Source organism: Macrobrachium rosenbergii, chromosome 24, assembly GCF_040412425.1.
Source record: "Macrobrachium rosenbergii isolate ZJJX-2024 chromosome 24, ASM4041242v1, whole genome shotgun sequence".
Lineage (NCBI taxonomy): Eukaryota > Metazoa > Arthropoda > Malacostraca > Decapoda > Palaemonidae > Macrobrachium > Macrobrachium rosenbergii.
Genome location: NC_089764.1, coordinates 32,316,615 through 32,379,114, shown reverse-complemented (window position 1 = coordinate 32,379,114; position 62,500 = coordinate 32,316,615). Strand labels below are relative to the sequence as shown.

At 33.5% G+C, this 62,500-nt stretch overlaps 4 long non-coding RNA genes across 7 annotated transcripts in view; all 4 read right to left on the bottom strand.

Annotated features, from left to right (window-relative positions):
- LOC136851993 (uncharacterized) overlaps window positions 1–2,451 on the bottom strand; it is a 31,108-nt gene extending 28,657 nt beyond the window's left edge. Inside the window, exon 1 of the long non-coding RNA XR_010857038.1 lies at window positions 2,284–2,451. This is a non-coding gene — a long non-coding RNA (uncharacterized lncRNA). The remainder of the gene's footprint in view (window positions 1–2,283) is intronic.
- Window positions 2,452–8,144: 5,693 nt separating this feature from the next.
- Window positions 8,145–13,487, bottom strand: LOC136851988 (uncharacterized). Of its 3 annotated transcripts, XR_010857031.1 has the most exons (4): window positions 13,233–13,487; window positions 12,752–13,126; window positions 11,486–11,783; window positions 8,145–10,123 (listed from the first exon to the last, which is right to left on the bottom strand). It is a non-coding gene; the product is annotated as an uncharacterized lncRNA (long non-coding RNA). The 3 variants fall into 3 exon arrangements; XR_010857030.1 differs by having other exon boundaries at window positions 12,752–13,479; XR_010857032.1 differs by having other exon boundaries at window positions 11,544–11,783; window positions 12,752–13,476.
- Window positions 13,488–22,656: 9,169 nt separating this feature from the next.
- On the bottom strand, window positions 22,657–24,107 carry LOC136851989 (uncharacterized). Its single transcript, XR_010857033.1, has 3 exons — window positions 23,547–24,107; window positions 23,196–23,279; window positions 22,657–22,811 (listed from the first exon to the last, which is right to left on the bottom strand). It is a non-coding gene; the product is annotated as an uncharacterized lncRNA (long non-coding RNA).
- A 7,022-nt stretch (window positions 24,108–31,129) lies between these two features.
- On the bottom strand, window positions 31,130–47,571 carry LOC136851987 (uncharacterized). Of its 2 annotated transcripts, XR_010857029.1 has the most exons (7): window positions 47,174–47,571; window positions 46,810–46,893; window positions 46,230–46,425; window positions 45,876–45,959; window positions 35,760–35,875; window positions 34,480–34,776; window positions 31,130–33,127 (listed from the first exon to the last, which is right to left on the bottom strand). It is a non-coding gene; the product is annotated as an uncharacterized lncRNA (long non-coding RNA). The 2 variants fall into 2 exon arrangements; XR_010857028.1 differs by lacking the exons at window positions 45,876–45,959; window positions 46,230–46,425; window positions 46,810–46,893; window positions 47,174–47,571 and having other exon boundaries at window positions 35,760–37,237.
- Between the last annotated feature and the right edge of the window lie 14,929 nt (window positions 47,572–62,500).

Below are 62,500 nucleotides of genomic sequence, written 5' to 3'. Positions count from 1 at the left end.
GACGATGTTTGCAGTATATCCATACAGTAAGAAAAGCTATCCAAAATACTTTTATTTTTGTCTCACCCTTTAAATAATTCTGATGGGTAATATTTTAAAATATATATTTAAGGAATAATTAAAACTAATTTAAATAATACAAAAAGCTATTTTGAAGTCTATCAAGTACAACATATGTAAGGTGATTTGCAATACAGTTTTGGTTATAGTTTTAAGCGTTTGTGAGAAATTTATGAATGGGGCGAATGGAAAAGTTGCCTTTTGTTACTTTTAAAATTCGTTTTTTATAGATTGGATATGTATCAAAACACAATTTCCTCATCTTTCCATATTTATTTGTATATTAATTAATATTCATGCAAAAAAACTGTCACGTAAATCGTTGAAATTACTTATTTATCGAAGGTAAATGACGATAAATTTGAGTGAAAAATGCCAGTTTCTGCCTTCTTTTTGAATTGAAGCAGACAACAATTGAGCAGTATAACCATACGGCGTGAGTAGCGATCTCAAAACTTTATATTTTTATTGATAAATCAGGCAGTTTAAGAGTAATATAACAATAAAAATAAAAAATTAAATGTACTTCAAGATGGTCCATATGAATATTAATTTTTTATTTCTATATTTTATTGCAAAAACAGATCAATTTTGTTTTGAAATTTAGGTACAAACCTCGGTTTCCATGGAAACCAATACGTAATCGTCCAGGCCAGTGACGTCATCTTTCATTCATACATTCGATTCTCGGTGAAATAAAAAAAAGTTACGTAGCTTTTTTTTTATTCGTTAATAATATTAAAGGCTGCTGTTATTGTAGGTTTTAACCCTTACGTAATAAGACGAAATCAAGCGTAAATAAGGTAAATAAGATACGGAATTCGTTGGTTTTCAGACCAAAACAATAAACATCCTAAACATTCGAATTTGAATTAAATCGAAGACTTCAGTATGCTTAAACTTTAAAATGGCATTTTCTCCTTAAATATTAACGTAATTTAGTCGCAATCTCTTTCAAAATACGTCAGATACGATACAAAATCATACGCTACAGCAGAAAATGGCATATATATCGTAATAAGCGTATTTTAGGCACATTTGGATAACCGGCCTCAAGAAGAATTTAGTTTCTTTTTTTCGATAATAGGTGGCTATAGTGTTCCTGACCCCGTAAAGTGAATAAAATATAAATATTTTTTTTTTTTAATTGAGAGGCGCGAAATATGAATTACGTTGACGTTGAATACGACGTTTTTAGATGTTGTTGACGTTGAAGGTGTGACGTTTTTAGATGTTGAGTTTATAAATGTTTGAAAAGGAACCTTTAGAAAAAGTTAGTTAGGTGTGAAATGAGTTTTGAAAAGTTAGGTGTGATTAGTTTTTGAATAGTTAGTTTGTGATAAATTTTTTAGTTAGTTGTTGTTTTATAAGTTAGTCAGGGGTTATATAAGTGTTTGTTAAGGGTTTGAAGATTCTAAATAATCGTAAAATTATTCGTAAAATGTGGTTACGATCGCTGATTTGTGTCAGGCTGAGAAAGAGAGATTGGTTGATGGCTACTAAAACTGGCGTCAAACGAGAGAGAGAGAGAGAGAGAGAGAGAGAGAGAGAGAGAGAGAGAGAGAGAGAGAGAGAGAGAGAGAGAGAGGTGGGGATGAGGTTGCTGACACAGTTCACATAAGAGTTAAGGTTTTAATGCGTCGAATACGACGTTTTTAGATGTTGGTTGATGCGAAGTATGTAAGAAAAAATTTAGTTGGGTGTGTTATAAAGGTTTGATAAGTGTTTGATAGGACTGGGAGCTTTGCGTAGAGTCGAAATTATTGTAAAATTGTCAGTAAAATGTGGTTTTGATTACTGATTTGTGTTAGGAAGAGAGAGATTGATTGATTATGGCTATTAAAACTGGCATCATAACAATATGTGGAAAGGGAGAGAGAGAGATTGCTGACACATTTCACAAAAGAGATAAGGTTTTACTGCTTCGATTAAGACGTAATTCGATGTTGGTTGATGCAAAGACCGTAAGGAAAACTTAGTTACAAGTGATGTAAGTGTTTGATAAGTGTTTGACAAGGCCGGTAGCTTTACGTAGAGTCGAAGTAATCGTAGAATTGTTCTTAAAATGTGGTTATGATTACTGATTTGTGTCGGGATGAGAAAGAGACTGCAACGTTCAGTAACTACCGAGGTTCATCCTGGACCTGTTAATTGTTATGTTTATCTTAGCACTTGGAAAAGCACGAGTCCAAGGAAGAATAATGGCTGCTTAACTACCCTTACCTGTAACAGTGTTTACATTTTATCACGAAATATCTGGCGAATCCTTTTCCAGAGACGTATTATTGATTATTTTCCTCCTTGTATGCACTGTCAACTTCTTTATCAGTTTGTTTTGGCAGCCATATTAATACACAGTTTAAGGATACCGTTGCACTTTTATGCAGAACAAAATTCGAGGTCTTACACTCTCCAGAGTGACTCTAACACTGGGTTTTACTGTTTAGAGTTTTAGACTTTTAGAGTTGCATGACAGAGAGAGAGAGAGAGAGAGAGAGAGAGAGAGAGAGAGAGAGAGAGGTCTTGTGACAGCGTAAGCACTTGCTCCTTTGAACAACCCATGGGGGGAGAGAGAGAGAGAGAGAGAGAGAGAGAGAGAGAGAGAGAGAGAGAGAGAGAGAGAGAGTGGTTTTGCTACAGCGCAAGCAATAATTGCTCCTTTTTATAGCATAAAGAGAGAGAGAGAGAGAGAGGTCTTGTGACAGAGTAAGCACTTGCTCCTTCGAATAACCAATGGGGGGAGAGAGAGAGAGAGAGAGAGAGAGAGAGAGAATGGTCTTGCACAGCGCAAGCAATAATTGCTCCTTTTTATAGAGAGAGAGAGAGAGAGAGAGAGAGAGAGAGAGAGAGAGAGAGAGAGAGAGAGAGAGAGAGAGAGAGGCCCTGTGCCACTAGTTTCAGAACTGAATTTCCCTCATCTAAAAGGATTTTCCGTCTACTTACCAAATTCAAATAAAACTGTCCTTTACATTCCAAAATATCGGTGTCCATTATGAGACATTAGTACTGGTTAGTACAGATTTTCACTTCCTAAATTCGGCCAGTCTAAACCAGCACCTACTTACTGTAACCATTTTATGACCGAGAAAATCAATTAACCTCTCTAAAATGTCTTTAACAAATAAGGGTTTCAGATTGGGTATAACATTCCTACTGTTTTTGCAAAAGAATTCGTTACAATGTATTTCAAATTACCACAAAATCATTCGATTACAAAAAACAGATAATTCTCAGTGGAGTTTTTATTTGATATATGTTATTCTTGGACACAAAGGGAACTGAGAAAATTCTTACTAACCTGGTTTCATCAACACATATTAAAAAAGTTAAAGCTGGCAGGAATAAGATGTATTGATATCCTGATGTTCATGAACATTGCAGAGTTTTTTTAGCCTGAGACTGAGATGTTTCATAACACATCCACACATATGGTCTGTTCTGTTTGGTTATCATACTCACTATTTATCACAAAATATTGCACGGGTCCTTTTCCAAATAAGTTTTATCACTTATTTAGTTGCTTGCATCCGCTTTTAAATCCTTTTCAGGTTGCTTTTGCAATCACTTGGATGTATTTAAACTTTGCCTTCAATTTCACTTTTTATGGAACACAAAATCTTCACGTTTTTCTTCCCCGGGACCTAAGCTAGCACTATGGCATGAGAGAGAGAGAGAGAGAGAGAGAGAGAGAGAGAGAGAGAGAGAGAGAGAGAGAGAGAGAGAGAGAGAGAGAGAGAGAGAGAGAGACCGGAACTTTCGCTCCTTTGCGCAGAGAGAGAGAGAGAGAGAGAGAGAGAGAGAGAGAGAGAGAGAGAGAGAGAGAGAGAGAGAGAGAGAGAGAGAGAGAGAGAGAGAGACAGAGAGAGAGAGAGAGAGAGAGGCCTTGTGCCAATAAAGAAAAATCTATCAAAAATGGTCGTCCCAATTCTTTCAATTTGCGAATAGAATTTACTTTTTATCGTAGTAAAATATTGCATTCACTTTCCTCACTCCCAGTAACGTAAATAATTCTGAAAGACATTCAAATATCATTTAGAGATTTCATTTTCCCCCAAGTTTTTCTCTTGCAACATAAGATTTCTTTAAGTGGATTGTTGCCATAAGCTGACGAAAGTCCATTATGTTTATTCATTTACAAATTGAAAGAGTGTCTGCAACAACATTTCCAAGTATCGGTGGTCAAAGTTTTAGATGAGGTTCAGTGTAGAATTCCATTTCCCAAAAACTGTCAATCTTAACGAAAGCTCACCATATTCATTTAGAAATTGATATTTTTTATATTAATTATTTTAAGTATTACTAGTGCTTAATATTACTTGATATTGTCAAATAGATAACAGAAAATAATCTAATTAAGGTATTTATGAAAAGGCTAGACTGTATACTCTATGCCTGCGTAATAGAGTACTTGGAAACTTTTTTAGTTAATATATATGTTATTAAACTTTTATTAAAGAATAGTCGAACTCTGAATGGTTCTAATTATACTCTATTTTGGTTATTCAGTTAATTGAATAATGAAATTGAAAGGAAATAAAATGATTTGGAAGTAAATTGATTGATTCACTATAATTTTCCAGTCATATATTTATTTCCAATATGACAAGAAGAAAAAAAAAACACTCCAATATGCCAAGACCATTAAGCTTTTATTATTATTATTAAAGGACTATGAAATATGTTCCAACTTTAAACAATAAAAATATGCTCACATTACAACACTAGTTAGGGTAACAAATTAACACTAATTAACGTAACATGTGGCAACACTGTTATCAAAACATATACCAACATAATGCTGGTTAGCATAGTGTATGATAACGCTGGTGAGCATTGCCGATGCTAATCTTGGTTATCAGATTCTTGTTAACATAACATGATAAACTTTGTTGGCATAACCAATGCAAATCTGGGATATTGTAGCTGAGCTTAAACTTGGATAACGTGTTAACATACTTTATGATAACTTATGTTATCATAACATCTGATACTAAAACGTATGCCAAGACACTTGCGATGGTTATCATGACCTAGACAACAGACAGGTTAGCCGTTAGCATATCTTAGGCAAGCCTGGATTAGCACAAACTATGCTGACCTACATACCTAACGTTTGTTAGCATAACTGAGTCTAATCGAACACTCACTCATTGGTGGATGGGGGCGAAATCTCTCTCTTTTCACCTTTCCATATTTGTCTTTCTCTCTCCTCTCTTTAACCTTTCTCTATCTCTCTCTTCACCTTTCCTATCTGTCTTTGTCTTTCCATATCTGTCTTTACTTAACCCTCCTCTCTCTCTCTCCTTTCCCTGTCTGTCCTTTCCTCAATCGTATCTCTTGCCTTTCCATATCTGTCTTTGTCTCCTCTCTCTCTGTCCGAGGGAAAGGGGGTTATGGCAGTCAATAAGGTATTCTGTGGGGGGGAAGGTTTATGAGGGGGAATAGCCTCCCCACCTTCTTCCTGGCTGTATGGTGTGTGCTTGTTTACAAATATCTGAAACTAAGTGAAATTCCTTTTTTTATGCATAATTCCAATTCAAGCGATATTCACCATTTATTAGTGAGATGCTATCGACACTGGGCGAATAAAAATACATTTTAACAGATATTTTAACATTAAAAAAAGTCAAACCAATTTTTTAAGAATAAAATTTACAGCCAAGTTTCCGTCCCATTCTTTTGCTGAAGTTCAATGCCATATTGATTTTATTATTCAATATTTTAAGCTTTGGTTATCTGCCGTAGCCCAAGGAATAACAAACTATTATAGACTGGAGCACATAAAGTGTTGTGGAAGAAAGTTACAAAGGTCCTACGCACACACACACAAGTGTACAATCACTGACCCCCATCAGAAGCTTTTAATTTGTCATATCATTCGCCAAACGGCCTTGGTATTCATACATACAAACACGCCTTCCGTCTCGTTGAAATGAGAACAAACAAACAAAATGAGGCACAAACTCTTATTGAAAACAATCGAAACCACTCGGTACATCTCCAGCTGTCATCTGGTGGCCTTGAAATCTCGGAAGTTGGTCTGTAAGTGAAGTGGGTGGAGGGTTCCTCGCCCCATAATCCCTTCTTATCACTCCCACCCCCTTCACAGACAGGGAAACCGTAGTCATTGCTGTTATATAGACACGTAATGCAGTGCTATAATGAAGCTGAATATAATGACATAATACTCTCGACTGTATTGCAGGGTTTTACCTGAACACCAGCCTACCCCCTCCCCCCAAAACCTCAGCTCCCCATGAAAAGGCGATAATGATAAAAATTCAAGGAAGGATTACAAGTAAACTGTAATAATAATTTTAAAAAGTTCAGGCAAGTTGCTTCGGGAGTGTGGGCGGGTAAAGCTCCCGGGAAGGCGGAGGGTACCCAGACGGGAGAAGAAGGGAAGGTTGAGGTAGCAGCTTTACTCTCCCTCCTCCTCCTGAATCTTCGTAATGTAAAAGCTACATTTTTTGCCACTGGATACTTTTTATATTATAAAAATGACCTCTACGAAGTAATTCTCGACCAGTACAACTTCATCGAGGTCATCCTTGTCCGTGGGTGCATCAACGAGGTCGTCCTCGCCTGGGAAGCCCTGAGCGAGGTAAACTTCGCCGGGGGATGGCCTCTAGGAGGTAATCTTCAACAAGGAAGACCTCTTCGAAGTTTTCCTCGTCCGGGAGAGCTCTGACGAGGTAATTCTCGCCGAGATAGTCTCGACTAGGTAACTATGAAAACGTTTTCATCATTTGAAAAAAACAATAAAAAATACAGAAAAATGAAAATTTTAATTTCCATATTTTTCCAGACAAGAAAAAAATACCTTATAAATCATCAAAATAATATGTTTATTTTCCCCCTAAAGTAAAAAAGTTGCGTAAACCTATCCTCTTAAATTTTGTAAGTGGTCCAATTGAATCGATAGAATTTAGGCCAAAGGGGAAGCACTGGGACCTATGAGGTCATTCAGTGCTCAAACGGAAATTGGCAGTAAAACTTGAGTGGTGTAACAGAAGGAAACCCTTTTGCAGATGCACTATGAAACAGTTGTTGGGAGAGGATGGGAAGTAAGATAAGAAATAAAAGTACAGTAAAAGGAACGAAAGGGGTTGCAGCTAGGGGCTGAAGGTACCCTGCAAATAACCTTAAGCACTGCCTACAGTGCACTGACGGAACTAAACCCCTACGGGAAAGAGGACTAAGAGAACTCACCAATTTTCCAACACCACAAAGGAAAAATCTAATTGATAAATGATTATAAAGTATTTGTTAGTTTTCACACGGGAGTCCTTGAGGTTCTACAGACGAGGCTGTCAGAGCCGTTACTCGACACCCAGTCAGGAAGATACAGGCAGTACCAAAGTGATTAACTTTCCATGAATCATCCCTCTGATTCATATGATTGGTCAAGTTTTCCAGCCATGCTCAGACAGTCCTGATTTTCTGATCGGTGTCAACAGCTTCCTTACCCAGTCATCATCTCAAGTATGCTATGCAATAAAGACATTCTACCTTCAGGGGCGTCACATTTAAGGGGGCAACTGACGACCCCAAGCCTCAACTTGCCCCCCTCACCCCAAGAAGTAACAGCAGCTGGTTCTCCATTATTCCTACCGAAATCCGAATCTGTCATCACATTAAGTTCATCTTTCCATTTTGTGTGCTTCAAAAAGCACACAAAATTGCTCAAAAAATAAAAACGAAGTGATTAGGCTCGCTAAACCGCCTTTGCCCAACAATCAAAAATCTGAAATGACGCCCATCTACCCTCTGTCTGGCCACAATTGAGACTGCAGGAGCTTTAATGCACAATATCCATCTGCACTTTGTTCTCAACATAGAATGACTTCTTTGGCATCAGACGTCAAAACTGATACAGACACCGTAAAGGTTCCCTTTGGTTACAGGTCCCATGAACGCCTTCAAATACGCAAACGGCATCAAACAGGCCTCTCCCATTAATGGAAGTACTCATAGCCTTCCGCCTTTCTCCTTAGTATGGGGTAAGGACGATGCCTTCTTTTTGAAGGACTGATTTGGCTTTGGGGTAGACTTTGTAGTCTCGATCGGCTGCCCTGCCTGTCATCGTTTAGACCCCGGTATCGTATATACATGGAGACTGAAATAAACGGAAATTTGCCTGTAGCGTACAAAACAGCACTTAGATCATCATTCTTTGCAAGATTTGTCTGCGCTGAAATGTTCTCCATAACCTTGCACATGCCTTCTGGTTGCATTATATACAATAATGATCGATACTTGAAGGCATTACAGACCAGGTAACTACGAGTTTCTTTGAAAGTTGTCATATTTTAGGTTACCACACACAAGAACGGCCTTCGGCCTGCATAATACACACAGACCGTAATGGGGAATTAAGACCTTTACAAGTACCATTTAGAAGGTATCGTGGAAACAAATTTTCGGTCTGGTCAACAAGATCACTATTAATTGAACACCTGAACGAAGGTTTTAAAAACTTAACTTCCAAACCGTACATCTAAGCTACCAACTAATAAGAACTTTTCTAAAGCTCGACAGAACAAAAATATAGTAATTTCAAGCTTAGACACAATTGTGAATAAATTAGCTCTCATATTTGACAATCTAATCAACCAAGGCCACCGTCCAAACTGAACAAAAAGGAAAACGTTAATCTAAAGGTGGTAGGACTAACTAAAAATGAAGTATTATCTACGTCGAACGGTACAGAGATAGCGAAAAATAAACTTGCAACACCCGTGCTTTGGAAAATTCAGGGTTGAAGAGTTGCATCAAGGGTAGATTTACAAACATACGCCAAGCACTGGGCCAAACGAGGCCGTTCAGCGTTGAAACGGAACGTGACAACAAATTAGGGTAGAAGCAATAAGATTCTTCCTGGCAACAAGAACTGGAAGAATCACAGCTAGTTTGAGGAAGGGGGTTGGGTTACTTGGGACATACATAATGAACGCTCTCTTAGCAGTTATCTACTGTTCAATTAGCCTCACGAGAGCGCATTACTGTGCATGCCAGTTGGCAACAGTAATTTCAACAGGGTACTGGGAAAACTGCCCAAGATATCAGGGGCCTTGTAGTTACGAGACTACTGGAATTTTAAAGTTACCCCCAAAAAAAAAAAACCTAAGGGGTTTTCTGTACTTCACCCTCGTTTTCTATGGTGCCTTTCCCACAACCTTTGGTAAAGGTAAATAGCAATTTTACGTAAATTTGTTATAGGTTCATTTGTACCCGTTTGCGTGTCAGAACATTATTGTAATTTTATCTCTACATTTGTATTTATTTGCCGTTTCACATTGAGAACCAGCATCCTATTGAAAGACGTCCGCACGCCGCTTTATAAACGGCCTTTCTTAATAAACTGGCAGTACGTCCACCTGGTCTCTTTTTCGCACCTCTTACAGGGTTTATATTCCCACATTTAAGGTCATTATTCATGCCCTCCTCATTCACCTTATCTGTAAGTTCTCCGTCATTACATTACCACTGACATCAATGCTCAGCTCTTGACAATGATTTTGATTACCTATAGGTTTTGTCTGACCCTTTCGTGTTACCACAGCCATCAATGCTCTACTCTTGACAATGAATGACTGGTTATCTCTACGTTCTGTCTGGCATTTTTATATTACCACAGCCATTAGTGGTCCACTCTTGACAAGTTCAAATATAACATGACCAACAAAACACGGCATTTGCAAATAGTGTAGGGTTCACCTATAGCTTCCTGACCTCTGTGCTTACCTTCTTTATTTTGGCTCTATTTCAGAGAGCTACTGTAGATGAATAGGGATATTAGCAAAACACAACCAAAGTATATTTTTTGAAAATATCTAGTAGCTCTCTATTTTAGCAAGAGCTACTTTGCAGTATACCAGTTATATTACCCATCAGATTAGCCCCCTCAATGCTAAAAAGACAGGGGGCTCAAAGTACAGTAGCTGTTTTCTAGCTGGTGGCTTAGTAAGGGATACCAGGGCAAAACAAATGAAAATCCCTTCCAGCCCACAAGAGGAATCTCTTCTCCTGCTCTGCTGGTAAGTGTCCTCTTCATATCTACCTGAAAAAAAAAAAAAACCTACTTTAGTATTCAATGCATGTTTGTCCGGTCAATAGTTAGCATATTTTATTTCTCACATTCAACTCAGGATATGAACTCATTTCAAGGTACTGCTAAACCCCTGTCTGTTGAGATGTCAAAATATGTAAATCTCTGGGCCCAATGCTTCTTCAAGATTTGCATGCTGACATTACCTTAGGAATACTGAGAGGAGAGAGACAAGTAACAAAGAAAAATGTGTACAAAAATTAACCTTAGGAATTACATGTTGACAAAAAGGGACATACCTTTCAAGTTACAAATAAAAAAATCCTGAATTAAAAAACAAACAGTTTCTTAATTATGTTTTGATTTGTTACTATTTAATGAGTCTTGAAGTTGTTCTTGTTGCAGTGATATTAATGGTGGACCTTTCTCCTTCCAGTAGGGAGGAACTACTTTCATTCAGCTTGTAGGAGGAATGCAATGTGCATGCCTCCAGCAACTTGGTGGTTTCATGATAGATGATGGTGACTGTAAAGATAATTTGTACAAGGTTTGAGGGGAAAGACTGGTGCATTTGCTGTGTTCATTCTGTGTGGGATATGAATACACATGTAGTGTCCTATTTGAGATCCAAGGAACAGGAAGGTCTAGGTACACTATACTCATTTATAATTACTGTATACTGATTGTGCCCTACACTGTGGGAAGTTGGCTTTACACCTGCAATATTGGAAGTGGAAATTCCTGAACCCACACAGATAAAGATGCCAGTTCATTATAAAATGTGACCAGTGGGTCTGTGCTAAATTATTATTTGATGCAATAAAAGTTCTCAAGGATTGGAAGAACTATCTGAATTTGACACAAAAACCTTATACTTACTGTACCTTTGCATTTTGTGTATAACAGTGCAAAGGACATTTGCTACCTTGCTGAAGGAGAAAAATAATTTTTGGTCCATTATTCATTAGGAGTGAGTCTAACCACTTAGATTCAAGGACTTTTTCTATATATTTTTCTGTGGTTTATGTAAAATAAGCACTCCAAGATAAATATTGTTAAAAAAAAAAACCCTATTTAAAATAATATTGCTTATCATTATGATACTTGGGCTGCTTTTCCTCATGATAATTAGGTTAAGGTATTCAGGTTAGGGTGGATCTGATGGCCAACAAAATTCAAATAATAAGAAGAGATTGGATTAACATTTTCTATGTACTTGTGTAATCAGATTCAAGTTAACCGACTAGTTAGGGAGGGTTGTGCTGTCACACAGAATTGAATTATAATATTAGGATAAGGCTTCAGTTCTTTTTTAACACTATTCTCCTACTACAGATTTCTGATTGCTGTAGCAGCAGCAATCTTGTTACTTACCGGAGCCTCATTGGCAGTGTCCCACAAATCCACATCATGGAGATACTGGTGAACACACCTGAGGGATCCTGTCTCAATTATGGAGGGAGCATGTCTTCTTTCTCTGCATCTTTTCCCACTTCTGTGTGGGGTCGATGTTTCTGACAGCTTTCCTCCTCCACCTGGCTCGGTCAAACACATCGTCCTCTGACAATTTGTTTTCCCCTCAGGTCTTCTCTAAACTGCAGTCTTCTTTCCTGGGCCTTCTTTGATAGTTCTACGACTTCAGTAGTTCCTCTTATTATTTCATTTTTGATCTCTGGAAGGGAAATATATTGTCAAAATGAAGTTCACCAAATATGTTAGCAAAACAGAACAAATAATGACACCCCTAAAACCTATAGTGCAAGGCCATAAGGCTACCAGAACCAATTCTCGATTTCTGCCTAATGTCCAGTTAGGAAAGTCAGCCCCCAGGCTGTGGGGTAAAGGGCCACTGAAGGGAACCTTAAATTGGGCCACCTTAGCCGGGTAAAAAAAAAAAAAGGGGGGGGCAGATCATATATCCCCAGGGGGAAGTTCTTCCCGAGACCAAGAGTGAGAAAGAAAAGATCTTATGGAAAGCAAGAGAGGGAGAGAGAAAAGAATATCCTTATGGACAGCAAAAGAGAGAGAGAGAGAGAGAGAGAGAGAGAGAGATCAGAACATATTCTTGTGGAAAGCAAGAGAGAAAGAAAATGTTCTTATGGAAAGCAAGAGAGGGAGAGAAAAAAGAAAATATTCTTATGGAAAGCAAGAGACTACAAATTCCTTTAGTGTTGACGCTGGTCACTACAATCAATTGTCCTTAAAATGATATGTCCTTAAAACTTCCTATTTGTAGAAATGGGAACTTGGTTAAGAGGGGTTCAGCTAATAATTTCCATGGGTTTGCCATTATTATTATTATTATTATTATTATTATTATTATTATTATTATTATTATTATTATTATTATTATTATTATTATTATTATTATTATTCAGAAGATAAACCCCTATTCATATGGAACCAGCACACATGAACCTCTGACTTGAAATTCAAGCTCCCAGAGAATATGATGTTCATTTGAAAGACGCTACAGAAGAAAAGACCTCTGGAATGTCACATTATGAAAAGTAAAATTCAAAAATACTTCTCTAATCATAATAGACACTGCTTTCCATGCTTTACACCCAGTGTTGATCTATACTCAAATCTTTCCATTTAAAAAGGCTATGACTACCAACAAATCTAAACTGTACTTACTTAAAATCTATACTTCCTGAAAAATCACCAGACATCCACACTTGGTTTCAATTCCTCAGTAGACTTGATGATCAATCAAAGTTTCTCTCCCAAAAGAATGGCCATGAAGATTCTTTCTGAAGTAAAGTAGAAAAAAGGTTAAGAAGGTGACAAAAATCTTCTTCTAAATCAGTTATAAGAATGTCTGCACAGCTAAACGACCCACATTGCAGAACAAGGAAGGGTTTGATAAACTTTGATCGTAACTCTGATATATAAAGAGAGATTTATTCAATATTTACTGAAAAGCACATAAATGAAAACCAAACTTGAAAATCAAACTTAGCAGACATCACCAGAAAGGATAATAGTCACTTCAGAAGGTTCCACAAAAACCTGACATCAGAATGTGGATATAAATGCAGACAATAATAATGGTAAACAATTAATAAAATAAAGTACCAACACAATTGTGGCACATTTCTCAAAGTTCCACAAAAACCTGACGTCAGAATGTGGATATAAATGCAGACAATAATAATGGTAAATCAAAAAAAGTACCTACACAATTGTGGCACATTTCACATTTCTGAAAGGGAAATATTGTGTCAAAATCAAGTTCAAAACACGTATGTTAGCATAGCAGTACAACCAATGACACCTAACCAATATACAAGGCTTTAAAAACCTCTATTTCTGCTTTAATGTCCAGTTAGGACACAGTGACCAAGTGGTAACACATATTAAAACAAAGACACTGTGGAGTTTTGAGTAAACTTAACCACCTTAAGAGATGATGTTGGATTTGTTATTATTCAGAAGATGAATCCTATTCATGTGGAACAAGCCCACAGGAACCACTGGCTTGAAATTCAAGCTCCAGAAGAATATGGTGTTCATCTGAAAGAAGTAAACAGATGGTAATAGGAAATACAGACAGAAGACATCAGTTATTAAAAAAGAAAAAAAATTAAGTAACAAATAATTAGTTAAACTGTAAGTACTGATTTGCCAAGAAGGGAAGTGGGGTCTATTTCACAACATTAAACCTAATTCACAAATGTATTCACAATATTGATACTGATATTTACACTTAAATGCAAAAAATTCCACAACTGGAAAAAAAAAAAGTTCACAGCCAACACAGCCATGTTGGAAGGAATGAAACTGACAAAAAAAAAAAAAAAAAAAAATCAGTGATACAGAAAATACTCCCCTCAAGGAAAGGTATGATATTCAGTGACCTTGACTCTTCTGATGAATGGAAAATTATTTTAATATTTATTGAAGAGCTTATAAATAAAAATTAAACTTAGCATAAATCGCCAGAGAGGTTAATGGTCACGTAAGACGGTCCACAAAAAGCTGACGTCAGAAAGTGGATATATGCAGAAAATAATAATGGCAAAACAAAAAAAAAAAGTATCTACACAATTATGGCACATTTCTCAAGGTTCCACAAAAACCTGACGTCAGAATGTGGAGATGTATGCAGAAAATAATAATGGTAAACAATAAAAAAAGTATCTACACAATTGTGGCACATTTCTCAAGGTTCCACAAAAACCTGACGTCAGAATGTGGAGATGTATGCAGAAAATAATAATGGTAAAAAATAAAAAAAAAGTATCTACACAATTGTGGCACATTTCTCAAGGTTCCACAAAAACCTGACGTCAGAATGTGGAGATGTATGCAGAAAATAATAATGGTAAAAAATAAAAAAAGTATCTACACAATTGTGGCACATTTCTCAAGGTTCCAAAAACCTGACGTCAGAATGTGGAGATGTATGCAGAAAATAATAATGGTAAAAAATGTATCTACAAATCAAGGTTCACAAAAAACCTGTCAAAAAAATGTTCACAAAATAATAATGGTAAAAAAAAATAAAAAAAGTATCTACACAAAAACATTTCTCAAGGTTCCACAAAAACCTGACGTCAGAATGTGGAATGTGAATGAAAAAAAAATGCAAATGGTAAAAAATAAAAAAAAGTATCTACACAATTATGGCACATTTCTCAAGGTTCCACAAAAAACGTCAGAATGTGGAGATGTATGCAGAAAATAATGTAAAAAAAAAAAAAAAAGTAAATATGGCACATTTCTCAAGGTTCCACAAAAACCTGACGTCAAAGATGTATGCAGAAAATAATAATGGTAAAATTAAAAAAGTATCTACACAAATGGCACATTTCTCAAGGTTCCACAAAAACCTGACGTCAGAATGTGAGATGTATGCAGAAATGGTAAAATAATAATGGTAATAACAAAAAAAAAAAAGTATCTACACAATTGTGGCACATTTCTCAAGGTTCCACAAAAACCTGACGTCAGAATGTGGAGATGTATGCAGAAAATAATAATGGTAAAAAAAAAAAAAAGTATCTACACAATTATGGCACATTTCTCAAGGTTCCACAAAAACCTGACGTCAGAATGTGGAGATGTATGCAGAAAATAATAATGGTAAAAAAAAAAAAAGTATCTACACAATTGTGGCACATTTCTCAAGGTTCCACAAAAACCTGACGTCAGAATGTGGAGATATATGCAGAAAATAATAATGGTAAAAAAAAAAAAAAGTATCTACACAATTGTGGCACATTTCTCAGAAAGGTTCCACAAAAACCTGACGTCAGAATGTGGAGATATATGCAGAAAATAATAATGGTAAAAAATAAAAAAAGTATCAACACAATTGTGGCACATTTCACATTTCTGAAAAAAACATTTGAAAGGGAAATATATTGTCAAAATCAAGTTCAAAACACGTATGTTAGCATAGTAGTAAAACCAATGACACCTAACCCATATAGAAAGTTTAAAAAACCTCTCTATTTCTGCCTGATTGTCCAGTTAGGACACAGTGACCAAGTGTGAACAGATATTAAAACAAAGACACTGTGGAGTTTTGAGTAAAAACTTAACCAGCTGAAAGAGATGATTTGGATTTGTCATTATTCAGAAGATGAATCCTATTCATGTGGAACAAGCCCACAGGAACCACTGGCTTGAAATTCAAGCTCCCGAAGAAGAATTGGTGTTCATCTGAAAAAGCCACAGAAGGTAACAGGTCAACAGAAGAGGTCAGTTATAAAAAAAAAAAAAAAAAAAAAAAATTAACAAATAATTAAACTGTAACGGAAGAAGTGGTGTCTATTTCACAACATTACACCTAATTCACAAATGCATTTACATTACTGATACTGACATTTACATTAAATGCAAAAAAATTCCACAACTGGAAAAAGATAAAAAGAAGTTCACAGCCAACACAGCCATGTTGGAAGGAATGCAACTCACAAAAAAAAAAAAAAAAGAGATTAAGTGATACAGAAAATATTCCCCTCACAGAAAGGTATGATATTCAGTGACCTAGAATCTTCTGATGAATGGAAAATGATTTTACTATCTACTAAAAAGCTTATAAATAAAAATTAAACTTAGCATAAATCACCAAAGAGGTTAATAGTCACTTCAGAAGGTCCACAAAACCCTGACGTCAGAATGTGGATATATACGCAGACAATAATAATGGTAAACAATCTAAAAAGTATCTACACAATTGTGGCACATTTCTCAAGGTTCCACAAAAAGCTGACGTCAGAATGTGGATATATGCAGACAATAATAATTGTAATCAGTCAAAAATAGTATCTACACAGTTGTGGCACATTTCTCAAGGTTCCACAAAAAGATGACGTCAGAATGTAGATATATATAGACATTAATAATTGTAAAAAAAAAAAAAGTATCAACACAATTGTGGCACATTTCACATTTTGAAAGGAAAATATTGTGTCAAAATCAAGTTCAAAACACATATGTTAGCGTAGTAGTAAAACCAATGACACCTAACCCATATACAAAGTAAAAAAAAAAACCTCTCTATTTCTGCATGAATGTCCAGTTAGGACACAGTGACCAAGGTAACAGATATTAAAACAAGACACTGTGGAGTTTTGAGTAAAAACTTAACCACCTTAAAGAGGTGATGTTAGATTTGTTATTATTCAGAAGATGAATCCTATTCATGTGGAACAAGCCCACAGGAACCACTGGCTTGAAATTCAAGCTCCGAAGAAAAATGGTGTTCATCTGAAAAGTCACAGATGGTAACAGGTCAACAGAAGAGGTCAGTTAAAATAAAAGGAAAAAAAAAAAAAGTAACAAATAATTAAACTGTAAGGGAAGAAGTGGTGTAATTCACAACATTACACCTAATTCACAAACGCATTTACATTACTGATACTGATATTTACACTTAAATGCAAAAATTCCACAACTGAAAAAAAAAAAAAAAAAGTTCACAGCCAACACAGCCATGTTGGAAGGAATGCAACTCAAAAAAAAAAAAAAAAAAAGTGATAGAAAAAAGAAAGGTATGATATTCAGTGACCTATCCTCAAATGATAAATGGAAAATGATTTTAATATTTCACAGAAAGGTATGATATTCAGTGACCTATCCTCTTCTGATAAATGGAAAATGATTTTAATATTTATTTAAAAAGCTTATAAATAAAAATTAAACTTAGCATAAATCAAAAAAGAGTATTAATAGCCACTTCAGAAGGTTCCACAAAAACCTGACGTCAGAATGTGGAGATATATGCAGACAATAATAATGGTAAACAATCAAAAAAAGTATCTACACAATTGTGGCACATTTCTCAAGGTTCCACAAAAAGCTGACGTCAGAATGTGGATATATATGCAGACAATAATAATTGTAAAAATCAAAAAAAGTATCTACACAATTGTGGCACATTTCTCAAGGTTCCACAAAAGCTGATGTCAGAATGTGGATATATGCAGACAATAATAATGGTAAAAAAAAAAAAAGTATCTACACAATTGTGGCACATTTCACATTTCTGAAAGGAAAATATTGTGTCAAAATCAAGTTCAAAACACATATGTTAGCATAGTAGTAAAACCAATGACACCTAACCCATATACAAGGTTTTAAAAACCTCTCTATTTCTGCCTGAATGTCCAGTTAGGACACAGTGACCAAGTGGTAACAGATATTAAAACAAAGACACTGTGGAGTTTTGAGTAAAAACTTAACCACCTTAAAGAGATGATTTTGGATTTGTTATTATTCAGAAGATGAATCCTATTCATGTGGAACAAGCCCACAGGAACCACTGGCTTGAAATTCAAGCTCCCGAAGAAATGGTGTTCATCTGAAAGTCACAGATGGTAACAGGTCAACAGAAGAGGTCAGTTATAAAAAAAAAAGAAAAAATTAAAAAGTAACAAATAATTAAACTGTAAGGGAAGAAGTGGTGTCTATTTCACAACATTACACCTAATTCACAAATGCATTTACATTACTGATACTGATATTTACACTTAAATGCAAAAAATTCCACAACTGGAAAAAAAAAAAAAAGTTCACAGCCAACACAGCCATGTTGGAAGGAATGCAACTCACAAAAAAAAAAAAAAAAAAAAAAAGTGATACAGAAAATACTCCCCTCACAGAAAGGTATGATATTCAGTGACCTAGCCTCTTCTGATAAATGGAAAATGATTTTAATATTTACTGAAAAGCTTATAAATAAAAATTAAACTTAGCATAAATCACCAGAGAGGTTAATAGTCACTTTAGAAGGTCCACAAAAACCTGACGTCAGAATGTGGATATATATGCAGACAATAATAATGGTAAACAAAAAAAAAAAGTATCTACACAATTGTGGCACATTTCTCAAGGTTCCACAAAAGCTGATGTCAGAATGTGGATATATGCAGACAATAATAATGGTAAAAAAAAAAAAAAGTATCTACACAATTGTGGCACATTTCTCAAGGTTCCACAAAAACCTGACGTCAGAATGTGGAGATATATGCAGACAATAATAATGGTAAAAAAAAAAAAAAGTATCTACACAATTGTGGCACATTTCTCAAGGTTCCACAAAACCTGATGTCAGAATGTGGAGATATATGAGAAAATAATAATGGTAAAAAAAAAAAAAAAGTATCTACACAAAACATTTCTCAAGGTTTTCAAAAAACCTGACTGTCAGAATGTCCAGATGTATGCAGAAAATAATAATGGTAAAAATAAAAAAAGTATCTACACAATTATGGCACATTTCTCAAGGTTCCACAAAAACCTGACGTCAAAAAAGAGATTATGCAGAAAATAATAATGGTAAAAAATAAAAAAAGTATCTACACAATTATGGCACATTTCTCAAGGTTCCACAAAAACCTGACGTCAGAATGTGGAGATGTATGCAGAAAATAATAATGGTAAAATAAAAAAAGTATCTACAAAAAACATTTCTCTTCTAACATGTCAAATGGCATAATAAAAAAAAAAATAAAAAAGTAATTACAAATTCAATTTCTGGAAGGAAAAAACCTGATGTCAGAATGTGGAGAACAATTGCAGAAAATAATAATGGTGGTAAAAAAAAAAAAAAACTACACAAAAAACACATTTCTGAAGGTTCCACAAAAACCTGACGTCAGAAAATGTGATGTATCAGAAAATAATAATGGTAAAAATAAAAAAAATCTACACAAGATGGCACATTTCTCAAGGTTCCACAAAAACCTGACGTCAAAATGTGGAGATGTATGCAGAAAAAATAATAATGGTAAAACAATAAAAAAGTATCAAACAAATGGCACATTTCTCAAGGTTCCAAAAACCTGACGTCAGAATGTGGAGATGTAATGCAGAAAATAATAATGGTAAAAAAAACACAATTGTGGCACATTTCTCAAGGTTCCACAAAAACCTGACGTCAGAATGTGGAGATGTATGCAGAAAATAATAATAAAAAAAAAAAAAAAAGTAAAAACACAAAATGTGGCACATTTTCAAGGTTAAAAAAAAACCTGATGTCAGAATGTGGAGATGTATTGAAAATAATAATGGTAAAAATAAAAAAAGTAAACAATTGTGGCAATCAAGGTTCCACAAAAACCTGACGTCAGAAAAAGATGTATTCAGAAAATAATAAAATGGAAAAAAAAAAAAAATATCTGAAAAACAATTATGGCAATTTTTAAAATTTGTCAGAATGTGGAGATGTATGCATAAAAAATAATAAAAAAAAAAATAAAAAAGTATCAAAAAATGGTAATAAAAAAATTTTCAGAAGGTTCCAAAAACCTGACGTCAGAATAAGATATGAAAAAAAAGAAAATAATAATGGTAAAAAAAAAAAAAAGTATCTACAACAATTATGGCATTTCTCAAGGTTCCACAAAAACCTGGTCAAATGTGGAGAAATATGCAGAAAATAATAATGGTAAACAAAAAAAAAAAGTATCTACACAAAAAAAAAAGGTTCCACAAAAAAGTCAGAATGTGGAGATGTATGCAAAAATAAAATTTCAAAAAAAAAGTATCTACACAATTATGGCACAAAAGGTTCACAAAAATTCAGAATGTGCAAAAAATAAAAAAAATCAATAATGGTAAAAAAAAAAAAAATTATCTAAACAAATGGCACATTAAACAAGGTTCACAAAAAACCTGACGTCAGAATGTGGAGAAAATGCAGAAAATAAAAATGGCAAAAAAAATTAAAAAAAAAAATAAAAAAACAATTTGGCAATTTCTAAAAAGGTTCAATAAAAAACCTGACGTCAAAAACAATAAAAAGATCAAAAAAAAAATAAAAATAATAATTAAAAAAAAAAAAATCCTGAAAACTCAAGGTTCCACTGGCAAAATTTCCCAAAAGGTTCCACAAAAACCTAACAGGTCAAGAATGGTCAGTTATTAAAAACCTGAATGAAAATGGTAAAAAAAAAAGTAAAAAAATTATGGGAAGAACAAAAAAGGTTACAAAAAAAAAAACGTCAAAAAAAAAATCCAAATGAAAAAGAAAAATTACAAAAAAACAAAAAAATCCAAAAAAAAAAAAAAAAAAAAAAAAAAAAGGCTAATAAAAATATTGAAAAGATAAATAAAAAATCCTGGAAAAAAGGTTCCATAAAAACTGACCTCAGAAAGAATAAAAAAAAATAATAATGGTAAAAAATAAAAAGTAAAAAAAATGGCAACAAGGTTCCACAAAAATTTCCTGAGAAAAGAATAAAAATGTACAAAAATAATAAAAATAAAAATATAAAGTCATTTAATAAAAAATCCTCACAAATTTGAAAAAAATTCCTGAAAAAGGTAAAAAAAAATCAAAAAAAAAAATTAAAAAAAAAAAAATTGGAAAAAAAAATTTTCAAAAACACAAAATTCAAAGGTTCCAGCCAAAATTTCTAAAAAAAAAAATTTCTGAAAAAAAAAACCTAAAAGCATTATTAAAAAAAAAAAAAATAAAAAAAATCACTAAAAAATTGCACAAAATTTCTCAAGGTTCCAAAAACCTGACGTCAGAATGTGGAATGGCAGAAAAAATAAAAATAAAAAATAAAAAATAAACAAAAAAAACAATTGTGCACATTTCTCAAGGTTCCACAAATTCTGACGTCAGAATGTGGACAAAAATATGCAAAAAATAATAATGGTAAACAAAAAAAAGTATCTAACAATTGTGGCACAAAAAAAGGTTCCACAAAAAAAATGTCAGAATGTGGAGATAAAAAAAATAATAAAAAAAACAAAAAAAAAAAAAAAGTATCTACACAATTGTGGCAATTTCACATTTCTGAAAGGAAAATATTGTGTCAAAATCAAGTTCAAAACAATGTTAGCATAGTAGTAAAACCAATGACACCTAACCCATATACAAAGTTTTAAAAACCTCTCTATTTCTGCCTGAATGTCCAAGGACACAGTGACCAAGTGTGTAACAGATATTAAAACAAAGACACTGTGGAGTTTTGAGTAAAAACTTAACCACCTAATCCTGAAAAAGAATGATTTTGGATTTGTTATTATTCAGAAGATGAAAAATTCATGTGAACAAGCAATAAAAAACAGGAACCACTGGCTTGAAATTCAAGCTAAAAAATCCTGAAAAAGAATTGGTGTTCATCTGAAAGTCACAGATGGTAAAAAGGTCAACAGAAGAGGTCAGTTATTAAAAAAAAAAAAAAAAAATAAAATTAACAAATAATTAATTTGCCAACAAGGGAAGAAGTGGCATCTATTTCACAACATTACACCTAATTCACAAATGCATTTACATTACTGATACTGACATTTACACTTAAATGCAAAAAATTCCACAACTGGAAAAAAAAAAAAAAGTTCACAACCAACACAGCCATGTTGGAAGGAATGCAACTTACTAAAAAAAAAAAAAAAAAAAAAAAAAAGTGATAGAGAAAATACTTCCCTCACAGAAAAGTATGATATTCAGTGACCTTGATTCTTCTGATAAATGGAAAATTATTTTAATATTTACTAAAAAGCTTATAAATAAAAATTAAACTTAGCATAAACAATTCGCCAGAGAGGCTAATGGTCATGTAAGAAGGTTCACAAAAAGCGAACATCAGAATGTGGAACCATGCAATTGATAACAAGGGTGAACAAACTGAAACATGTGCAAAAATAAATTTCTTAATCATAATCACCACTGTTAGCAGAAAGGTCATCACTGCCTTATTTAAACTTGGCTGGAGCTATGCTGGACAGGTCCCCCCCTTCTTCTTCTCTCATTTCTGGAAGGAAAATACACAGTCAAAATCAAGTTCACCAAACAACTGTCAGCAAAGAGATGATGATGTTAGATTTGTACAGGTCTACTGATATGCCAAAAAGGGGATGGAATCTATTTCACAGCATTAAAACCTAATTTCAGTAATGTATTTGCAATCTAAATATTGCCATTCACACCCAAATGCTTCAAAGCAAAGCACAACAGAGCCTCCAAGGGCTGTGGGTCATCAGGAATAGGGTTTGCTGGTAATGATTCAAGAGATTCAACCCTTACCAGCAAAGCTGATGTCATCGGACAGCATAACGACTCAGGCACAGCACAGCACAGCACAGCACATCACAGCACTGCAAGCAGCAGGTCACATGACGAAAGAGCTGCTGTCCTTGAACAAATGAGCCGAGAACTTGCATTGTAAGTGCAATGCTTCCTCAATAATGGGACTGGCCATAGGATTTTTTAAAGGCAAAAATTGCACACCTGGAAAAAGAATTAAGCACTTCACAATCATGTTGGAAGGAATGAAACTGTCGAAAATAAAAAAAAAAAACAACAAACAGTGATACAGAAAAAAATACTCCTCTAAATCATTAATATGAATGGACAGCTATTACTACCCACACTGCAACAAGGAAAGGTATGACATTCATTGACCTTGACTCTTCTGATGAATGGAAAATTATTTTCATATTTACTGAAAAGCTTATGAATCAAAATTAAACTTAGCACAAATCGTCAGAAAGGCTAACGGTCACGTAACGAGGTCCACAAAAAGCAAACATCAGAATGTGGAACCGTGCAATTGATAACAAGGGTGAACAGACCAAAATATTTGCAAAAATAAAACTTTTTAATCATAATCACCACTGTTAGCAGAAAGGTCATCACTGCCTTATTTAAGCTTGGCTGGAGATGGGCTGCACAGGTCCCCTTCTTCTTCTCTCATTTCTGGAAGGAAAATACACAGTCAAAATCAAGTTTACCAAACAACTGTTAGCAAAGAGATGATGATGTTAGATTTGTACAGAGTCTACTGATACTGTACACCAAAAGGGAGATGGAGTATATTTCACAGCATTAAACCTAATTAAGTAAAGTATCTGCAATCTAAATATTGATATTCACACCCAATTGCTACAAAATAACAGCCTCACAGGGATGTGGGTCATCACAAATACGGTCTGCTGGTAATGATTCAAGAGATTCAACCCTTACCAGCAAAGCTGTTGTCATCGGACAGCATAACGACTCAGGCACAGCACTGCAAGCAGCAGGTCACTTGACGAAAGAGTTGCTGTCCTTGAAGAAATGAGCCGAGAACTTGCAGGAGTCTCCTCCTTGTGCTTACTTGTCAATCACCCATTCAGGCAATTGGCTTTGAAAATCAGAAGAAGAAAGTTCAATACAAACTTGAACTGAACTTTTGATGACCTCGGGATGAGGAAGCAAATGCAATGAAAGTTTTTCACTTTCAAATGAAAAGGTCACGAAAAAGGGAGTCAAGAAAAATCATTTTTTAATCAAAATAATTAAATTGAATATTACTTTTAAGAAACCACAAGACTTTAAACTCTGCTTGTGTTTAAGCAGATGGCCAAATATAAATTTCAAATAATCTCAATACTGACTTCAACAAAAAGTTAAAAAATAAACCTGAAACAAAAAAGGCGATAAAAAATAATCCTGAAACAAAAAAGGCAATAAAAAATAATCCTGAAAAAGGCAATAAAAAATAATCCTGAAAAAGGCAATAAAAAATAATCCTGAAAAAGGCAATAAAAATAATCCTGAAAAAAGGCAATAAAAAATCCTGAAAAAAAAGGCAATAAAAAAATCCTGAAAAAAAAAAAAAAGGCAATAAAAAAATTGAAAATCCTAAAAATAATCCTGAAAAAAAAAAGTCAAAAAATAATCCTGAAAAGGCAATAAAAAATAATCCTGAAAAAAAGGCAAAAAAAAATAATCCTGAAAAAAAAAGGCAAAAAAAATAAAAAAAAAGGCAATAAAAATAATCCTAAAAAAAAAAAAAAAAATAAACTAAAAGAAAATATTCAATAAAAAATCCTGAAAAAGCAAAAAAAATAATCCTAAAAAAAAAAGGCAAAAAAAATAATCCTGAAAAAAAAAAAAAAAATAAACAAAATAATCCTAAAAGAAAAACAAAAAAAAAATACAAAATAATACAAAAAAAATAAAAAATATTCCTGAAACTAAAAGCATTACAAAATAATCCTGAAAAAAAAGGTAAAACAAAATAATCCGTTAATAAAAAATTATCCTAAAACGAAAAAGAGCATTATTATGGAAATAATCATTAGGTCTTCTCAAATGCCAGCTTAATAGAAGCTAGTTCATTCACTCAATTCAATTCCATTAAAAAAATCTATTGAGATATATTACATATACATCAAATGGGGTGTATCAGCTATAATGGTACATCTTCCATACCATTTAACAATACACCATTGACATTCCAGAATTACTTATTCCAATAAAATTGGGAAACTTCTTCATAACTCTTGGAACAATTTCATAATTTGACTCATCTGCAGATAAAGGAAAATTATTTTAATATTTATTGGAAGAGCTTATAAATAAAAATTAAACTTAGCATAATCGCCAGAGAGTGTTAATGGTCACGTGCATGCCCACAAAAAGCTGATGTTTGAATGTGGAGATACACAGAAAACATAATGGTACAATAAAAAAGTATCTACACAATTGTGGCTATTTCTACATGTCTCACAAACCTGACGTCAGCATGTGGAGATACATGCAGAAATAATAATGGTAAACAATAAAAAGTATCTACACAATATGGCATATTTCAAGGTTCCACAAAACCTGACGTCAGCATGTGGAGATGTATGCAGAAAATAATACTGGTAAAGCAACAAAAAAAGTATCTACACAATTGGCATTTCATGTTCCACAAAACTCGATTGCCAAAATGTGGAGATGTATGCATAAAAATAATGGTAAGCAATAAAAAAGTATCTTACACAATTATGGCACATTTCTCTCAAGGTTCCACAAAACCTGACGTCAGAATGTGGAGATGTATGCAGAAAAATAATAATGGTAAATAAAAAGTATCTACACAATTGTGGCATTTCAAGGTTCCACAAAAACCTGATGTCAGAATGTGAGATGTAAGCAGAAAATAATAATGGTAAGTAATAAAAAAAGATCACAGCCACTCAGGCACATTTCTCAAGGTTCCACAAAAACTTTACGCCGCATGTGGAGATGTATGCAGAAAATAATAGCGTGGTAAACACAAAAAGTATCTACACACCATGGCATTTCAAGGTTCCACAAAAACCTGACGTCAGAATGTGAGAGGTATGCAGAAAATAATAATGGTAAACAATAAAAAAATATCTTCACAATTGTGGCACATTTCAAGTGGTTCCACAAAAACCTGACGTCAGAATGTGAGGTGTATGTGAAATAATAATGATAAACAATAAAAAAAGTATCAACACAATTATAATATTTCTTGTTGGTTCCACAAAAACCTGACGTCTGAATGTGGAGATGGGCGAGAAATAATGGTAAGCAATAAAAAAAAAGTATTCCTGAAGGAATTGTGGCACATTTCAAGGTCCCATAAAACCTGACGTCAGAATGTGGAGATGTATGCAGAAAAAATAATAATGGTAAACAATAAAAAAGTGACATATCTACACACTATAGTACATTTCTGGTTGTCTCCACAAAACTGACGTCAGTATGTGGAGATGTATGCAGAAAATAATAATGGTAAATAAAAAAAAAGTATCTACACAATTATGGCACATTTATCAAGGTCTCCACAAAACCTGACGTCAGAATGTGAGATGTATGCAGAAAATAATAATGAAACACAAAAAAAGTGATTTGCACAATTATGGCACATTTCTCAAGGTTCCACAAAAACCTGATGCCAGAATGGAGATGTATGCAGAAAATAATAATGTAAAAATAAAAAAAGTATCTACACAATTACGTATTACTGCCGTTCCACAAAACCTGACGTCAGCATGGAGATGTGTATGCAGATAATAATAATGGCAACAATAAAAAAATATCTACACAATTAGTATAATATTTCTCAAGGTTCCACAAAAACCTGACATCAAAATGTGGAGATGTATGCAGAAATAATAATGGTAAACAATTAAAAAAAGTATCACAATTGTAATATTTCTCAAGGTTCCACAAAAACCTGATGTCAGAATGTGGATATACTGCAGATACTAATAATGGTAAATAAAAAAAGTACTCTACACAATTGTGGCATTATCGCATTTCTGAAAGGGAAATATTGTCGTTTTTCTTCCCGGGACCTAAGCTACTATGGCAGAGAGAGAGAGAGAGAGAGAGAGAGAGAGAGAGAGAGAGAGAGAGAGAGAGAGAGAGAGAGCGGAACTTTCGCTCCTTTTTGAGAGAGAGAGAGAGAGAGAGAGAGAGAGAGAGAGAGAGAGACCAGAACTATCGCTCCTTTGTGAGTAAGAGAGAGAGAGAGAGAGAGAGAGAGAGAGAGAGAGAGAGAGAGAGAGAGAGAGAGAGAGAGAGAGAGAGAGAGAGGCCTTGTGCCAATAAAGAAAAATCTATCAAATAATGGTCGTCCCAATTCTTTCAATTTGCGAATAGAATTACTTTTTATCGTAGTAAAATATTGCATTCACTTTCCTCACTCCCAGTAGCGTATATAATTCGGAAAGACATTCAAATATCATTGAGAGATTTCATTTTCCCCAAGTTTTTCTCTTGCAACATAAGACTTCTTTAAGTGGATTGTTGCCATAAGCTGACGAAAGTCCATTATGTTTATTCATTTACAAATTGAAAGAGTGTCTGCAACATTTCCAAGTATCGGTGGTCAAAGTTTTAGATGAGGTTCAGTGTAGAATTCCATTTCCCAAAAACTGTCAATCTTAACGAAAGCTCACCATATTCATTTAGAAATTGATATTTTTTATATTAATTATTTTAAGTATTACCAATGGTTAATATTACTTGATACTGTCAAATAGATAACAGAAAAATAATCTAATTAAGGTATTTATGAAAAGGCTAGACTGTATACTCTATGCCTGCGTAATAGAGTACTTGGAAACTTTTTTAGTTAATATATATGTTATTAAACTTTTATTAAAGAATAGTCGAACTCTGAATGGTTCTAATTATACTCTATTTTGGTTATTCAGTTAATTGAATAATGAAATTGAAACGAAATAGGATAAAATGATTTGGAAGTAAATTGATTGATTCACTATAATTTTCCAGTCATATATTTATTTCCAATATGACAAGAAAAAAAAAAAAACACTCCAATATGCCAAGAAAAACCATTAAGCTTTTATTATTATTATTATTAAAGGACTATGAAATATGTTCCAACTTTAAACAATAAAAATATGCTCACATTACAACACTAGTTAGGGTAACAAATTAACACTAATTAACGTAACATGTGGCAACACTGTTATCAAAACATATGCCAACATAATGCTGGTTAGCATAGTGTATGATAACGCTGGTGAGCATTGCCCATGCTAATCTTGGTTATCAGATTCTTGTTAACATAACATATGATAAACTTTGTTGGCATAACCAATGCAAATCTAGGCTATTGTAGCTGAGCTTAAACTTGGATAACGTGTTAACATAGTTTATGATAACTTATGTTATCATAACATCTGATACTAAAACGTATGCCAAGACACTTGCGATGGTTATCATGACCTAGACAACAGACAGGTTAGCCGTTAGCATATCTTAGGCAAGCCTGGATTAGCACAAACTATGCTGACCTACATACCTAACGTTTGTTAGCATAACTGAGTCTAATCGAACACTCACTCATTGGTGGATGGGGGCGAAATCTCTCTCTCTTCATCTTTCATCCATTTGTCTTTTCTTTCCTCTATCTCTTTCTCTCTCTTCACCTTTCCCTATCTGTCTTTATCGCCTTTCCATATCTGTCTTTCTTCTCACCTTTCCCTCTGTCTTTACCTTTCCTATCTGTCTTTATCTTTCCCTATGTCTCTTCGCCTTTCCATATCTGTCTTTGTCTCTCTCTCTCTGTCCGAGGGAAAGGGGGTTATGGCAGTCAATAAGGTATTCTGTGGGGGGAAGGTTTATGGGAGGGGGGAATAGCCCCCAACCTTCTTCCTGGCTGTATGGTGTGTGCTTGTTTACAAATATCTGAAACATTAAGTGAAATTCCTTTTTTATGCATAATTCCAATTCAAGCGATATTCACCATTTATTAGTGAGATGCTATCGACACTGGGCGAATAAAAATACATTTTAACAGATATTTTAACATTAAAAAAGTCAAACCAATTTTTTAAGAATAAAATTTACAGCCAAGTTTCCGTCCCATTCTTTTGCTGAAGTTCAATGCCATATTGATTTTATTATTCAATATTTTAAGCTTTGGTTATCTGCCGTAGCCCAAGGAATAACAAACTATTATAGACTGGAGCACATAAAGTGTTGTGGAAGAAAGTTACAAAGGTCCTACGCACACACGCACAAGTGTACAATCACTGACCCCCATCAGAAGCTTTTAATTTGTCATATTCGCCAAACGGCCTTGGTATTCATACATACAAACACGCCTTCCGTCTCGTTGAAATGAGAACAAACAAACAAAATGAGGCACAAACTCTTATTGAAAACAATCGAAACCACTCGGTACATCTCCAGCTGTCATCTGGTGGCCTTGAAATCTCGGAAGTTGGTCTGTAAGTGAAGTGGGTGGAGGGTTCCCCCCACCCGTAATCCCTTCGTATAACTCCCACCCCCTTCACAGACAGGGAAACCGTAGTCATTGCTGTTATATAGACACGTAATGCAGTGCTATAATGAAGCTGAATATAATGACATAATACTCTCGACTGTATTGCAGGGTTTTACCTGAACACCAGCCTACCCCCTCCCCCCAAAACCTCAGCTCCCCATGAAAAGGCGATAATGATAAAAATTCAAGGAAGGATTACAAGTAAACTGTAATAATAATTTTAAAAAGTTCAGGCAAGTTGCTTCGGGAGTGTGGAGGGGGTAAAGCTCCCGGGAAGGCGGAGGGTACCCCCAGGGAGGAGGAGGAGGGAAGGTTGAGGTAGCAGCTTTACTCTCCCTCCTCCTCCTGAATCTTCGTAATGTAAAAGCTACATTTAACTTTTTTGCCACTGGATACTTTTTATATTATAAAAATGACCTCTACGAAGTAATTCTCGACCAGTACAACTTCATCGAGGTCATCCTTGTCCGTGGGTGCATCAACGAGGTCGTCCTCGCCTGGGAAGCCCTGAGCGAGGTAAACTTCGCCGGGGGATGGCCTCTAGGAGGTAATCTTCAACAAGGAAGACCTCTTCGAGGTTTTCCTCGTCCGGGAGAGCTCTGACGAGGTAATTCTCGCCGAGATAGTCTCGACTAGGTAACTATGAAAACGTTTTCATCATTTGAAAAAACAATAAAAAATACAGAAAATGAAAATTTTAATTTCCATTTTTTCCAGACAAGAAAAAAATACCTTCTAAATCATCAAAATAATATGTTTATTTTCCCCCTAAAGTAAAAAAGTTGCGTAAACCTATCCTCTTAAATTTTGTAAGTGGTCCAATTGAATCGATAGAATTTAGGCCAAAGGGGAAGCACTGGGACCTATGAGGTCATTCAGTGCTCAAACGGAAATTGGCAGTAAAACTTGAGTGGTGTAACAGAAGGAAACCCTTTTGCAGATGCACTATGAAACAGTTGTTGGGAGAGGATGGGAAGTAAGATAAGAAATAAAAGTACAGTAAAAGGAACGAAAGGGGTTGCAGCTAGGGGCTGAAGGTACCCTGCAAATAACCTTAAGCACTGCCTACAGTGCACTGACGGAACTAAACCCCTACGGGAAAGAGGACTGAGAGAACTCACCAATTTTCCAACACCACAAAGGAAAAATCTAATTGATAAATGATTATAAAGTATTTGTTAGTTTTCACACGGGAGTCCTTGAGGTTCTACAGACGAGGCTGTCAGAGCCGTTACTCGACACCCAGTCAGGAAGATACAGGCAGTACCAAAGTGATTAACTTTCCATGAATCATCCCTCTGATTCATATGATTGGTCAAGTTTTCCAGCCATGCTCAGACAGTCCTGATTTTCTGATCGGTGTCAACAGCTTCCTTACCCAGTCATCATCTCAAGTATGCTATGCAATAAAGACATTCTACCTTCAGGGGCGTCATTTAAGGGGGGCAACTGAACCCCCAAGCCTCAACTTGCCCCCCTCACCCCACCAAGAAGTAACAGCAGCTGGTTCTCCATTATTCCTACCGAAATCCGAATCTGTCATCACATTAAGTTCATCTTTCTATTTTATGTGCTTCAAAATGCACACAAAGTAGCTCAAAAAATTAACAACCAGGTGATTTGGCTCGCCAAACTGCCTTTGCCCCCCCATCAAAAATCTGAAATGATGCCAGTCTTCCCTCTGTCTGGCCACAATTGAGACTGCAGGAGCTTTAATGCACAATATCCATCTGCACTTTGTTCTCAACATAGAATGACTTCTTTGGCATCAGACGTCAAAACTAATACAGACACCGTAAAGGTTCCCTTTGGTTACAGGTCCCATGCCCCGCCAAAAAACAGGGATGAATGCCTCCATATACGCAAACGGCATCAAACAGGCCTCTCTCATTAATGGGAGTACTCATAGCCTTCCGCCTTTCTCCTTAGTATGGGGTAAGGACGATGCCTTCTTTTTGAAGGACTGATTTGGCTTTGGGGTAGACTTTGTAGTCTCGATCGGCTGCCCTGCCTGTCATCGTTTAGACCCCGGTATCGTATATACATGGAGACTGAAAAAAACGGACATTTCCCTGTAGCGTACAAAACAGCAATGTTCATCATTCTTTGCAAGATTTGTCTACAATGCTGAAATGTTCTCCATAACCTTGCACATGCCTTCTGGTTGCATTATATACAATAATCGTCCATACTTGAAGGCATTACAGACCAGGTAATTAGGAGTTTCTTTGCAAGTTGTTATATTCTAGGTTACCACACACAAGAATGGCCTTCGGCCTGCATAATACACACAGACCGTAATGGGGAATTAAAACCTGAACAAGTACCATTTAGAAGGTATCGTGGAAACAAATTTTCGGTCTGGTGAACAAGATCACTATTAATTGAACACCTGAACGAAGGTTTTAAAAACTTATCTTCCAAACCGTACATCTAAGCTACCAACTAATGAGAACTTTTCTAAAACTCGACAGAACAAAAATATAGTAATTTCAAGAGCTTTGACACAATTGTGAATAAATTAGCTCCTCATATTTGAAAATCTAATCAACCAGGGCCACCGTCCAAAATGAACAAAAAGGAAAACGTTAATCTAAAGGTGGTAGGACTGACTAAAATTGAAATATTATCTACGACGAAGGGTACCGATAGCGAAAACTAAACTTGCAAACCCGGTGCTTTGGAAAATTCAGGGTTGAATATAGTTGAATCTAAGGGTAGAATTACAAACATACGCCAAGCACTGGGGCAAACGAGGCCGTTCAGCGTTGAAACGGAACGTGTCAACAAATTAGGGTAGAAGCAATAAGATTCTTCCTGGCAACAAGAACTGGAAGAATCACAGCTAGTTTGAGGAAGGGGGTTGGGTTACTTGGGACATACATAATGAACGCTCTCTTAGCAGTTATCTACTGTTCAATTAGCCTCACGAGAGCGCATTACTGTGCATGCCAGTTGGCAACAGTAATTTCAACAGGGTACTGGGAAAACTGCCCAAGATATCAGGGGCCTTGTAGTTAAGAGACTACTGGAATTTTAGTTACCCTTAAAAAAAAAACCTCAAGGGGTTTTCTGTAGTTCACCCTCGTTTTCTATGGTGGCTTTCCCACAAACTTAGGTAACGGTAAATAGCCATTTTACGTAAATTTGTTATAGATTCATTTGTGGCCGTTTGCGTGTCAGAACATTATTGTCATTTTATCTCTACATTTGTATTTATTTGTAGTTTCACATTGAGAACCAGCATCCTATTGAAAGACGTCCGCACGCCGCTTTATAAACGGCCTTTCTTAATAAACTGGCAGTACATGTCCACCTGGTCTCTTTTTTGCACCTCTTACAGGGTTTATATTCCCACATTTAAGGTCATTATTCATGCCCTCCTCATTCGTCTTATCTGTAAGTTCTGAGTCTATTACATTACCACTGACATCAATGCTCAGCTCTTGACAATGATTTTGATTACCTATAGGTTTTGTCTGACCCTTTCGTGTTACCACAGCCATCAATGCTCTACTCTTGACAATGAATGACTGGTTATCTCTACGTTCTGTCTGGCATTTTTATATTACCACAGCCATTAGTGGTCCACTCTTGACAAGTTCAAACATAACATGACCAACAAACCACGGCATTTGCAAATAGTGTAGGGTTCACCTATTGCTTCCTGACCTCTGTGCTTACCTTCTTTATTTTGGCTCTATTTCAGAGAGCTACTGTAGATGAATAGGTATATTAGCAAAACACAACCAAAGTATATTTTTTGAAAATATCTAGTAGCACTCTATTTCAGCAAGAGCTACTTTGCAGTATACCAGTTATATTCCCTGTCAGATTAGCCCCCCTCAATGCTAAAAAGACAGGGGGCTTTAAGTACAGTAGCTGTTTTCTAGCTGGTGGCTTAGTAAGGGATACCAGGGCAAAACAATTGAAAATCCCTTCCAGCCCACAAGAGGAATCTCTTCTCCTGCTCTGCTGACAAGGTCCTCTTCATATCTACCTGGAAAAAAAAAAACCTACTTTAGTATTCAATGCATGTTTGTCCGGTCAATAGTTAGCATATTTTATTTCTCACATTCAACTCAGGATATGAACTCAGTTCAAGGTACTGCTAAACCCCTGTCTGTTGAGATGTCAAAATATGTAAATCTCTGGGCCCAATGCTTCTTCAAGATTTGCATGCTGACATTACCTTAGGAATACTGAGAGGAGAGAGACAAGTAACAAAGAAAAAATGTGTACAAAAATTAACAGTATCTTAATTATCTTTCTGGTTGGATATTAAAAATCCTGAAAAAGGAAACAGCCTTTTTTTTATATGTTTTGATTTGTTACTATTTAATGAGTCTTGAATTGTTGTTGGACCATTTTCTCCTTCCATTAATGGTGGACCTTTCTCCTTCCAGTAGGGAGGAACTACTTTCATTCAGCTTGTAGGAGGAATGCAATGTGCATGCCTCCAGCCAGCAACTTGGTGGTTTCATGATAGATGATGGTGACTGTCAAGATAATTTGTACAAGGTTTGAAGGGAAAGACTGGTGCATTTGCTGTGTTCATTCTGCGTGGTATATGAATACACATGTAGTGTCCTATTTGAGATCCAAGGCACAGGAAGGTCTAGGTACACTATACTCATTTATAATTACTGTATACTGATTGTGCCCTACACTGTGGGAAGTTGGCTTTACACCTGCAAAATTGGAAGTGGAAATTCCTGAACCCACACAGATAAAGATGCCAGTTCATTATAAAATGTGACCAGTGGGTCTGTGCTAGATTATTATTTGATGCAATAAAAGTTCTCAAGGATTGGAAGAACTATCTGAATTTGACACAAAAACCTTATACTTACTGTACCTTTGCATTTTGTGTATAACAGTGCAAAGGACATTTGCTACCTTGCTGAAGGAGAAAAATAATTTTTGGTCCATTATTCATTAGGAGTGAGTCTAACCACTTAGATTCAAGGACTTTTTCTATATATTTTTCTGTGGTTTATGTAAAATAAGCACTCCAAGATAAATATTGTTAAAAAAAAAAAAACCCTATTTAAAATAATATTGCTTATCATTATGATACTTGGGCTGCTTTTCCTCATGATAATTAGGTTAAGGTATTCAGGTTAGGGTGGATCTGATGGCCAACAAAATTCAAATAATAAGAAGAGATTGGATTAACATTTTCTATGTACTTGCGTAATCAGATTCAAGTTAACCGACTAGTTAGGGAGGGTTGTGCTGTCACACACAGAATTGAATTAAAATATTAGGATAAGGCATGAGTTCTTTTTATACACTATTCTCCTACTACAGACTTCTGATCGCTGTAGCAGCAGCAATCTTGTTACTTACCGGAGCCTCATTGGCAGTGTCCCACAAATCCACATCATGGAGATACTGGTGAACACACCTGAGGGATCCTGTCTCAATTATGGAGGGAGCATGTCTTCTTTCTCTGCATCTTTTCCCACTTCTGTGTGGGGTCGATGTTTCTGACAGCTTTCCTCCTCCACCTGGCTCGGTCAAACACATCGTCCTCTGACAATTGTCTCTCTCTCAGGTCTTCTCTAAACTGCAGTCTTCTTTCCTGGGCCTTCTTTGATAGTTCTACGACTTCAGTAGTTCCTCTTATTATTTCATTTTTGATCTCTGGAAGGGAAATATATTGTCAAAATGAAGTTCACCAAATATGTTAGCAAAACAGAACAAATAATGACACCCCTAAAACCTATAGTGCAAGGCCATAAGGCTACCAGAACCAATTCTCGATTTCTGCCTAATGTCCAGTTAGGAAAGTCAGCCCCCAGGCTGTGGGGTAAAGGGCCACTGAAGGGAACCTTAAATTGGGCCACCTTAGCCGGTAAAAAAAAAAAAAAAAAAAGGGGGGGGGGCAGATCATATATCCCCAGGGGGAAGTTCTTCCCGAGACCAAGAGTGAGAAAGAAAAGATCTTATGGAAAGCAAGAGAGGGAGAGAGAAAAGAATATCCTTATGGACAGCAAAAGAGAGAGAGAGAGAGAGAGAGAGAGAGAGAGAGAGAGAGAGAGACATATTCTTGTGGAGAAGCAGAGAGAGAAGAAAATGTTCTTATGGAAAGCAAGAGAGGGAGAGAAAAAAGAAAATATTCTTATGGAAAGCAAGAGACTACAAATTCCTTTAGTGTTGACGCTGGTCACTACAATCAATTGTCCTTAAAATGATATGTCCTTAAAACTTCCTATTTGTAGAAATGGGAACTTGGTTAAGAGGGGTTCAGCTAATAATTTCCATGGGTTTGCCATTATTATTATTATTATTATTATTATTATTATTATTATTATTATTATTATTATTATTATTATTATTATTATTACTATTATTATTATTCAGAAGATAAACCCTATTTATATGGAACCAGCACACATGAACCTCCAACTTGAAATTCAAGCTCCCAGAGAATATGATGTTCATTTGAAAGACGCTACAGAAGAAAAGACCTCTGCAATGTCACATTATGAAAAGTAAGATTCAAAAATACATGTCTCTAATCATAACAGACACTGCTTTCCATGCTTTACACCCCGTGTTGATCTATACTCAAATCTTTCCATTTAAAAAGGCTATGACTACCAACAAATCTAAACTGTACTTACATAAAATCTATACTTCCTGAAAAATCACCAGACATCCACACTTGGTTTCAATTCCTCAGTAGACTTGATGATCAATCAAAGTTTCTCTCCCAAAAGAATGGCCATGAAGATTCTTTCTGAAGTAAAGTAGAAAAAAGGTTAAGAAGGTGACAAAAATCTTCTTCTAAATCAGTTATAAGAATGTCTGCACAGCTAAACGACCCACATTGCAGAACAAGGAAGGGTTTGATAAACTTTGATCGTAACTTCTGATATATAAAGAGAGATTTATTCAATATTTACTGAAAAGCACATAAATGAAAACCAAACTTGAAAATCAAACTTAGCAGACATCACCAGAAAGGATAATAGTCACTTCAGAAGGTTCCACAAAAACCTGACATCAGAATGTGGATATAAATGCAGACAATAATAATGGTAAACAATTAATAAAAAAAAAGTATCAACACAATTGTGGCACATTTCTCAAGGTTCCACAAAAACCTGACATCAGAATGCAGAGATATATGCAGACAATAATAATGGTAAATAAAAAAAGTACCTACACAATTGTGGCACATTTCACATTTCTGAAAGGGAAATATTGTGTCAAAATCAAGTTCAAAACACGTATGTTAGCATAGTAGTAAAACCAATGACACCTAACCCATATACAAGGCTTTAAAAACCTCTCTATTTCTGCCTGAATGTCCAGTTAGGACACAGTGACCAAGTGGTAACACATATTAAAACAAAGACACTGTGGAGTTTTGAGTAAAAACTTAACCAGCTGGAAGAGATGATGTTGGATTTGTTATTATTCAGAAGATGAATCCTATTCATGTGGAACAAGCCCACAGGAACCACTGGCTTGAAATTCAAGCTCCCGAAGAATATGGTGTCCATCTGAAAGAAGTAACAGATGGTAATAGGAAATACAGGCAGAAGACATCAGTTATTAAACAAGAAAAAAAATTAAGTAACAAATAATTAGTTAAACTGTAAGTACTGATTTGCCAAGAAGGGAAGTGGGGTCTATTTCACAACATTAAACCTAATTCACAAATGTATTCACAATATTGATACTGATATTTACACTTAAATGCAAAAAATTCCACAACTGGAAAAAAAAAAAAAAAAGTTCACAGCCAACACAGCCATGTTGGAAGGAATGAAACTCAAAAAAAAAAAAAAAAAAAAAAAAAAAATCAGTGATACAGAAAATACTCCCCTCAAGGAAAGGTATGATATTCAGTGACCTTGACTCTTCTGATGAATGGAAAATTATTTTTAATATTTATTGAAGAGCTTATAAATAAAAATTAAACTTAGCATAAATCGCCAGAGAGGTTAATGGTCACGTCAGACGGTCCACAAAAAGCTGACGTCAGAAAGTGGATATATGCAGAAAATAATAATGGCAAACAAAAAAAAAAAAGTATCTACACAATTGTGGCACATTTCTCAAGGTTCCACAAAAACCTGACGTCAGAATGTGGAGATGTATGCAGAAAATAATAATGGTAAATCAAAAAAAGTATCTACACAATTGTGGCACATTTCTCAAGGTTCCACAAAAACCTGACGTCAAAATGTGGAATGTATGCAGAAAAAATCAAAAATGTAAAAAAAAAAAATAATAATGGTCATTTTCAAGGTTCCACAAAAACCTGACGTCAGAATGTGGAGATGTATGCAGAAAAAAAAAAAAAAAAAAAAAAGTATCTACACAATTGTGGCACATTTCTCAAGGTTCCAAAACCTGACTGACGTCAGAAATGTGGAGATGTATGCAGAAAATAATAATGGTAATCAATAAAAAAAGTATCTACACAATTGTGGCACATTTCTCAAGGTTCCACAAAAACCTGACGTCAGAATGTGGAGATGTATGCAGAAAATAATAATGGTAAACAATAAAAAAAGTATCTACACAATTGTGGCACATTTCTCAAGGTTCCAAAAAAATCAGAATGAGATATAATGCAGAAAATAATAATGGTAAAAAATAAAAAAAGAGTATCAACACAATTGTGGCACATTTCACACTTCTGAAAGGAAAACATTGTGTCAAAATCAAGTTCAAAACACGTATGTTAGCACAGTAGTAAAACCAATGACACCTAACCCATATAGAAAGTTTAAAAAATTTCTGCCTGAATGTCCAGTTAGGACACAGTGACCAAGTGTAACAGATATTAAAACAAAGACACTGTGGAGTTTTGAGTAAAAACTTAACCAGCTGAAAGAGAAATGTTGGATTTGTTATTATTCAGAAGATGAATCCTATTCATGTGGAACAAGCCCACAGGAACCACTGGCTTGAAATTCAAGCTCCACAAAGAATATGGTGTTCATCTGAAAGTCACAGATGGTAACAGGTCAACAGAAGAGGTCAGTTTATAAAAAAAAAAAAAAAAAATTAAAAAACAAATAATTAAAAAAAGGAAGAAAGAAGTGGTGTCTATTTCACAACATTACACCTAATTCACAAATGCATTTACATTACTGATACTGATATTTACACTTAAATGCAAAAATTCCACAACTGGAAAAAAAAAAAAAAAAAAAGTTCACAGCCAACACAGCCATGTTGGAAGGAATGCAAAAAAAAAAAAAAAAAAAAAAAAAAAAAAGTGATACAGAAAATATTCCCCTCACAGAAAGGTATGATATTCAGTGACAAAACTCTTCTTCTGATAAATGGAAAATGATTTTAATATTTACTAAAAAGCTTATAAAAAAAAATTAAACTTAGCATAAATCAAAAGGTTAATAGTCACTTCAGAAGGTCCACAAAAACCTGACGTCAGAATGTGGATATATGCAGAAAATAATAATGGTAAATAATAAAAAAAAGTATCTACACAATTGTAGCACATTTCTCAAGGTTCCACAAAACCCTGACGTCAGAATGTGGAGATATATGCAGAAAATGATAATGGTAAACAATAAAAAAAAAGTATCTACACAATTATGGCACATTTCTCAAGGTTCCACAAAAAGCTGACGTCAGAATGTGAATATACGCAGACAATAATATGGTAAAACAAAAAAAAAAAGTATCTACACAAATTGCAATTTTCACATTTCTGACGTCAAAAAAAATTGTGTCAAAATCAAGTAAAAAACACGTACAATTAGCATAGTAGTAAAAACCTGAATGAATGACACCTAACCCATATACAAATAAAAAAAAATTTCTCTATTTCTGCCTGAATGTCCATTTCTCAAGGTTCACAAAACCAAGACACAATGACCAAGTGGTAACAGATATTAAAAAAAAGACACTGTGGAGTTTTGAGTAAAAACTTAACCAGCTAAAAAGAGATGATGTTGGATTTGTTATTATTCAGAAGATGAATCCTATTCATGTGGAACAAGCCCACAGGAACCACTGGCTTGAAATTCAAGCTCCTGAAGAAAGAATTGGTGTTCATCTGAAAGTCAGGTAGATGGTAACAGGTCAACAGAAGAGGTCAGTTATTAAAAAAAAAAAAAAAAATTAAAAATTAACAAATAATTAAACTGTAAGGGAAGAATTGGTGTTCTAATTTCACATTCACAACATTACACCTAATTCCACAAACAACATTCAGAATTTACATTACTGATACTAATAATGGTAACAATAAATTTACACATGGTTCCAAAAAAATTAAACTTAAATGCAAAAATTCCACAACTGGAAAAAAAAAAAGTTCACAGCCAACACAGCCATGTTGGAAGGAAATGCAAAAAAAAAAAAAAAAAAAAAAAGTGATAGTGAATACAGAAAATTCCCCTCACAGAAAGGTATGATATTCAGTGACCTAGAATCTTCTGATAAATGGAAAATGATTTTAATATTTACTAAAAAGCTTATAAATAAAAATTAAACTTAGCATAAATCACCAGAGAGGATAATAGTCACTTCAGAAGGTCCACAAAAAGCTGACGTCAGAATGTGGATATATGCAGACAATAATAATGGTAAACAATAAAAAAAGTATCTACACAATTGTGGCACATTTCTCAAGGTTCCACAAAAACCTGACGTCAGAATGTGGAGATGTATGCAGACAATAATAATGGTAAAAAATAAAAAAAGTATCTACACAATTGTGGCACATTTCTCAAGGTTCCACAAAAACCTGACGTCAGAATGTGGAGATATATGCAGAAAATAATAATGGTAAAAAAAAAAAAAAGTATCTACACAATTGTGGCACATTTCTCAAGGTTCCACAAAAAAACCTGACGTCAGAATGTGGAGATGTATGCAGAAAATAATAATGGTAAAAAAAAAAAAGTATCTACAAAACACATTTCTCAAGGTTCACAAAAACCTGAGTCAGAATGTGGAGATGTAAAACCAATTAAAAAAAAAAAAAAGAGTTTAAAAAAAAAAATAATGGTAAAAATTTCACAATTATGGCACATTTCTCAAGGTTCCACAAAAACCTGACGTCAGAATGTGGAGATGTATGCAGAAAATAATAATGGTAAAAAAAAAAAAATATCTACACAATTGTGGCAAACATTTCTCAAGGTTCCACAAAAACCTGAAACGTCAAACAAATGAATCAAAATGCAAAAAATAATAATAAAAATCAAAAAAAAAAATAAAACAATTGGCACATTTCTCAAGGTTCCACAAAAACCTGACGTCAGAATGTGGAACAGAAAATAATAATGGTAAAAATAAAAAAAAGTATCTACACAATTATGGCAATTTTCAAGGTTCCACAAAAACCTGACGTCAGAATGTGGAGATGTATGCAGAAAATAACAATGGTAAAATAAAAAAAAAAAAGTATCTACACAATTATGGCACATTTCTCAAGGTTCCACAAAAACCTGACGTCAGAATGTGGAGATGTATGCAGAAAATAATAATGGTAAAAAATAAAAAGTATCTACACAATTATGGCACATTTCTCAAGGTTCCACAAAAACCTGACGTCAGAATGTGGAGATGTATGCAGAAAATAATAATGGTAAAAAATAAAAAGTATCTACACAATTATGGCACATTTCTCAAGGTTCCACAAAAACCTGACGTCAGAATGTGGAGAAATGCAGAAAATAATAATGGTAAAAATAAAAAAAAGTCTACACAAAAAAAATTTCTCAAGTTCAGAAAAAACCTGAAGAACACAAAATAAAATGGTATCTACACAATTATTTTCAAGGTTTACAAAACCTGACGTCAGAATGTGGAGATGTATTCAGAAAAAAATGTTCAATAAAAAATAAAAAGTATCTACACAATTATGGCACATTTTTCAAGGTTCCACAAAAACCTGATCAGAAGAGATGTGATAATATGCAGAAAATAATAATGGTAAAAAAAAAAAAAGTATCTACAACAACAAGAAAAAACAATGGCACATTTCTCAAGGTTCCACAAAACTGATGTCAGAAGAATGTGGAGATATATGCAGACAAAAAAATAATAATGGTAAAAATAAAAAAAAAGTATCACACAATTGTGGCACATTTCTCAAGGTTCCACAAAAGTGTCAGAATGTGGAGATTTCACAGAAAAACCTAAACGTCAGAATGTGGAGACATATGCAATAAAAAATAATAAAAAAAAAAAAAAAAAATCTACACAAATGGCACATTTCTCAAGGTTCCAAAACCTGACGTCAGAAAAGATGTATGCAAAAAATAATAATGGTAAAAAAATAAAAAAAATCTAAAAAAAAAATGGCACATTTCAAGGTTCCACAAAACCTGACGTCAGAATGTGGAGATGTATGCAGAAAATAAATGGTAAAAAAAAAAAAACAATTAAAAAACCTAAAACGTAATAAAGCAAAAACAAAATAAAAAATCTACAAATGCCTGAATGGCACATTTCTCAAGGTTCCACAAAAACCTGACGTCAGAATGTGGAGATATATGCAGAAAATAATAATGGTAAAAATAAAAAAAAAAGTATCTACACAATTATGGCAATTTTCAAAGGTTCCAAAAAACCTGAGTAAAATGTGGAATGTATGCAGAAAATAATAAATTAAAAATAAAAAAGTAAACACAAATGGCACAACAAGGTTCAAAACCTGACGTCAGAAATTGCAGAAAATAATAAATTCAATAACCATCACACAAAGGTCAAATTGTGGAAATGCAGAATCTAAAAAAAAAAAAAATTTTCAAAAAAAAATAAAAAAAATTAAAAAAATCTAAAAAAAAAACATTAAAAAGGTCAAAAAACCTTTAAAATGTGGAGATTTGCAGAAAATAAAATGGTAAAAAATAAAAAAAAAACACAAAATGGCACATCAATGTTCCACAAATCAGAAAAACAAAAAAAAAAAAAAAAAAAAAAAAAACCATTTTGAAAAAAAAAAAAAAAAAAAATAAAAATCTGAAAAAAAAATTAAAAAAATTAAAAAAAAAAAAAAATGCAAAAAAAAAAAAAATGAAAAAATATAAAAAAAAAAGTAAAAATTGTCAAACTCAAGGTTCCAAAAAAAATTCAAAAATGTTGAAAAGAAAAAAAAAAATATAAAATTAAAAAAAAAAATAAAAAATAAAAAAAAAAATAAAAAAGGAAATTAAGTGGCAAAATTTCTCAAGGAAAAATTGAAGAAAATTCCACAAAAAAATTCAAAAGAAAAAAATAAAATAAAAAGTGAAAATAAAGATATATGAAAAAGGTTCCACAAAAACCTGACGTCAGAATGTGGAGATGTATGCAGAAAATAATAAAAAAAAAAAAAAAAAAGTATCTACAAATGGCAATTTCTCAAGGTTCCACAAAAACCTGACGTCAGAATGTGGAATATGCAGAAAATAATAATGGTAAAAAAAAAAAAAAGTATCTACACAATTGTGGCACATTTCTCAAGGTTCCACAAAACCTGACGTCAGAATGTGGATAGATATATGCAGACAATAATAATGGTAAACAATCAAAAAAAAAGTATCTACACAATTGTGGCACATTTCTCAAGGTTCCACAAAAAGCTGACGTCAGAATGTGATATATATGCAGACAATAATAATAATGGTAAAAAAAAAGTATCTACACAATTGTGGCACATTTCACATTTCTGAAAGGAAAATATTGTGTCAAAATCAAGTTCAAAACACATATGTTAGCATAGTAGTAAAACCAATGACACCTAACCCATATACAAAGTTTTAAAAACCTCTCTATTTCTGCCTGAATGTCCAGTTAGGACACAGTGACCAAGTGGTAACAGATATTAAAACAAAGACACTGTGGAGTTTTGAGTAAAAACTTAACCACCTTAAAGAGATGATTTTGGATTTGTTATTATTCAGAAGATGAATCCTATTCATGTGGAACAAGCCCACAGGAACCACTGGCTTGAAATTCAAGCTCCAGAAGAATTGGTGTTCATCTGAAAGTCACAGAGATGGTAACAGGTCAACAGAAGAGGTCAGTTATTAAAAAAAAAAAAAATTAAAAAGTAACAAATAATTAAACTGTAAGGGAAGAAGTGGTGTCTATTTCACAACATTACACCTAATTCACAAATGCATTTACATTACTGATACTGACATTTACACTTAAATGCAAGAAATTCCACAACTGGAAAAAGAAAAAAAAAAGTTCACAGCCAACACAGCCATGTTGGAAGGAATGCAACTCAAAAAAAAAAACCGAGAAAAGTGATACAGAAAATATTTCCCTCACAGAAAGGTATATGATATTCAGTGACCTAGCCTCTTCTGACAAATGGAAAATGATTTTAATATTTAATAAAAAGCTTATAAATAAAAATTAAACTTAGCATAAATCACCAGAGTAGCAAATAGTCACGTAAGAAGGTCCACAAAAACCAGACCTCTGAATGTGGAACCATGCAACTGACAACAAGGGTGAACAGACCAAAATATGTGCAAAAAAAGCTTTTTTTAATCTGGAGATAACTTGTTTAAATTGGCCAATGGTGGATAGGCCAACTTTCTCCAAAAACTGGAAGGCCAATGGTGGACAGGCCACCCCTTTCTCATTTCTGGAAGGCCAATGGTGGACAGGCCACCCCTTCTCTCATTTCTGGAAGGCCAATGGTGGACAGGCCACCCCTTCTCTCATTTCTGGAAGGCCAATGGTGGACAGGCCACCCCTTCTCTCATTTCTGGAAGGCCAATGGTGGACAGGCCACCCCTTCTCTCGTTTCTGGAAGGCCAATGGTGGACAGGCCACCCCTTTCTCATTTCTGGAAGGCCAATGGTGGACAGGCCACCCCTTCTCTCGTTTCTGGAAGGCCAATGGTGGACAGGCCACCCCTTTTCTCATTTCTGGAAGGCCAATGGTGGACAGGCCACCCCTTTTCTCATTTCTGGAAGGCCAATGGTGGACAGGCCACCCCTTTTCTCATTTCTGGAAGGCCAATGGTGGACAGGCCACCTTTCTCATTCTGAAGGCCAAAGGCCACCCCTTCTCTCATTTCTGGAAGGCCAATGGTGGACAGCCCACCCCTTCTCTCGTTTCTGGAAGGCCAATGGTGGACAGGCCACCCCTTTTCTCATTTCTGGAAGGCCAATGGTGGACAGGCCACCCCTTTTCTCATTTCTGGAAGGAAAATACACAGTCAAAATCAAGTTCACCAAACAATTGTCAGCACAGAGAGTTGATGTTAGATTTGTACAGGTCTACTTATATACCAAAAAAGGGGGATGTTGTCTATTTCACAGCATTAAACCTAATTCAGTAACGTATTTGCAATCTAAATATTGACATTCACACCCAAATGCTTCAAACCAAAGCACAACACAGCCTCACAGGGCTGTGGGTCATCAGGAATGGGGTTTGCTGGTATTGACTTGAGAGATTCAACCCCTACCAGCAAACCTGATGTCATTGGACAGCATAATGACTCAGGCACAGCACAGCACATCACAGCACTGCACGCAGCAATTCAGAGGACAAAAGAAATGCTGTTGTCCTCGAAGAAATGAGCTGAGAACTTGCAGGAGTCTTCATCTTGTGCTCACTTGTCAATCGCCCATTCAGGCAACTGGCTTTGAAAAATGGAAGGAAATTCAATAAAAACTTTAACAACTTTAAAATAAAAGTCACAAAAAAGGGAATAAAGAAAAATCATCTTTTAATCAAAATAATTAAATTGAATATTACTTTTAAGGAAACACAAGACTTTAAATTAATTCTGTTTTAGCAGAAGGCCAAATATAAATTTCAACTAATCTCACTACTGACTTCAACAAGAAGACAATAAAAAATAATCCTGAAAAAGGCAATAAAAAATAATCCTAGAAAAAAGGCAATAAAAATAATCCTGAAAAAGGCAATAAAAATTATCCTAAAACAAAAAAGGCAATAAAAAATAATCATGAAAAAAATAAAAAATCCTGAAAAAAAATAAAAAATAAAAAAAAAAGGCAATAAAAAATAATCCTGAAAAAGGCAAAAAATTATCCTGAAAAAAACAATAAAATTATCCTGAAAAATAATAAAATTATCCTGAAAAAAAATTATCCTGAAAAAAGGTAAAAAAAAGGCAATAAAAAAATATCCTATCAATAAAAATTATCCTGAAAAAGGCAATAAAAAATCAAAAAAAAGGTAATAAAATTATAAAAAGGCAATAAAAATAATCCTGAAAAAATATCCAAAAATAAAAAAAAATTAAAAAAAAAAAAAAAAAAAAAAGTAAAAAATTAAATCTGAAAAAAGAAGTGGCATCTATTTCACAAAATTACACCTAATTCACAAATGCATTAAAAATTACTGATACTAATAAACATTTACACTGAAAAAAATGTAAAAAAAATTCCACAACTGAAAAATGATACTGAAAAACTTAAAAAGTTCACAACCAACACAGCCATGTTGGAAGGAATGCAACTTACTAAAAAAAAAAAAAAAAAAGTGATGAAAAGTAACTTCCCTCACAGAACAGAAAAGTATATGATATTCAGTGACCTTGATTCTTCTGATAAATAAATGGAAAATTATTTTAATATTTACTAAAAAGCTTATAAATAAATAAAAATTAAACTTAGCAAAATTCGCCAGAGAGGCTAATGGTCATGTAAGAAGGTTCACAAAAAGCCTGAACATCAGAATGTGGAACCATGCAATTGATAACAAGGGTGAACAAACTGAAACATGTGCAAAAATAAAAAATAAAACTTCTTAATCATAATCACCACTGTTAGCAGAAAGGTCATCACTGCCTTATTTAAACTTGGCTGGAGCTATGCTGGACAGGTCCCCTTCTTCTTCTCTCATTTCTGGAAGGAAAATACACAGTCAAAATCAAGTTCAAAAACAACTGTCAGCAAAGAGATGATGATGTTAGATTTGTACAGGTCTACTGATATGCCAAAAAGGGGATGGAATCTATTTCACAGCATTAAACCTAATTCAGTAATGTATTTGCAATCTAAATATTGCCATTCACACCCAAAATGCTTCAAAGCAAAAAGCAACAGAGCCTCCAAGGGCTGTGGGTCATCAGGAATAGGGTTTGCTGGTAATGATTCAAGAGATTCAACCCTTACCAGCAAAGCTGATGTCATCGGACAGCATAACGACTCAGGCACAGCACAGCACATCACAGCACTGCAAGCAGCAGGTCACATGACGAAAGAGCTGCTGTCCTTGAACAAATGAGCCGAGAACTTGCATTAAAAAGTGCAATGCTTCCTCAATAATGGGACTGGCCATAGGATTTTTTTAAAGGCAAAAATTGCACACCTGGAAAAAAAAGAATTAAGCACTTCACAATCATGTTGGAAGGAATGAAACTGTCGAAAAAAAAAAAAAAAAACAACAAACAGTGATACAGAAAAATACTCCTCTAAATCATTAATATGAATGGACAGCTATTACTACCCACACTGCACACAAGGAAAGGTATGACATTCATTGACCTTGACTCTTCTGATGAATGGAAAATTATTTTCATATTTACTGAAAAGCTTATGAATCAAAATTAAACTTAGCACAAATCGTCAGAAAGGCTAACGGTCACGTAAGGAGGGCCACAAAAAGCAAACATCAGAATGTGGAACCGTGCAATTGATAACAAGGGTGAACAGACCAAAATATTTGCAAAAATAAAACTTTAATCATAATCACCACTGTTAGCAGAAAGGTCATCACTGCCTTATTTAAGCTTGGCTGGAGATGGGCTGGACAGGTCCCCTTCTTCTTCTCTCATTTCTGGAAGGAAAATACACAGTCAAAATCAAGTTTACCAAACAACTGTTAGCAAAGAGATGATGATGTTAGATTTGTACAGAGTCTACTGATACTGTACACCAAAAGGGAGATGGAGTCTATTTCACAGCATTAAACCTAATTAAGTAAAGTATTTGCAATCTAAATATTGATATTCACACACCAAATGTAATAAAAATTGCTACAAAATAACAGCCTCACAGGGATGTGGGTCATCACAAATACGGTCTGCTGGTAATGATTCAAGAGATTCAACCCTTACCAGCAAAGCTGTTGTCATCGGACAGCATAACGACTCAGGCACAGCACTGCAAGCAGCAGGTCACTTGACGAAAGAGTTGCTGTCCTTGAAGAAATGAGCCGAGAACTTGCAGGAGTCTCCTCCTTGTGCTTACTTGTCAATCACCCATTCAGGCAATTGGCTTTGAAAATCAGAAGAAGAAAGTTCAATACAAACTTGAACTGAACTTTTGATGACCTCGGGATGAGGAAGCAAATGCAATGAAAGTTTTTCACTTTCAAATGAAAAGGTCACGAAAAAGGGAGTCAAGAAAAATCATTTTTTAATCAAAATAATTAAATTGAATATTACTTTTAAGAAACCACAAGACTTTAAACTCTGCTTGTGTTTAAGCAGATGGCCAAATATAAATTTCAAATAATCTCATATATGCAGACAATAATAATGGTAAACAATCAAAAAAAGTATCCTACACAATTGTGGCACATTTCTCAAGGTTCCACAAAACCTGACGTCAGAATGTGGATATATGCAGAAAATAATAATTGTAACAATAAAAAAAGTATCTACACAATTGTGGCACATTTCTCATTTCTGAAAAAAAAATATTGTGTCAAAATCAAGTTCAAAACAATATGTTAGCATAGTAGTAAAACCAATGACACCTAACCCATATACAAAGCTTTAAAACCTCTCTATTTCTGCTTGAATGTCCACTTAGGACACAGTGACCAAGTGGAAACAGATATTAAAACAAAGACACTCTGGAGTTTTGAGTAAAAACTTAACCACCTTAAAGAGATGATTTTGGATTTGTTATTACTCAAAGATGAATCCTATTCATGTGGAACAAGTCCACAGGAACCACTGGCTTGAAATTCAAGCTCCCAAAGAACTGGTGTTCATCTGAAAGTCACAGATGGTAACAGGTCATCAGAAGAGGTCAGTTATTAAAAAAAGAAAAAAAAAAAAGTAACAAATAATTAAACTGTCAGGGAAGAAAGTGGTGTCCATTTCACAACATTACACCTAATTCACAAATGCATTTACATTACTGATTACTGACATTTACACTTAAATGCAAAAAATTCCACAACTGGAAAAAATAAAAAAAAGTTCACAGCCAACACAGCCATGTTGGAAGGAATGCAACTCTCAAAAAAAAAAAAAATAAAAAAAATCAAATCAGTGATACAGAAAATACTCCCCTTACAGAAAGGCATGATATTCAGTGACCTAGCCTCTTCTGATAAATGGAAAATTATTTTAATATTTACTGAAAAGCTTATAAATAAAAATTACACTTAGCATAAATCACCAAAGTGGTTAATAGTCACTTTAAAAGGTCCACAAAACCCTGACGTCAGAATGTGGATATATATGCAGACAATAATAATGGTAAACAATCAAAAAAAAGTATCTACACAATTGTGGCACATTTCTCAAGGTTCCACAAAAAGCTGACGTCAGAATGTGGAGATATATGCAGACAATTATAATTGTAAACAATTAAAAAAAGTATCTACACAATTGTGGCACATTTCACATTTCTGAAAGGGAAATATTGTGTCAAAATCAAGTTCAAAACACGTATGTTAGCATAGTAGTAAAACCAATGACACCTAACCCATATACAAAGTTTTAAAAACCTCTCTATTTCTGCCTGAATGTCCAATTAGGACACAGTGACCAAGTGGTAACAGATATTAAAACAAAGACACTGTGGAGTTTTGAGTAAAAACTTAACCACCTTAAAGAGATGATTTTGGATTTGTTATTACTCAAAGATGAATCCTATTCATGTGGAACAAGCCCACAGGAACCACTGGCTTGAAATTCAAGCTCCCGAAGAACTGGTGTTCATCTGAAAGTCACAGATGGTAACAGGTCATCAGAAGAGGTCAGTTATTAAAAAAAGGAAAAAAATAAAAGTAATAAATAATTAAACTGTAAGGGAAGAAATGGTGTCTATTTCACAACATTACACCTAATTCACAAATGCATTTACATTACTGATACTGATATTTACACTTAAATGCAACAAATTCCACAACTGGAAAAAGAAAAAAAAGTTCACAACCAACACAGCCATGTTGGAAGGAATGCAACTCACAAAAAAAAAAAAAAAAAACAAAGTGATACAGAAATTACTCCCCTCACAGAAAGGTATGATATTCAGTGACCTAGACTCTTCTGATAAATGGAAAATTATTTTAATATTTACTGAAAAGCTTATAAATAAAAATTAAACTTAGCATAAATCACCAGAGAGGTTAATAGGCACTTCAGAAGGTTCCACAAAAACCTGACGTCAGAATGTGGATATATATGCAGACAATAATAATGGTAAACAATCAAAAAAAGTATCTACACAATTGTGGCACATTTCTCAAGGTTCCACAAAAAGCTGACGTCAGAATGTGGAGATATATGCAGACAATAATAATTGTAAACAGTCAAAAAAAGTATCTACACAATTGTGGCACATTTCTCAAGGTTCCACAAAAAGCTGACGTCAGAATGTGGATTTCAGAAATTAATAATGGTAAAATAAAAAAAGTATCTACACAATTGTGGCACATTTCACATTTCTGAAAGGAAAATATTGTGTCAAAATCAAGTTCAAAACACATATGTTAGCATAGTAGTAAAACCAATGACACAATGACACCTAACCCATATACAAAGTTTTAAAAACCTCTCTATTTCTGCCTGAATGTCCAGTTAGGACACAGTGACCAAGTGGTAACAGATATTAAAACAAAGACACTGTGGAGTTTTGAGTAAAAACTTAACCACCTTAAAGAGATGATTTTGGATTTGTTATTATTCAGAAGATGAATCCTATTCATGTGGAACAAGCCCACAGGAACCACTGGCTTGAAATTCAAGCTCCCGAAGAACTGGTGTTCATCTGAAAGTCACAGATGGTAACAGGTCAACAGAAGAGGTCAGTTATTAAAAAAAAAAAAAATTAAAAGTAACAAATAATTAAACTGTAAGGGAAGAAGTGGTGTCTATTTCACAACATTACACCTAATTCACAAACGCATTTACATTACTGATACTGATGTTTACACTTAAATGCAACAAATTCCACAACTGGAAAAAGAAAAAAAAGTTCACAGCCAACACAGCCATGTTGGAAGGAATGCAACTCAAAAAAAAAAAAAAAAAAAAGTGATACAGAAAATACTCCCCTCACAGAAAGGTATGATATTCAGTGACCTGACTCTTCTGATAAATGGAAAATTATTTTAATATTTACTGAAAAGCTTATAAATAAAAATTAAACTTAGCATAAATCACCAGAGAGGTTAATAGTCACTTCAGAAGGTCCACAAAACCCTGACGTCAGAATGTGGATATATATGCAGACAATAATAATGGTAAAACAAAAAAAAAAAAAGTATCTACACAATTGTGGCACATTTCTCAAGGTTCCACAAAAAGCTGACGTCAGAATGTGGATATATATGCAGACAATAATAATTGTAAACAATCAAAAAAAGTATCTACACAATTGTGGCACATTTCTCAAGGTTCCACAAAAAGCTGACGTCAGAATGTGGATATATGCAGACAATAATAATGGTAAAAATAAAAAAAGTATCTACACAATTGTGGCACATTTCACATTTCTGAAAGGAAAATATTGTGTCAAAATCAAGTTCAAAACACGTATGTTAGCATAGTAGTAAAACCAATGACACCTAACCCATATACAAAGTTTTAAAAACCTCTCTATTTCTGCCTGAATGTCCAGTTAGGACACAGTGACCAAGTGGTAACAGATATTAAAACAAAGACACTGTGGAGTTTTGAGTAAAAACTTAACCACCTTAAAGAGATGATTTTGGATTTGTTATTATTCAGAAGATGAATCCTATTCATGTGGAACAAGCCCACAGGAACCACTGGCTTGAAATTCAAGCTCCCGAAGAATTGGTGTTCATCTGAAAGTCACAGATGGTAACAGGTCAACAGAAGAGGTCAGTTATTAAAAAAAAAAAAAAATTAAAAAGTAACAAATAATTAAACTGTAAGGGAAGAAGTGGTGTCTATTTCACAACATTACACCTAATTCACAAACGCATTTACATTACTGATACTGATATTTACACTTAAATGCAACAAATTCCACAACCATGTTGGAAGGAATGCAACTCACACACACACACAAAAAAAAAAAAAAAAAATGAGACAAAGTTATACAGAAATTACTCCCCTCACAGAAAGGTATGATATTCAGTGACCTAGCCTCTTCTGATAAATGGAAAATGATTTTAATATTTACTGAAAAGCTTATAAATAAAAATTAAACTTAGCATAAATCACCAGAGTAGCAAATAGTCACGTAAGAAGGTCCACAAAAAGCGAACATCATATTGTGGAACCATGCAATTGACAATATGAGTGAACAGACCAAAATATGTGCAAAAATAAAGCTTTTTAATCATGGCCTTGTTTAAAAATTGTTGAAATCAGAATTACATAATACCAATGGTGGACAGGCCCCATTCTCTCTCATTTCTAAGGCCAATGGTTTGGCTGGAGATAATGGTGGACAATTACCATACCAATGGTGGACTCATTTCTCATTTCTGGAAGGAAAATACAGTCAAAATCAAGTTCACCAAACAATTGTCAGCACAGAGAGTTGATGTTAGATTTGTACAGGTCTACTTATATACCAAAAAAGGGGGATGGGGTCTATTTCACAGCATTAAACCTAATTCAGTAACGTATTTGCAATCTAAATATTGACATTCACACCCAAATGCTTCAAACCAAAGCACAACACAGCCTCAGAGGGCTGTGGGTCATTAGAAATAGGGTTTGCTGGTATTGACTCGAGATATTCAACCCTCACCAGCAAACCTGATGCCATTGGACAGCATAATGACTCAGGCGCAGCACAGCACATCACAGCACTGCAAGCAGCAGTTCAGAGGACAAAAGATATGCTGTTATCCTTGGAAAAAAACTGCTGAGAACTTGCAGAAGTCTCCATCTTGACAGCTCACTTGTCAATCACCCATTCAGGCAATTGGCTTTGAAAAAAGAATGGAAATTCAATAAAAATCAAAATCTTCATCTGAAAACTTGTCAAAAAAATAAAATGTCCTGAAAAGGAATAAAAAAAATAATTTTTAATCAAAATAATTAAATTGAATATTACTTTTAAGGAAACACAAGACTTTAAATTAATTCTGTTTTAGCAAACATTAAACATATCAACTGAAAAAATCTAATAATCAAAAAAAGGGATTAAAAAATAATCCTGAAATAAAAAAAGGCATTAAAAATAATCCTGAAAAAGGTAATAAAAATTAATCCTAAAAAAAAAAGACAATAAAAAATTAATCCAAAAAAAAGGTAAAAAAAATATCCTAAAAAAAAAGGCAATAAAAAATTATCCTGAAAAGTAAATAATAAAAATTATCCTGAAAAACAAAAAATTATCCTGAAAAAGGCAAAAAAATCCTGAAAAAAGGCAATAAAAATTATCCTGAAAAAGGCAATAAAAATTATCCTAAAAAAAAAAGGGCAATAAAAATTATCCTGAAAAAAGGCAATAAAAATCATCCTGAAAAAGGCAATAAAAAATAATCCTAAAACATTATTTACGAATATAATCATCATTAGGTCTCCTGAAAAATTAATACCAAAAATAATACAAAAGTTGTCAAAAGCAAAATTAGCACCAGCTAAAAATTATCCTAAAGGGTAAAGCTAGTTGTAAGCAAAAAAAGCAATAAAAAATACAAAAAAGTTGTGAGCAAAAAAGCACCTGAAGCTTAATAAAAAGTTGTAAATAATTAAGTAAAATTAAAAAAACCTAAAAGGCAAAATTAAGCACCAGCTTAAAAAAGCTACCAATGCATAAAAATTAAATACCAAAATTCATCCTCCTCCAAAAGGCCCTCTCATTCTCGTCTCAGAAAAAGCATAACGCCCTGCCTGGCTTAAAAAGCTAATAAAACGTTCCTGCCCCTGGGTAAAAATTATTACCTCAAAAAAAAAAAAAATTATCAAAAAATTAATAAAAAAAAAAATTAAAAAAATCCTGGAAAAGGTAATAAAAATTATCCTGAAAAAAGGTAAAAAAAAAATCCTGAAAAAGGAAATAAAATTATCCAACTGGAAGAAAAAAACCTTAAAAAAAAAAAATCCTCAAAGACTGCAGCCTCCCTGAGAAAAAGGTAATAAAAATTATCCTGCAATAAAGGAAGAATTAGAAAAGTCACTTTAAACCATGGGCAAAAAATCATCCTGAAAAAACTAAAAATTATTCCTAAAAAAATAAAAATAATCCTGAAAAAAAAAAAAAATCCTGAAAAAAAAGGCAATAAAAATAATCTGAAAAAAAAAAGGCTGAAACAAAAATTATCCTAAAATATAAAAGGCAATAAAAATTATCCTCAAATAAAAAAGGCAATAAAAATTATCCTTAAATATAAAAGGCAATAAAAAATCATCCTGAAAAAAAGGCAATAAAATTCATCCTAAAAAAGGCAATAAAAATGAATCCTGAAAAAAGGCAATAAATTATCCTGAAAAATTATCCTAAAAAAAAAAAAAAGGTAATAAAAATTATCCTGAAAAAAAAAAAAAAGGCAATAAAAATTATCCTGAAAAAAGTAATAAAAATTATCCTGAAAAAATAAAATTATCCTGAAAAAAGGTAATAAAAAATTATCCTGAAAAAGGTAATAAAAATTATCCTGAAAAAAATTATCCTAATAAATAAAAATTATCCTGAAAAAAAGGTAATAAAAATTATCCTGAAAAAAAGGTAATAAAAATTATCCTGAAAAAAAAAAAAAAAAATTATCCTGAAAAAAAAAAAAATTATCCTGAAAAAAAGGTAATAAAAATTATCCTGAAAAAAAGGTAATAAAAATTATCCTGAAAAAAAGGTAATAAAAATCATCCTAAAACAAAAAAGGCAATAAAAATTATCCTGAAAAAGGCAATAAAAATTATCCTAAAAAAAAGGTAATAAAAATCATCCTGAAACAAAAAAGGCAATAAAAATTATCCTGAAAAAAGTAATAAAAATAATCCTGAAAAGGTAATAAAAATTATCCTGAAAAAAAAAGGTAATAAAAAAAATTAAGCAAAAAGGTAAAAAAATTATCCTGAAAAAATTAAAAGCAATAAAATTATCAAAAAAAAGCTAAAAAAAAATTAACTGAAAAAGCTTATCCAATAAAAAAAAAGCTAATAAAAAATTATCCTGAAAAAAAGGTAATAAAAATTATCCTGAAAAAGGTAATAAAAATTATCCAAAAAAAGGTAATAAAATTAAAAAAAGGTAATAAAAATTATCCTGAAAAAGGCAATAAAAAAAATTATCCTGAAAATAATAAGGTACCATAAAAATAATAAAAAAATCCTGAAAAAAGGTAATAAAATTATCCTGAAAAAAGGTAATAAAAATTATCATTGAAAAGGTAAAAAATCCTGAAAAAGGTAATAAAAATCCTGAAAAAGGTTTAAAATTATCCTGCCCCTGGGTAATAAAAATTAAAAAAAAGGTAATAAAAATTATCCAAGAAAAAAAGGTAATAAAAATTATCCTGAAAAAGGTAAAAAAAATCAGCCTGAAAAAAATAAAAAAATCCTAAAAATAATCCTGAAAATTATAAATAAAATTATCCTAAAAAATTGTAATAAAATTACCCCTAAAAAAATTAAAAAGGTAATAAAAATTATCCTGGAAAAAAAGGTGTCCTGGGCAAAAAGGCTGAAAAGGCTAATAAAAAATTATCTAAAAAAAAAGGTAATAAAAATTATTGAAAAAGGTAATAAAAAATCCTGGCTTAATGGGGAAATCCAAAAACAAATTACCTGAATAAAAATAAAAATTATCCTGAAAAAAAGGTAATAAAAATTATCCTGAAAAAAAAAGGTAATAAAAATTATCCTGAAAAAAAGGTAAAAAATTATCCTGCAAAAAAGGTAATAAAAATTATCCTGAAAAAGGTAATAAAATTATCCTGAAAAAAAGGTAATAAAAATTAAAAAAAAGGTAATAAAAAAATCCTGAAAAAGGTAATAAAAATTATCCTGAAAAAGGTAATAAAAATTATCCTGAAAAAGGTAATAAAAATTATCCTAAAAAAAAATAAAAATTATCCTGAAAAAAGGTAATAAAAATTATCCTGAAAAAAAATAAAAATTATCCACAAAAAAGGTAATAAAAATTATCCTGAAAAAAGGTAATAAAATTATCCTGAAAAAAGGTAATAAAAATTATCCTAAAACAAAAAGGCAATAAAAATTATCCTGAAAAAAGGTAATAAAAATTATCCTAAAAAAAAGGTAATGAAAAAAATTATCCTGAAAAAAGGTAATAAAAATAATTCCAAAAAAAAAAGGTAATAAAAATTATCCTGAAAAAGGTAATAAAAATATCCCATCCTGAAAAGCCAAAAAAAAAATCCCAAACTGAAAGGTAATAAAAAAAAATTAAAAAGGTAATAAAAATTATCCTGAAAGGTAATAAAAATTATCCTGAAAAAGGTAATAAAAATTATCCTAAAAAAAAAGGTAATAAAAATTATCCTGAAAAAGTAATAAAAATTATCCTGAAAAAAAAAATAAAATTATCAAAAAAAAAAAGGTAATAAAAATGAAAATTCTAAAAAAGGTAATAAAAAATTATCCTAAAAAAAAGGTAATAAAAATTATCCTGAAAAAAGGTAATAAATTATCCTAAAAAAAAAAATAAAAATTATCCTGAAAAAAGGTAATAAAAATTATCCTGAAAAAAAAATAAAAATTCATCCTGAAAAGGTAAAAAAAAAAAAATAAAAATTATCCTAAAAAAAAGGTAATAAAAATTATCCTGAAAAAAAGGTAAAAAAATTATCCTGAAAAAGGTAATAAAATTATCCTGAAAAAAGGTAATAAAAATTATCCTGAAAAAAGGTAATAAAAATTGCCAAATAAAAAAATTAAAAAAGGTAAAAAAATTATCCTGAAAAAAAGGTTAATAAAAAAAATTAAAAAAGGTAATAAAAATTATCCTGAAAAAGGTAATAAAAATTATCCTGAAAAAAGGTAATAAAAATTATCCTGAAAAAAGGTAATAAAAACATCCTGCAAAAAAAGTAATAAAAATTATCCTCCTGTAAAAAAGGGCTAAAATCAAAAAAATTATCCTGAAAAAAGGTAATAAAAATTATCCTGAAAAAAAAAATTAAAAAAATAATAAAAAAATCAAAAAAAAGGTAATAAAAATTATCCTAATTAATAAATAAATTATCCTGAAAAAGGTAATAAAAAATTAATCCTGAAAAAGGTAATAAAAATTATCCTAAAAAAAGGTAAAAAATTATCCTAAAAAAAAAAAGGTAATAAAAATTATCCTGAAAAGGTAATAAAAAATCCTGAAAAAGGTAATAAATTATAAAAAAGGTTAAAAATTATCCTGAAAAAAGTAATAAAAATTATCCTGAAAAGGTAATAAAAATTATCCTAAAAAAGGTAATAAAAACCATCCTAAAAAAGGTAATAAAAATTATCCTGAAAAAATGTAATAAAAATTATCCTGAGAAAAGGTAATAAATCCTGAAAAAGGTAATAAAAATTATCCTGAAAAAAAAATAAAAATTATCCTGAAAAAGGTAAAAAATTATCCTGAAGAAAAAAATAAAAATTAAAATAAAAATTAAAAAAATTATCCTGAAAAAAAGGTAAAAAAATTATCCTAAAAAAGGTAAAAATTATCCTGAAAAAGGTAATAAAAATTAAAAAAAGGTAAAAAATAATCTGAAAAAAAAGGTAATAAAAAATTATCCTAAAAATTTCCCTAAAAAAAAAAAAAAATAATCCTGAAAAAGGTAATAAAAATTATCCTAAAAAAAAGGCAATAAAAATTATCCTAAAAAAAAGGTAATAAAAAATAATCCTGAAAAAGGTAATAAAAATTATCTAAAAAATAAAAATAATCCTGAAAAAAATAAAAAAATATCCTGAAAATAATCAAAATTAGGTCTCCTGAAAAAATTAAGTAATAAGCTTAATTATCTGAAAAAGCTAGTTTGAAAAAGGCAATAAAAATTATCCTGAAAAAAAATAATAAAATAATCCTAAAAAGGTAGTTGTAATTATAATAAAAACCATTTAATACAAAGCTAGTTGTAAGCAAAAAATTATCCTGCACCAGGCACCATCTTAATATAAGCTAGTTGTAAGCAAAATTAAGTAATACCAGCTTAATACAAGCTAGTTGTAAGCAAAATTAAGCACCAGCTTAATACAAGCTAGTTGTAAGGAAAAATTATCCTGAGTACCAGCTTAATACAAGCTAGTTGTAAGCAAAATTAAGCACCACCAGCTTAATAAAAGCTAGTTAATAAAAAAGGCAAAATTAAGCACCAGCTTAATACAAGCTAAGTTGTTTAGCAAAATGCAAAATTAAAATTACCAGCTATTCTTCCTCCTCCTCCAGGGCCCTTTCATTCTCTTGTCTCAAAAATTCCTTCTCCATGCCCTGCCTTTCTTGCACATCCACTTTTTTCAATGTTCCTGCCCCTGGGTATGGGAATGCCGGGTAATAACCAAGGCCGAGAGAAGAGAAGGTCTACGGAGCTTTGTCTAAACCCCCTCGTTGCGTCAGCAAAAATTTCCATAATGAGCAGGTACCTCTGGGGTAATAAAAATTATCACTGCCCATAAATACCCCTGATAAAAGGGGGGGAGGCTGCGACTCGACCCAACTGGGTAGACCTTAGACCTTATGTCCCTCTTGGCACTGGGCAAGACTGCAGCCTGCTCAGGCTACAGGCTGCAACATCCTGCAAAAAAAAGGAAGAATTAGAGAAGTGTATAGCAACCAGTGGCTTCAGGGAAATCAAGAACTACAAATTCCTGAAAATAAATAAAAATAAAAAAAAAGGTAATAAAAATTATCCTCAAAAAAAAGGCAATAAAAAAAATAATCCTAATTACAAAAAGGCAATAAAAATAATCCTGTGTAAAAACTTCCAATAATTAAATCAAAAAAGGCAATAAAAATAATCCTGAAAAAAATAAAAAAATAATCCTGAAAAAAGGCAATAAAAATCACCCTAAAACAAAAAAGGTAATAAAAATTATCCTGAAAAAAAGGTAATAAAAATTACCCTGAAAAAAATAAAAATTATCCTGAAAAAAGGTTTCAAAATTAAAAAATAATAAAAATATCCTGAAAAAAATAATAATAAAAATAATCCTGAAAAAATTAATAAAAATAATCCTTGAAAAAATAATAATAAAAAATAATCCTAAAAAAAAATAAAAAAAATTATCCTAAAACAAAAAAGGCAAAAAATTAATAAAAATAATCCAAATTAGGTCTCCTCAAAAATAATAATAAATACTAAAACAAAAATAATAAAATAACCAGTTAATAAGCAAAATTTAAGCTTAATCTAAAAATTAAGCACCAGCTTAATAAAAGCTCAGTTAGTTGTAAGCAAAATTAAGCACCAGCTTAATACAAGCTAGTTGTAAGCAAAATTAAGCACCAGCTTAATACAAGCTAGTTGTAAGCAAAATTAAGCACCAGCTTAATACAAGCTAGTTGTAAGCAAAATTAAGCACCAGCTTAATACAAGCTAGTTGTAAGCAAAATTAAGCACCAGCTTAATACAAGCTAGTTGTAGGCAAAATTAAGCACCAGCTAATACAAGCTAGTTGTAAGCAAAATTAAGCACCAGCTATTCTTCCTCCTCCTCCAGGCCCTTTCATTCTCTCGTCTCAGGCCGTTCCTTCTCCATGCCCTGCCTTTCTTGCACGTCCACTTTTTCAATGTTCCTGCCCCTGGGTATGGGAATGCCCGGGTACGACCAAGGCCGAGAGAAAGAGAAGGTCTACGGAGCTTTGTCTACCTCCTCGTTGCGTCAGCAGGTGGATTTCCATAACGAGCAGGTACCTCTGGGGTACGTCATTGCCTTCATAGCTACCCCAGGAGGGAGGCTGCGACTCCACCCAATCGGGTAGACCTTAGACCTTATGTCCCTCTTGGCACTGGGCAAGACTGCAGCCTGCTCAGGCTACAGGCTGCAACAACCTGCAAAAAAAGGAAGAATTAGAGAAGTGTATAGCATCCTGAGGCTTCAGGAAATCAAGAACTACGAATTACCTGATGGAGATTCAGTTACTTTAGTTCCCGTACCTCTTCAGGATCCAGCTGCCAGAGACTCAAGGGGAGGTTCTCTTCTCCTGAAGTGTCCACACTTCGTCAAAAAGGGCTTCTTGGCCTCTTCAGAATTCACGAAACTTCAGCTTCCTGAAACATGTCGGGTCATTAGACTGAATTCATCCTTCCACTGAGGGATTTCGAAAAAGGCAAAGCAGATTTAGAGGGTCAGGTCACAGTCAAGTAACTTTACACACACACAAATTGGGCTCAAGAACTTGGGCAAGCTTAGGGTACATAGCCACATACACAAACACACACACACATACACACACAAACACAACCTGGGCTCAAGAACTTAATAAAATAAACATAATAATAGCCACAACAGCTTCAATTCCTGAACAATAATAAATTAGGATACCTCAGAAAACCCACAAAAGACCCAACCCTTACCTGCTTAATTCAAGTCAGCGGGCAGCATAAGGGCTCGAGGCACAGCAGGGCACAGCAGGGCACAGCAGACAGCAGCTGTCAAAGCCGAGAACTCGCCGTTTTCCAAAGGCACCCCAATCAACAGCCTCCTCATGCAAATGAAAAGAAAAATATTATTTTTCGACTTCAAAATATTATGACAGTTCCGTCAGACAGGTACGTCTAACCCTTAACAATAATATTAATTATTAATAAAATATTAATTCAATACTTTTTTAAACTGAATTATATTAATGGTCATGCCGCAGCCCATGGAAATTGAACCACGGCCCGCTGGTGGCCTGTCCTATATCGTTGCCAGAAGCACGATTATGGCTAACTTTAACTTCAAGTAAAATAAAACCTACTGAGGCTAGAGGGCTGCAATTTGGTGTTTGATGAATGTGGGGTGGGTGATCAACATACCAATTTGCAGGCCTCTAGCCTCGGTAGTTTTTAAGATCTGTGGGTGGACAGAAAAGCGCGGACAGAAAAAAGTGCAGGCAGAAAAAACCGGACAGATAAAAGCGCGGACAGAAGAATTAACCTGAAATGATTGTCTGGATCAAAGAGTTAACAGAAAAAGTGCAGACAGAAAATTGTGGACAGAAAAAGTTGGACAGAAAAAGTGCGGACAGAAAAAGTGGACAGAAAAAGTGTGAACCTGAAAAAATTGGACAGAAAAAGTGCGGACATTAAAACGGACAAAAAAGTGGACAGACAGAAAAGTGCGGACAGAAAAAGTGCGGACAGAAAAAGTGTGGACAGAAAAAGTGCAATTGCAGAAAAAGTGCGGACAAAAAAAGTGCGGACAGAAAAAAATGTGGACAGAAAAAGTGTGGACAGAAAATGTGGACAGAAAAAATGCGGAAAAAGTGCGGAAAATAAAAAACTCACGGACAAAAAGTGCAGACAAAAAAAGTTGGACGGAAAACAGGAAAAATCCTGAAAAAACGCTTAAGAAAAAGTGAATGGACGGAGAAAATAATGCAAATAGAAAGTAATGGAAAAAATGCGGATAATACGGAAAAAATGCGGTAAAAAGAAAAAAGTGCGGACATAAAAAAAGTGCATCAAAGAAAAATGCGGACAGATTCATGGCAGAAAATAAAGGACAGTATGATATAAAAAAAAATAAATTTCAAAAGATGAGGTAAGAAAATATAATGGACAGAAAAAGCGCGTTTTTTTAATAAAATGGAAATGTCATTCAAAATGACAAAAAGAAATTGACATCAACTACAACACTGCGGAAATTGTGCGGTTGCATGGGTAATAATAAAAAGGAAGTGGAGAATGAAAGTGCGGACTTGAAAAAAATACCAAAACCTTTAATGAATCATCAACCAACTGCATTGGAAAATTCATATTTTTCCTTGAATGGAAACAGTAATTTAAAGTAAATTTTGCAATATTGGACTAAGCTGTCATTCAATATGATACCCTTGTGACGCCTAACAGGTGGTCTAAATGGTCCGAACACATGTCTCATGGCCCGAAAAGAATACGGCAAAATAGGTAACAGAAAAAGTCCGAAAAAAACCAGAATCAAGTCAATCAATACCGTAGAGAAAAGTTAAATTTAAGGACGAAGTTTGTCCAGATCTTACACATGGGAAAAAAACGATTCAATACTGGCTAACATCAAAATGCGTGAAAATTATACCGATTAGCGTGCTGGGCAGTTATATCAAATCATTGATTTGTGACAAATGCTATTCTTACGAGTTATTCGGACCAGTGGAAAATTCAAATCTGGTTGGATATTTCAGTAGAAGCTTACAAAGGTTTACTGATTAATTATAATTTTATGCTTTTCTGCGAAAAAGTGCGGACAAGAAAAAATGAAAAGAAAAAGTGCGGACAAAAAAAGGACAAAAACGTGCGGAATTAAAAAAAAAAGATACAAAAGTGCGTAAGAAAAAACGTGCGGAAGAGAAAAAGTGAGGTCAGAAAACAGTGCGGACAGAAAACCGGACGACAAAATATTACAGAAAAAGTTTGGACAAAAAAATGCGGACAAATAACAGGACAAATCAGATTGCGGACAGAAAAAAACGGACAGCGCGGAATACAGTAACTTGCGGACAGAAAAATGACCGGAAAAGAAAACGATTGGACAGAAAGAAACAGAAAAGTAATGACGATTTCGACAAGAAACTTCCCACTGACGGCCTGAAGGAAATCGATCTAACTAAACGGACTGGAATCGACTCACGGGAATTGAATAGGCAAAAAAAAACAGCAATTCACAAGGAATCAATGACCGGGAATTGAATAGAAACTCAGAAGGAATAAACGACTGAAAAAAAAGACTTTAAAAATCGACATCTCTCACGTGGAACAACCAGCGTCCCAAAATGTCCGCCTCGCTTGTTGCTACCAGGCAACAACACCAACATGTTTCCGCTGATGTCGGGTTGTTGGCAGCCATCACAACCTAAATAACAACTCATAACAACAACTACAACCTTCCGCTTGAAATACTCACTGGGAATATAAAGATGTGATGCCTTGTTCCGTCGCCATCATCGAATTCGTAAAGATTTTCGCGGCCATCGTGATCTCCAGGGTTTCCCGCCATGCAGGTTCCGCTGATATGGTGTTGATAAGGCGACTGGCGGACCAGTCAAAGCGTCATCAGTATAAATGGCGCGATGTGAAACAGACGAGCATCGGAATCTACGACCCATTAAGGAATTAAAGTCTATTTTTCGAGGTGGAATAAATAGAATCAA